This window comes from Macrobrachium nipponense, chromosome 1 (assembly GCF_015104395.2).
Source record: "Macrobrachium nipponense isolate FS-2020 chromosome 1, ASM1510439v2, whole genome shotgun sequence".
NCBI lineage: Eukaryota > Metazoa > Arthropoda > Malacostraca > Decapoda > Palaemonidae > Macrobrachium > Macrobrachium nipponense.
The window spans coordinates 56,771,887-56,843,975 of record NC_087200.1 but is presented as its reverse complement, the minus strand read 5'-3'; positions in this window follow the sequence as shown (position 1 = coordinate 56,843,975).

Below are 72,089 nucleotides of genomic sequence, written 5' to 3'. Positions count from 1 at the left end.
AGGAATGTAATATTCAGAATTTGGACTGGCCAGGCAATTCACCAGATTTAAACCCAATTGAAAATTGCTGGGCATACATGAAACGGAAACTGAAGGCACTAGCAGATGAGAAAACGTCCTCCCAAAATTGAAGGATGCATCCGTAAATTTTGGTTTGAAGACATGGATGCACAATATTTCAAAGATTTAGCACATTCAATGCCAAGAAGGTTAAAAGCTGTACTCAAAAATAATGGAGAAATGTCAAAGTATTGAAAAAAATATAAGTGAACTAAAATTTTTGTTTCCTTTTATTTTCCTTTTTTTATATCATTGCTATGATCTGTTTACAAATGTAGTGGGCGTTCGTTTTTTTTTTGCGCCGACTGTATATATATATATATATATATATATATTATATATATATATATATTATATATAGATATCAATATATATATATGATTAATTGATTAATTATCACATCACCGTGATTCATATAAATCATTTGGTACATAAATGAAAATATATCAATTCCGAGGTAGAGCGAATTAGATATTATTCCGAGGTAGAGCGAATTAGATAGATAAAAAAGGACATTTGCAGCTGAATGATTTATATGAATCATGGTGATGTGATAATTAATCATAATATGGCTACGTGCATCAATCGTTTGAATTGGCTAACATGGTAGAGGGGGTTTCATATCGATTCTAATTATGAAAAAACCGAGTTCGATGTTGATTTGTAAGGTCAGAATCGATATAAACTTATAGCCTCACTGTTAGCCGAATCGGTAACGTCAATGTTAGTCCTGATTTTCGTGCCTGTCCGTTGGACGGTGGTTCGATCCATGAGGGGATGAAATTATTATCGACTAAAATTCCCCTTTGGTACATATACGAAAATATATCAATTCCAAAGTAGAGCGAATTAGGTATTGAAGGACATTTGTAGCTCGTGATTTATATGAATCACGGGTGATGTGATAATAATCATAATATGACTACGTGCATCAAACGTTCGAATTGGCTAACATGGTAGAAAAGGTTTCATATCGATTCTAATTACGAAAAAACCGAGTTCGACGGTGATTTGTAAGGTCAGAATCTATATAAACTTATAGCCTCACTGTTAGCCGAATCGGTAACGTCAATGTCGGTCCTGATTTCGTGCCTGTCCGTTGGACGGTGGTTCGATCCCATGAGGGACAAAATTATTATCAACTAAAAATTCCCCTTTGGGTACATATGTGAAAATATATCAATTCCGAGGTAGAGCGAATTAGATATTAACCCTTAAACGCCGAAGCTGTAAAAAAAACAAAAATGAATTCTCCCGTGTGCCGGAGACGTTTCAGAGTGAACGCTGAAGCGGAAAAAATATTTTTTTCAAAAAATCATAGCGCGCTTAGTTTTGAAGATGAAGAGTTCATTTTTGGCTCCTTTTTTTGTCATTGCCTGAAGTTTAGTATGCAACCATCAGAAATGAAAAAATTATCATTATCATATATAAATAATGCGATATATGATAGCGCAAAAATGAAATTCATATATAATTGTATTCGAATCGCGCTGTGCGCAAAACGGTTAAAGGTAACAAGTTATTTTTTGTTGTTGTAATGTACACTAAATTGCGATCATTTTGATATATAAACAAATTGTAAAACGATAAAAGCAACACGAGAAAATATTATCACAAAAATAATGCATGAATTCGTAACGCACGTACGTAAACACATATTTTTTTCAAAAAATTCACCATAAATCTAAATATTGTCCTAGAGACTTCCAATTTCTTTCAAAATGAAGACAAATTATTGAATATTACTATACTGTAAGAATATTAGCTTACAAATGCAGTTTTCGACCATATCTGACGAGTTAAAGTTGACCTAATGTCAAATTTTTTTATATTATTTTTTTATATGCAATTATTTCGAAAATAAGAAAAGCTATCAAACTTTCAAATAATTATTTCGTTTTATTCTACATGAAATTGCGCACATTTTCATATATAAAACTCTATGAAATGCCTAATATGAAACGGGGAAAAAATTCCGAGAATGGGACTTACAAATTTCGGAGATTTGTGGCGGAGAATCCGCGCTCGGAGGGAAGGAAAAGTTTTTTTTTTCCTTTTTTTTTAAAATTCACCATAAATTTAAATATTGTGCTAGAGACTTCGAATTTGTTTCACGATGAAGATAAATGACTGAATATTACTAGACTGTAAGAATAGTTTTTATCTTACAATTGCGTTTCGACCATTTCGGTAGAGTCAAATTTGACCGAACGTGGTTTTTTTCTATTTATTGTGATTTATATGCAAATATTTCGAAAATGAGAAAAGCTACCACCTTCAAACTATTTTTTGTTGTATTACACATGAAATTGCGCACATTTTCATATATAAAAACGTTATGTAACGGCTAATTTAAAATGGTGCAAACATTACCACAATCGCACGTATGATTTTTTCGGAAGAGTTACCGCGCGGACGTAAAGAAAATGTTATTTTTTTCATAAATTCACCATAAATCGAAATATTGTGCTAGAGACTTCCAATTTGTTGCAAAATGAAGGTAAATGCTTGAATATTACTAGAATATAAGCTTTTTAGCTTACAATTGCGTTTTTCGACCATTTCGGTAGAGTCAAAGTTGACCGAAGGTTGAAAATTTGTCACTTATCATTTTTTTATATGAAAATATTCAAAACTGATAAAAGCTACAACCATGGGTTGTTTTTAGTTGTATTGTCATGAAATTGCGCACATTTTCATATATAAAACTTTATGTAATGGCTAATTAACATGGTGCAAACATTACCACAATCGCATGTATGATTATTTCGGAAGAGTTACCACGCGGACGTAAGGAAAAAGTTTTTTTCATAAATTCACCATAAATCAAAATATTGTGCTAGAGACTTCCAATTAGTTGCAACATTAAGGTAAATGATTGAATATTACTAAAATATAAGAGTTTTAGCTTACAATTGCATTTTTCGACCATTTCAGTAGAGTCAAATTTGACCAAAGGTTGAAATTTTGGCACTTATCGTTATTTATATGAAAATATCTCAAAACTGATAAAATCTACAATCATGAGTATTTTTTTTGTTGTATTCTACATAAAATGCGCACATTTTCATATATAATACTCCATGTAACGGCTAATTTAAAATGGTAAAAAAATTAAGTCAAAGTGACGAAATAATTTCCGACATGTGTCACAGATACTTTTTAGTGCGGCAAGAAAGAAATTCGCGCTGCGCGCCTGCGTAACGATTGTAAACAAACAACACCTTGATCCGTGAACTCCCAGCATCCCCCAAGGCGCGTGAATTCAAGAGTTTTCGGCTGGTAGGCCTAAGTATTTTTCTGCGAATTTTTTTTTTTAAAAAAAACTTTTGTATGTCGACGTAAAATACGTCCAGTCGGCACCCGAGAGACAAAAAATGTCAACGTAAAATACGTCCGAGTCGGCGTTTAAGGGTTAAAGGACATTTGTAGCTCGAATGAAACTAATATATTATATAGTTACACACATATTAACCCTCTTACGCCGACTGGACGTATTTTACATCAACATTTTTTGTCTCCCATGTGCCGACTGGACGTATTTTACGTCTACTTACAAAAGTTTTTTTTAAAATTCGCGGAAAAATACTTAAAGGCCTACCAGCCTAAAACTTTTGAATCACGCGCCTTGGGGGATGCTGGGAAATCACGGATCAAGGTGTTGTTTTTGGTTTACAATTGTTACGCAGGCGCGCAAGCGCAAATTTCTTTCTTGCCGCACTAAAAGTAATCTGTGACCATCTCGGAAATTATTTTCATCACTTTGACATAATTTTTGTACCATTGTAAATTAGCTGTTACATGAAGTATTATATATGAAAATGTGCACATTTTTATGTAGAATACAACAATAAAATACTCATGATTGTAGCTTTTATCAATTTTGAGATATTTTCATATAAATAACGATAATTGCCAAAATTTTAACCTTCGTCAACTTTGACTCTACCGAAATGGTCGAAAAACGCAATTGTAAGCTAAAACTCTTATATTTTAGTAATATTCAATCATTTACCTTAATTTTGAAAAAACTAATTGGAAGTCTCTAGCACAATATTTTGATTTATGGTTAATTTATGAAAAAACTTTTTCCTTCGTCCGTGCGGTAACTCTTCCGAAACAAAATCATACTTGCGATTGTGGTAATGTTTGCACCATTTTAAAATTAGCCGTTATATAAAGTTTTATATATGGAAATGTGCGCAATTTCATGCACAATACAACTAAAAACAACCCATGGTTGTAGCTTTTATCAGTTTTGAGATATTTTCATATAATAACGATAATTGCCAAAATTTCAACCTTCGGTCAACTTTGACTCTACGGAAATGGTCGAAAAACGCAATGTAAGCTAAAACGCTTATATTCTAGTAATATTCAAGCATTTACCTTCATTTTGCAACGACTTGGAAGTCTCTAGCACAATATTTCGATTTATGGTGAATTTATGAAAAAAATATTTTCTTTACGTCCGCGCGGTAACTCTTCCGAAAAAATCATACGTGCGATTGTGGTAATGTTTGCACCATTTTAAATTAGCCGGTTACATAAAGTTTTATATATGAAAATGTGCGCAATTTCATGTAGAATACAACAAAAATAATTGAAGGTTGTAGCTTTTCTCATTTTTGAAATATTTGCATATAAATCACGATAAATAGAAAAAAAAACCACGTTTGGTCAACTTTGACTCTACCGAAATGGTCAAAAAACGCAATTTTAAGCTAAAACTCTTACAGTCTAGTAATATTCAGTCATTTATCTTCATCTTGAAACAAATTCGAAGTCTCTAGCAAATATTTAGATTATGGTGAATTTAAAAAAAATCTTTCCTTCCCTCCGCACGCGGATTCTCCGCCGCAAATCCCCGAAATCCATAATTCCCATTCTCGGAATATTTGCTCCATTTCATATTAGGCATTTTGTAGAGTTTTATATATGAAAATGTGCGCAATTTCATGTAGAATAAAACAAAAATATTGAAGGTGTAGCTTTTTCTTATTTCCGAAATAATTGCATATAAAAATATATATATAAAAAAATTTAACATTCGGTCAACTTTAACTCGTCAGATATGGTCGAAAACTGCAATTGTAAGCTAATACTCTTACAGTATAGTAATATTCAATCATTTGTCCTTCATTTTGAAAGAAATTGGAAGTCTCTAGGACAATATTTAGATTTATGGTGAATTTTTGAAAAAAATATTTGTTTACGACCGCACGTTACGAATTCATGCATTATTTTGTGATAATTTTATTTTCTCTGTGTTGCTTTATCGTTTTACAATGTGTTATATACCAAAAAGATCGCAATTTAGTGTAAATTACAACGAAAAAAAAGTAACTTGTTACCTTTAAACGTTTTGCGCACAGCATGATTTGAATACAATTATTCTATGAAATTTCGTTTTTGACGCTATCATTATATCGCATATTTATATATGATAATGATAATTTATTTCATTCTGATGGTTGCATACTAAACTTCAGCCAATGACAAAAAAAGGAGCCAAAAATGACTCTTAATCTTGAAAACTAAGCGCTGTGATTTTTTGACAAAAATATTTTTTCCGCTTCCGCGCTCACTCTGAAACACCTCCGGCACACGGGAGACAATTTTTTTTACCGCTTCGGTGTAAGAGGGTTAATCTCGTTTTTATTTGGTAAACGTGAAACCCTGAGCGTCAGGCAACCCGACACACAATCTCTCTCTCTCTCTCTCCAAGCGACCAACGGTTCGCAACCTCTCTCTCTCTCTCTCTCTCTCTCTCTCTCTCTCTCTCTCTCTCTCTGCAAATCCTCTCTCTCTCCACCTCTTTCTCTCCATTCTAACAGGTAATCAAAATGAGAGTCGAGTTATATAAAAAATAACTATTTAACAATGATAAGATAATGATCCAAGTCTTACTGACTAACTTAACTCGGTTAACTCCCAAACATTGATATGTCTAAAACAGTAATTTGTCACACCAATTGTCTCTCCCATCTGGGACTCTCTGTCCCTCTAGGACTCTGGGTCCCCCTTTGCCAGAACTGTCTGTTTCAAAGACACGAGAAACACTCGTTAGCACACACAAGTTTAAAGACAAAGTTAAAGATTAAACATTCTTACACTGTGTAACAAGCCATTCTTTTTGGCTAAAGTAATTCAAGACTCACCCATTGCAGCTTGGAATACTATGCACTTAACATAAATAAACTTTCGCAGAGCTCCCCCGGCATCTTGCCTTTCTCCCACAGACGTCTCTATGCAAGTCTCCCATAGACTTGGTTAGTGATACATTAAGAATAGAAGAGGCGCACACGCACATACGAATGCACACTTTGACAACTCCCCTTGTTACTGGCTACGACTAGTTTCCCAAAGGCACTTTGAAAAGACCCATGAACTGACGAACATTGACTCGCCTAACTATGCAGTTTCGAATCACGCCATCGCAGAAATCATTTATCAGCTTTTCTCGGGTCGTTGCTTCGGCTCTGTTCTCTATGCATTCCAAAAAGGTCACAGCGCACTCGATTATGCTTCTATTTTTAAATATATCATTAATTATAACCCTAGGACTCACATAGCTCGGCCACGCATAATTGCTAGCTCCCGCCTAGCAAATGGTCAAACAAAACAGCTCATATAATATAAAAACATTGGCCGGCTTAAAATAAAATATAAGTAATAACTGCACGTCTCTGGCAGCAGAAAGTAAAGTCTATCACGCTTCATCTCAAATAACACTAGAATTTTCTCTCATTTTGGATTCTTGAATATCCCTCTTTGTCTGCAACTTCCAGAACAGACTGTAGCATGCTGTAGGAAGACGGAATGCCTCTAATTGTAGAAGGCTTCTAACGACTTCTGCAGATCCCCAGAAGCGCTGTAGAAACTCTTGTAATCACCCTGGATAAACGACAGCAACACTCTGCACGGCTGGTGGACGTCTTGCTAGCGTCGGGGAACGACTTTTATGGTGTGTATGTATGTCAGTCAAGTCATCGGTCAATCAAAGAAAACTAACCCCAGACTTACTACTTCCATCAAACAATGACCTCAAAACGTCAGAAATACTAACTGAACGTCTCCCAATTAACTCCATTTAATATGACTACTAAATCATAAGTCATTATCACAACTTGCAAAGGAAAAAAATATCAAGTTCTCTAACTCAATTCTCCAAACTCACACAACTCAAAAACTCGTAGCAACTCCACAGACTTCTGCACTCACATATCAGACTCGAATGTTATCATAAGTAAAACAAAAAAAAAGGAAAAAGGCAATGAGCCCAAGAAAAAAAAGAATCACGTAACAAGCCCAGACCCAAAAATGTTCTCTCAAGCTCTGATATTACAGCAACTCACAAAATCAGCAAAAATCTCCCATGTTTCAATAGCAAAAACCCCTTTACTGCTCATATAATTTAATTACAATGAGACTTAATGTCAAACTCCCATCTACGTAAATCTCGACCCCGATAAATTACATCTTCCGATAAACTACGCCTCCCTTCCAAAAAGAAATGCTATTTAAAACTCAATCCCCAATTACATCTCTCATAGGAAAAGGAAGAAGAAAAAAAAAAGATAATCACAAGTAGATTTCCCCCGTCAAAAAACACATAATATACATATGCATAACCCCCGCATTTTTCCCCAAGAAATGCCCCATGTATAGTCACGAAATTTCTCGACATCGCAACTTTTATCGACCGACATGGCCAGAAAGCAAATTCTCACACATGCGCTTTCGTGAAATGCTATTGTCAACATTTCCAGATATTGCAAAACTCTGAACAATCACCACTAGAGGAAAAGAATAAGCACACAGTGGACTCATCTCAGCGTTTTCAGCAGAAAATCCGCCTGCGGACGTGTGCTCAAACTGTGGCACAAAAAATGTCTAGTCAGACTCGCAAGCATGGAAACTCATGATTCTATAGAAAAAGGTCTATATTGACACGAAGTAAGCACATTTCACTAAACTAACTCCAGGATATGACTAATGTGTTCAAAAATTTGTCTCAAAAATGTATACTCTCACATGACACTGCCCAATTATGTAAAACATTTTCACCTATTCGGGATAAAAAAAGCTACGATAAACTCGTAATGCAGCAATTATATGCCTCCAAAAATAATATCTCCATAGGACCACAATGCAGTAATGCCACTCGCCTCCAAATAGTCATGAAACCAAAAAGAAAGAACCACAGAAATCTTCTCTTGGCTCGAGAAAAACTCCATAACCACAAAAAAGGGTCACCTGCCAAAAATATTGGTCTAGAGACTTCCAATTTGTTTTAAAGTGAAGGTAAATGATTGAGTATTATACTATACTGTAAGAGTTTTATGTTACAAATGCGTTTTTCGACCATTTCGGTTGAGTCAAAGTTGACCGAACGTAGTTTTTTTCCTATTTATCGTAATTTATATGCAAATATTTCGAAAATGAGAAATGCTACAACCTTCAAATATTTTTTGTTGTATTCTGCATGGAATTGCGTACATTTTCATATATGAAACTCTATAAATCGCCTAATATGAAGAGGCACAAATATTAGGAGAATGCGACTTACGCATTTTGGAGATTTACGGCCGAGAATCGGCGCGCGGAGGGAAGAAAAAAGTTCTTTTCAAAAATTCATCATAAATCTAAATATTGTTCTAGAGACTTCCAATTTGTTTTAAAGTGAAGATAAATTATTGAATATACTAGACTGTTATGGTATTTGCTACCCAAAAACAATTCCAATATATAATATATATATATAAATATATATAGATATATATATATAGTATATATATATATATATATATACTATATTACATTTTTTGATTCTGGTATGAATACACAAATAAAAGGAATGCAGGTGACACTTTTCTTTTCGCATACAATGAAATGTCTTATTATTATTTTATCATGCACAGATATGGATATATAAAAACTTGTAATAAATATATAAATAAATATAAAATAAATGCAGAATACTCACTCGTAATCCTGACTCTTCGTTCTATTCTTGTTTTCTCCCTCCTCCATTGAAGAGTCTTGCATTTTTTTCATCTCGACATGACGAGGTACAGGTGGAGGAGGGAGACGCACGGCCCTATACTGCTGATGGGACCCGGCGGGCCCCAGGTGCCCGGCCCTCCGCTGTCGGTTTTATTGAGGCACCACCCTCAATACAACGACTGGGTACTGTGGTATTTATGGTCCTAGTCCCTTATCCTGCAAAGAGCTATTTTACAGGTACGACAGAAGAACCGGCACCATTTCTGCCTGCGCCCTTGTAGGGCCTCCAGTGTGTGATCCCCTGGCTGCAGTCGACACACAGGGTCCACTACCCGACGAGAAGTGGTGATTGTGGGGCTGGCAGTAGGGGCGTCGTCAGCAGGGCCGTCGTCAGCAGGGCCGTCATCAGCAGGGGCGGCGGCAGGTTGACCGAAGTTGGCCCTCCTATCTGCCCTTTCCTGTAGGGGCAGATCTGCAGCTCAGGGCAGGGGTCATGATGGAAGGCCACTCATCGGGACTGAATTGAATTTGTTGATGTTCCAGGTCATCCCGGCTACCTCGAGAAGTATTTTTTTGGGTTGGCTGTAAATGTGGGACAACCTCCGAAGATGGTCACCGCTGGTACCCACAGTAGAGTATGTAGGCATTTTGGAGGGCCAACTGAAGGATGTATTTGAGGAGCTTCTGTGTCCACCTCCTGGTTCTCCTGGCAAAGGGATAATACTGGATGAGCTGATCAAAGAGATCAACTCCTCCCATGTGCCTATTGTAGTGCCCAATGACGGTAGGCCGCTTGACACGAAACTGCTCAAACACAACTCAGCCCTGTCGACGTGTCTTCTTCCACTGTACGATCTCTTCTTGGATGGGTTCATGACTCGTCATAATCATGGGGACGAGTCGGAACCCCTTCCAACAGATGACGAAGACAGCGCCCTTCCGCCGCCACTCTGTCTCTCCTCTTGCCAGGTGTTGCAGATGGCTAGCGGTACCCTCTTGAGGGAAATTCGGGGCCCCACGCACCAACCAAGGGTACCACTGACGTGCACACCTGCTTCATACAGTTCCTGGGCCAGGGATACCGAGTTATAATAATTATCCATAAACAGCAGCGTGGAGAAGACCCCGGAATACACTGAAAAGTCCACGACATATCCAGTGTTGGACTCGGTAATAAAAAAAAATTTCACTCCATATTTCTTCGGCTTCTTGGGGTTATACACTTTAATAATTAGACGTCCTTTGTAAGACATCAACCCCTCATCCAAAGAAATGTTCTTTCCAGGAACCACGAGAATTCTACACCATTCATGAATGTATTCCAACACTGGGCGGATTAGGAGGAGGCGATCGCTGTTATTCCGGGGTATGGCCCTTCGGTTGAAGGCATTGAAATACCTGTCCAACGCCAGGAAATTATCACGGGACATAACGCCGGGCACATTGGGCGCTAACTTAAAATAAAAATTCCGCCTACAATATTGCCTGCATCGTCGGCAGCAGGCATCATACCAAAATAAATGTGGAGCCCCAAAAAATGCGCCATGTCAATGAGGTTGCAGCCCCGCCAATTATACGACAATGTCGTGCGTAATTCATAACGGCAGTACCGTTATGAATTACGTCTCTTCTACCAGGTATGTACTCCAGCAATTCTCGCGTAAGGAACAGCTGGATGAACCCCAGAGCAGTGAGAGGTACAGGTACGGTGAGCCCAGGTGTTGCCGTGAATGGGTGCATGTTAGGAGGGGTGGGGTCCTCCGTCCACCCCTCGTCGCTCTCGGACGACCGGCCTCCACCTTGGCTGGCGCGACGAGCCGACCTTCTACGTGCCCATGCACGCGCACGGGTGCGGGCACGATTTCGCACACTAACCCCCCCCCCCCCCCCCCCCCCCCCCCCCCCACCCCCCCCCCCCCCCCCCCCCCGCTACCCCCCCCCCCCCCCCCCCCCCCCCCCCCCCACCCCCCCCCCCCCCCCACCCCCCCCCCCCCCCCCCCCCCCCCCCCCCACTGGCCCATCACCCTCACTTAGGCCTTCGCTTTCAGTATCGTCATCCGCGATAAAACTAGACCCCATATCCCCACCCTCAGATTACCCCTCATATGCACTGGAACCACTAAATTCGAGCTCACTTTCGGGATGTGAGCCTCGAACGGACATTGGGGCATATATTCGTCATCACTGACATTGGGACTGATGTCCTCATCTCTCGATGACCATCCACCATCAAAATGAGGACTTGCGACATATTCCCGATCAAGCTCCGATAAATACTCTTCTGTGTCACTTGGTTGGAGGCCTCCCAAATTCCTACGAATGCCCCTAAGGACGCCCTGATGCTTCCTAGGGGTTACTAAAGGCACACGAGACACACATTGTGATCCTAAACCACTTTCATCCACACGTGGTCGCACAGAATGGCGTTGAGGCACCAGGTCATGTTGGGTGCTTGGTCCTTCGCCAGCATCCAAGTCCAAGATATGCCTTACACGATCCCTTCCGACGGGTAAAACATGCCTTTCGCGGTCCACACGTCGTTGAGACATCTCTCTGTATGTCCTGTACCTCCACAAATATTCAAAATCTCACACAAGTTCAGGAAAACTCGATTGCGACAAAAGATCGCTCTCGGACGACGCGGTGCTGAAGCTGACTGGTGCGAGAAGAAGGCATTTCTCGCATGCGCACTTGGGTCACGCTTCTAAACAAAACAACACCTTGATCCGTGAACTCCCAGCATCCCCCAAGGTGCGTGATTCAAAAGTTTTAGGCTGGTAGGCCTATAAGTATTTTTCCCAAATTTAAAAAAAAACTTTTGTATGTCGACGTAAAATACGTCCAGTTGGCACCCGGGAGACAAAAAATGTTGACGCAAAATACGTCTAGTCGGCGTTTAAGGGTTAAGGATGCTCTAGCTGCTTTTCATAAAGTGCAATCATTTGTAGAAAAGAGACACCCCAAAAAGGCTTACACAGGTCGTATGCTTGTGCAGTTCGATGAGGCTTGCCTGAGTCGTTTCAGGAACATAGTGAAAAGCAGGCAGAAGCAATCTTCATTGGATAGTTATTTTTTAGAGGCATTTAGTAGTAGTAAGCAAACAGGAAGATCCAAGTGATATGAAAAAACAGAAAGTTGAAAGTGGTGAAAAAATTGAAATTTTGTAAAAAAAAAAAAAAAAAAAAAAAAAAAAAAAAAAAAAAAAAAAAAAAAAAAAAACGTAAAGTATAAAAAAGTAAAAAGAAAAAAAGAAAAAAAAAAGAAATTTAATTTTAAGTTTTTTGTAAAGTTAAGTGTTAATGTTTTCTGGCATTTGTTAACCCTCTTACGCCGACTGGACGTATTTTACGTCGACTTACAAAAGTTTTTTTTTAAATTCGCGAAAAATACCTTATAGGCTACCAGCCAAAAACTTTTGAATCACGCGCCTTGGGGGATGCTGGGAGTTCACGGATCAAGGTGTTGTTTTTGTTTAAAATTGTTACGCAGGCGTGCAAGCGCGAATTTCTTTCTTGCCGCACTAAAAAGTATATGTCACACATCTCGGAAATTATTTCGTTCACTTTGACATAATTTTTGTACCATTGTAAATTAGCCGTTACATGAAGTATTATATATGAAAATGTGCGCATTTTTATGTAGAATACAACAATAAAATACTCATGATTGTAGCTTTTATCAGTTTTGAGATATTTTCATATAAATAACGATAATTGCCAAAATTTCAACAATTCGGTCAACTTTGCCACTCTACCGAAATGGTCGAAAAATGCAATTGTAAGCTAAAACTCTTATAGTTTAGTAATATTCAATCATTTAACTTAATTTTGCAACTAATTGGAAGTCTCTAGCACAGTATTTCGATTTATGGTGAATTTATGAAAAAACTTTTTCCTTATATCCACGCGGTAGCTCTTCCGAAAAAAATCATACATGCGATTGTCGTAATGTTTGCACCATTTTAAAATTAGCCGTTATATGAAGTTTTATATATGGAAATGTGCGCAATTTCATGCACAATATAACTAAAAACAACCCATGGTTGTAGCTTTTATCTGTTTTGAGATATTTTCATATAAATAACGATAATTGCCAAAATTTCAACCTTCGGTCACTTTGACTCTACCGAAATGGTCGAAAAACGCAATTGTAAGCTAAAACGCTTATATTCTAGTAATATTCAAGCATTTACCTTCATTTTGCAACAAATTGGAAGTCTCTAGCGCAATATTTCGAATTTATGGTGGAATTTATAAAAAAAAAAAAAAATTTTCTTTACGTCCGCCGGCGGTAACTCTTCCGAAAAAATCATACGTGCGATTGTGGTAATGTTTGCACATTTATTTAAAATAGTCGTTACATAAAGTTTATATATGAAAATGTGCGCAATTTCATTTAGAATACAACAAAAAATAATTAAAGGTTGTAACTTTTAATCTTTTTCGAAATATTTGCATATAAATCACGATAATAGAAAAAAAACCACGTTTGGTCAACTTTGACTCTATCCGAAATGGTCGAAAAACGCAATTGTAAGCTAAAACTCTTACAGTCTAGTAATATCAGTCATTTATCTTCATCTTGAAACAAATTCGAAGTCTCTAGCAAAAATTTATTTAGATTTTATGGTGAATTTAAAAAAAATCTTTCCTTCCTCTGCTCGCAGATTCTCCGCCACAAATCTCCGAAATGTGTACGTACCATTCTCTGAATATTTGCTCCGTTTCATATTAGGCATTTCATAGAGTTTTATATATGAAAATGTGCACAATTTCATGTAGAATAAAACGAAAAATATTTGAAGGTTGTAGCTTTTCTTATTTCCGAAATAATTGCATATAAAAAATATATATATAAAAAAATTTGACATTCGGTCAACTTTAACTCATCAGATATGGTCGAAAACTGCAATTGTAAGCTAATACTCTTACAGTATAGTAATATTCAATCATTTGTATTCATTTTGAAAGGAATAGGAAGTCTCTAGGACAATATTTAGATTTATGGTGAATTTTTGAAAAAAAATTTTGTTTACGTCCGCGCGTTACGAATTCATGCATTATTTTGTGATAATATTTTCTCTATGTTGCTTTTATCATTTTACAATGTGTTATATACCAAAATGATTGCAATTTAGTGTACATTACAACGAAAAAAAAGTAACTTGTTACCTTTAACCGTTTTGCGCACAGCACGATTTGAATACAATTATATATGAAATTTCGTTTTTGCGCTATCATATATCGCATTATTTATATATGATAATGATAATTTATTTCATTTCTGATGGTTGCATACTAAACTTCAGCCAATGGCAAAAAAAGGAGCCAAAAATGAACTCTCTTAATCTTGAAAACTAAGCGCGCTGTGATTTTTTAAAAAAAATATTTTTTCCGCTTCCGCGCTCACTCTGAAACACCTTCGGCACACGGGAGACAATTTTTTTTTTACCGCTTCGGCGTAAGAGTGTTAATGTGTTTCGTAAAGTTTAGTGTTAATGTTTTCTGCCATATTTTAATGTGTTTCATAAAGTTGTGTGTTCATGTTTTCTGCCATTTGTCCTCCTCCTCTGTTGCCACTTTCGGACATCACCTCACGCGAAAGGTAACGTTCCAAATTTTACTACATATGTACGTACAGTATTTCTTGCACCCTGTACACTAATACACTTTATTTACAGGTCCGGCACAGGCAGGTTAGGTATTGATTGGTCCAAATTGTATTTCATTGTTTATGGGTCAATTTAGCGCTATTATAAAACTTACTGGGGTGTTTTTTTAAGACTTTTGACGAATTAGGCAATTTACATGTAAAGCATAGTTCTAGATACGAAAAAATCAGGTTACGAAGGCAGCTTCGGAATGGATTAATTTTGTATCCTGAGGTACTACTGTATAGTATTATAAAATACAAACAAAGTGATCTATGTTTTGGTGTTTGGAAAAATCAGCTGAGGGCAGAGGCAGGGTTATTTTGCCCTACTTAACTTGATTCAGAGTGATTTTCTTGCTTCTATTTAGCATAAATGGGTTATTTTTCGTTATGTGAAGTGCTTTCAAGTTGAAATATGACTTAAATATGTATGTCATGTTGTGAACTCAATTGTTATTTTTTTTTAGTTAATAGATGGTGTTGGGAGGATGTCATTTTGTGTAAAAAAAATCCTGATTATGTTCGTTATTTTCTTATATTTCATAGTAATACGATATTTACTTATTTATCTGTTATCGGCGTGAAAACAACAGCTTCAGCTATAACTGCAGCTTAAATATGGTAGTGCTATATTTCCTTGCCAATATTTTCCCATACCAAAAAAGGTTTAATGCAAAAATATTTAAGTCCTGTTCTACTTAATTAACGTTATTTGTAACATAACTATACAGTAATTTTTTACTATCGAACAATAGCTGAAATGCAAACAAAACATTGTTATTATCAGATTCGGTTTATTTGTTATAGGAAAACAACTGTTATTGTTTTGTTTATGGCTGCAGCATTTAATCAATGATTATAACGGTACTGTCGTTTCTTTTATCATTCTCATTTGCTTCTCTGGGTTCGACCTGTGTCGGCTGGTGAAATGTTCCTGTAGCACACATTTCTAGGTATAAATAGATGCTAAATATACCAGAGAAAAAAGCTATACGGAATGCTGGAGTTACTACCTCCAGCTCACTCACCCATATAGGGTGTCGGTATAGCACAAGGGCGAGTGGAAGCCACTACCACAGATACTTTGCCAATTAGAAGTTTCCTCTCCAAACCCCTCTCTAGATAGGTGCCATTACAACATCTACCTTCCGCTCGCTACTACTACTACTTCTGCCCGAAAGCTCCATTCCTGATTTAGCACTTCTATTGTTCGCACACGCTGTTTTTCGCGGTCCCCAGGAAGTGTTTTTTGGCGAAGCATGTCTTCTCAAGAGCTCCAAGCTTCTTCATCTAAGTTGAGTATTCCATTTATCGTTTTTGAATCTCGTTGGGGCACGATGCATCCAATTTTGGCCCTTTATTTAAGTCCTTTTGTTCTCATGAGCCGGGTATGACGCTCTTTCCATCCGCCATTTTGGGTGCATGACTCGTGGCATGCGTGATTATCTCAGTTTTCATCTCGTGATGAATGTTGTCCACCATTTAGCACTTCACTATTTAGGCTACTGTTTTCGTATTCTTTTTCATTATTCTCACTCCTGTCGATTTCTGGAGCCTTATTTTTACGGGTTTTATCCTTACGTCTTTAGCCTAATTTAGGGCCCATCTCGTTCCTGACGTATTCTGAGGCCTTCCTTTTTACGATTATCTTACGTCTTTAGCCTTTTGGGGCACCTTTTCGTTATCCTCAGCCCCTCAGGAGCGTGTTGGTTTCCCTTAGTGCTTACGGTTATTTGCTTCATACGTTATGCTCGAGTACTATTGTGTTTTTTGGCATTCTAGGCTAGCCTAGCAGTACGCCAGTTATTGTTGGGAGAGGAAGATTCCTCTTTCTCTCGCAGTACTCATGCATGTATATTTTTAGTGTAAGTTTCGATTATAGTCAGTAATGCACTTGATTATATGCACTTTTGTGATAAACTAGTCAAATAATTGTTTTATTTTTGATGAGGTTGGAAGTTCTTCGCGATGTCCTTCCCTGGCCTATCTGACCAGACCTAGGCTAGGTTTTGGAGGGTAGGCCAGGCGGTCTTATATATCCCTCCACCCTTGTGGCCCCTTTTACCGCCACCCGACCATGCAGATATGTTTGCTTGGAGGGTGGTCCAGGACAGAGAGTCTCTCTCTTGTCATGCCTGTAGGGCCTAGACCTATCGTACCTGACCAGATCGGAAGATTCTATTTTGGAGGGTTGAGTTAGGTTCTATCCATCCTCTTCATGATGGCCATACTAGCCTACCTGACCGGATCCGTACCGATCTCGGAGGGTTAGACTGGGATCTTAGCTGGATGCATTCCTCCCCCCCCCCCCCGCCCCCCCCCCCCCCCCCTTTTGCACAGTTCTTTCCCAGTAAACCCTTCATCAATTATTTTGTTGATGATTTGTCTTGTTGAGTGTTAGCATGGGCCCATTGCCGCCCCCTTTAGGATGTCAGTTGGCCTACCGTCTTCTGCCCCCTTTAGTGGTAGGCTAGTTTACGGCTCCCGAGAGGTGGTTGGTCACTAATTGGTTGCTGTGGCCAGGCGATCACGACTCGTCCACTCTCCTCCAGACACTCCCCCCCCACCCCTGTCCCAGACTCGTTCCGGCGTTGCCTAGTTAGCTCGCTGCCCAAGTAAATCCTACCAGATGGAACGACCAGCTATAGCATAGAGCTTAATCCAGGGGATTAGTCGGAGGAGATGGGTGTTTAGTAGATTATGTAATCTCTCTTGGTATGTCTCCGGGCCTGTGTGTCCTCTGGCAAGGTGGGGTCTACCATCACACCCGCCAGTAGGCTATATACCAGATTGTACGTACCACTGTTCTGCCGCTCTGTTTTCCGTACTCCTCTATGTTATCACTGCTTCCCCACTCCAGTGGGAGCGGAACTGGGCATAGAGCTGTGTATGTAATTGACTTGGAACTGCTTCTCTTCTCCGGTGCGATCAGACTCAGGCCTAAGTTTTACTTATTTTCCCTGTTCTGTTCGTATCAGCCCAACCCCGCCAGTTTTACCTATTGTGATAACGAGATTATGGATTCCGGAGTAGGCGAAGACATTCAGAGATTAACCCTCTTACGCCGATTGGACGTATTAAACGTCGAGTCAAAATGTCTCCGTATGCCTAACTTGGTGACGGTATCATACGTCGAGTCAAAATGTCTCCGTATGCCAATTGGACGTATCATACGTCGGCTTCAAAAAAGTTTTTTTAAAATCGCGAAAAAGGATACTTATAGGCCTACCAGCCGAAAACTTTTGAATCACGCGCCTTGGGGGATGCTGGGAGTTCACGGATCAAGGCGGTGTTTTGTTTACAATCGCTACGCAGGCGCGCAAGCATGAATTTCTTTCTTCTCGCACTAAAAAGAATCAGTGACACATCTCAAAAATTATTTCGTCACTTTGACATAATTTTTCCACCATTTTAAATTATCCTTTACATGAAGTATTATATATGAAAATGTGCGCAATTTCATGTAAAATACAACAAAAAAATACTCATGATTGTAGCTTTTATCAGTTTTGGAAAAATTTTAATATAAATAACGATAAGTGCAAAAATTTCAACCTTGGGTCAACTTTGACTCTACCAAATGGTCGAGAAACGCAATTGTAAGCTAAAATTCTTATATTATAGTAATATTCCAATCATTTGCCTTCATTCTGCAACAAATTGGACATCTCTAGCACAATATTTCGATTTATGGTGAATTTATGAAAAAACCTTTTCCTTACGTTCGTGTGATAACTCTTCCGATAAATTTTTTCGTGCGATTGTCCTAATGTTTGCACCCTTTTAAATTTGCCGTTACATAAAGTTTTATATATGGAAATGTGTGCAATTTCATGCACAATACAACTAAAAACAACCCATGGTTGTAGCTTTTATCAGTTTCGAAATATTTTCATATAAATAACGTTAAGTGCAAAAATTTCAACTTTCGGTCAACTTTGACTCTACCGAAATGGTCGAAAAACGCAATTGTAAGCTAAAACTCTTATATTCTAGTAATATTCAAGTATTTACCTTCATTTTGCAACGACTTGGAAGTCTCTAGCACAATATTTTTTTCGGATTTATGGTGAATTTATGAAAAAAAAAAAAACATTTTCCTTACGTCCGTGCGGTAACTCTTCTGAAAAAATCAATTTTTTTTGTGCAATTGTCGAAATGTTTGCACCATTTAAAATTAGCCGTTACATAAAGTTTTATATATGAAAATGTGCGCAATTTCATTTAAAATACTACTAAGAATGATTGAAGTTGTAGCTTTTCACTTTTTTCGAAATATTTGCATATAATCACGATAAATAGAAAAAAAACCACGTTCGGTCAAATTTGACTCTACCGAAATAGTTGAAAAACGCCAATTGTAAGCTAAAACTCACACTGCCTAGTAATATTCTGTCATTTTTCTTCGATTTTTGAAACAAATTTGAAGTCTCTAGAACAATATTGTGATTTATGGTGAATTTTTTGAAAAATATATTTACCTTCACTCCGCACGCCGATTCGCGCAGCAAGTCTCCGAAATACGTACATCGCATTATCCTAATATTTGCTCCTTTTCATATTAGCCGTTTTATAGAGTTTCATATATCAAAATGTGTTGCAAATTCATGAAGAATACAATAAAAAATAATTGAAGGTTGTAGCTTTTTCCATCTCCGAAATATGTGCATATAAAAAAAATATATATAAAAATTTCGACATTCGGTCAAATTTAACTCGTCCGAAATGGTCGAAATCTGCAATTCTAATCTAAAACTCTTACAGTATCGTAATATTCAATCATTTGTCTTAATTTTGAAACAAATTGGAAGTCTCTAGAACAATATTTAGAATTTCGGTGAATTTTTGAAAATAACATTTTTTTACGTCCGCGCGTTACGAATTCGTATATCATATTGTGATAATATTTTTCCGGTGTTGCTTTTATTGTTTTACTATGTATTATATATCAAAATGATTGCAATTTAGTGTACAATACAACGGAAAAAAAGTAACTCGTTAGCTTTGACCGTTTTTTGCACAGCGTGATTTGAATACAATTATCTATGAATTTTTTTTTTTGCTACCATATATTGCATTATTTACATATGATAATGATATTATTTTTCATTTCTGATGATTGCATACTAAACTTCAGGCAATGACAAAAAAATGAGCCAAAAATGAACTCTTAATCTTCAAAACTAAGCGCGCTGTGATTTTTTGAAAAAATTATTTTTTCCGCTTCCGCGCTCACTCCTAACCGGCGCCGGCATACGGGAGAGGTTTTGATTTTTAGGGCTTCGGCGTAAGAGGGTTAATGTTAAGAAAATGTGTTATTTAGCCTCTGTTGGTATGTCTCCGGGCCTGTATTTATCCCGGCGAAGTGTGGTCTACCATCACACGCGCCAGAAGGTATACACCGGAGTTTTATGTACCGTTGTTCCCGCCGCTCTGTTTCCCATCTTCTATGCTGTCGCAGCTCCCCACTCCGGGTCAGAGAATGCGCCTACAATTGGTTAGGTTTCGCTACTCTACTCCGGTGCGATCAGACTCAGGCTTAGTTTTTGCCTTATTCCCCTGTTCTGCTCATATCAGGCCCTCTCCGCTTGTTATAGCTTTGACGATCCCAAGTATGGATTCTGGAGCAGGCGGAGACATTCAGAGCTATATTAATAACAAGTAAGTTGAAAATTATACTCGAAATTCCCTTTAGCTGGTTAAATATCTAGTTGAAGTGTACTCATACCACTGGAATTAACTCCGGCAGCATTATCTGACAATACTCATTTATCTTTTCAACTTACAGATGGTCCGATGCCAGGAGTCGGGTTGTCCGGCTGTCCTGTACAAGCCGTATGGGCATGAGGTCTGCCGGTCTCATGCCAACTGGGCCATCCACTTGGAGGGACGTGCGGTCTGGCACCCGGAAGCCTGCACGGTGTGTTACGACCTAGTAAGGATCGTAACAGATGAGTCGGTAGGTAGCATACTCGCCTCATTCTGACCCTAAATTTTATGTTACATATTTAGTTTGGGAAAATTCCCCTGCATTGGGGAACCTAATTTGGTTATTTCTTACAGGTTGATCTGGCGCTCAAGACCTCCTCGATGTCGGCTCTTAAGGCCTGGGTAGGGGGGTTTGGTAGGAACGTGGGAGCCAACCCACGTTCCTACCCCCAACACCCCAGTTTTGGCAGCAGTACCGGCGGGAGTAGCGGCTCCCATCATTGAGCGTATCCGCCAGGAGACCCAAGCCCCCCAGGAGGACCAAGAGGGCTTGTGTGAACGTTGTGACAGAGGATGTGGCGGCCATCAGCCTGCACCGAGAGCCTATGGCCACCGAGGAACAGGAGGTAGGTAGGGAGGTAAGTGAGGCAGGTAGTCGTGGGACTAGTCTTCCTTTTAGTCCAACTCCTTCTCCTCCTTCCTTTCAGGGTTTCCTTGTGAAACCCACTTCCACTTGGAATAGGTCGGGCTCAGTAATCCCCAAGGTAAAAACCTTGAAGACGAAGTACCTGCCGAAGGCTGGTAAACCAAACAAGCCTTCTCCGGCAGACTCCGCCAGGTTGTCATTGGCTCCCAAGCCTTCAACTTCCTCGGCTAGAGCTACTTCACCCACCCAATGGGTCGATAGCTAAGTCTTCCAAAGTCAGACTGGCAGAGTCTGGCTTTGACCAAGAGGCTTTTGCTAATCTTCTCATGCGGAAGATGAGCGAAGTAGTGGACTCGAGACTCAAATCGATGTCCACTCAACTCGCCTTAGGTCTAGAAACATCGGGTCAGTCCATCTTGTCTCTGACCCAGAGGTTACAGGCCCAGGATGAATTGGTGACCGGATTCTTCCACTCCGGAAACACACCGCAGTCCTTTGTGTTGGTGGACGCGTCCAAGCTTCCGCCATTCGAGAACATGCAACCCGTGGCGGTTGGCTTTTGCATGCCCCGTTTTCAGAGGGCAAGCTTACAATTGAAGGTTGCGGAACCTGAACCGTGAAAGACTATGAGTTCTTCCCGTTGGGCCCTCAATTCCCCTTCCCGGGCTACGCTAGACTAGCCGAGGAAGTGTTGGTCAGGGTAGACAAGGTCCTGAAAGAGACGGTTATCTACCCTAGGGATCAGGCTCAGTCGACATGGGTCTGCACCCTCACAGAATGGGAGTGTGTCAAAACCAAGTTGACACCCCACAAAGGTTGCTATACCATGTTTGTAGCGCCAGAGGACGTTCCAACTCCTTGCACATCAAAGATTGAAGAATTGACACTGCAAGCCAGAGTGGAGGACAAACCTATGCCTCAACTAAAAGAGACGGAGGCTACCTATTTGCTCTTTCCCGGAGACCTAGAGTGTTGGGCTGGGGCTCTGGCAACGTTCACGGTGGGCAAACTCGACCCGGAGTGTGCCTCCACACAATTCAGTGAAAGTTTGCCTAGAATTCCGGACCCCATGGTCAAGGCGGAATTCGAAGCAAGATGCAGGCTGAGCAGGTCAATTAACTCAGTCACCACTACAGAGTTGACGGCTACGGTCTTTGCAGATGAGCCTCTATTCTGGGTCTTGACAAAGTCGCTATTACAGGCCTTTCAGTCGGACCTGTATAATTTTATAGTGGCTAGACAAGCCGGCAGAAAGCATGTCTTTGCTAATGCTTCCATCAGGCATGAGCTGAACAGGCTCATAAAGGCGTCGATCTGGGGTGCCAACCTCTTTCCTGAGAACATTGTTAACAGCGTCCTCAGCGAGGCGGCTAGAGCTAACCAGAACCTTCGTGTCCGTTGGGGACTTCCCTTCAAGAGGAAGTTTGAGACCCCTGGACCACAATCGAAAGGTAGGAAAAGGCCTAGGAAGTATCAGCCTTTCCAGACCTCTCAGCCTCAGACAGTAGTACAAGCAGTCCCTGTCTCCCAGATCAACAAGCCTTCGACATCTTAGGCGCAGCCACAACAACAGTTTGTTCTGCTGCAGAGTCAACCGACTCAACAGCCTTCGAGTTCGGCTGCCCTTGTAACTTCCATAGCTTTCAACGCCTCCTTTGAATCACGAGGGGCGTTTCAGGCTTTAACAGGCATGCAAGGAGTAACAGACCCAGAGGTGCCTTCCGACAGAGAGGTGGCTCTAGAGGCAGAGGCTTCAGAGGAGGCAGGGGAAGTAAGACCTCAACCAGTCAATGAGACGCTGCAGGTGGGCGGGAGACTGTACCTCTCCCGGGACCATTGGACCTTCAGTCCGTGGGCCCACAGTATTGTTTCGAAAGGTCTGGGGTGGAAATGGGAGAAAGGGGCTCCTCCTCCACCAGTCAGTTTTCACCAGATTCCAACGACAGACCTTCTAGACTATGCCAAAGACCTTCTCCAAAAGAAGGCAGTAAAGAAAGTCAGTCACATGAAATTTCAAGGACGACTGTTCAGTGTACCAAAGGACTCGGACAAACGAAGAGTGATTCTGGACCTGTCCCGTCTCAACTCATACATTCAATGCGACAAGTTCTGCATGCTGACCGTCTCGCAGGTGCGGACCTTACTTCCCCGTGGGGTCGTCACCACCTCTATCGATCTTACAGACGCTTACTATCATGTACCGATAGCAAGAAACTTCTCTCCGTACCTAGGCTTCAAACTAGGAAAACAAGCTTACTTGTTCAAAGTCATGCCATTCGGGCTCAACATAGCCCCCAGAATATTCACCAAACTAGGAGAGACATTGGTTCAAGAGCTAAGAGCTCAAGGGGTAATGTTAGTAGCCTACCTAGACGACTGGCTCATTTGGGCAACCAACGACGAGGAGTGTTGCAGGGCAACAGCCAAAGTAATAGAATTCCTAGAATACCTGGGTTTCCAGATAAACAAGGAAAATTCCTGTCTTATTCCGGCGTCTCGCTTTCAATGGTTGGGAATTCAATGGGACCTAACCACACACAAACTATCTCTTCCGCTAAAGAAGTGCAGAGAGATAGCGAAAGCTACGAGACAATTCCTCAAGAACAAACGGGCTTCTCGTCATACCCAAGACAGAATTCTAGGTTCTCTCCAGTTTGCCTCAATAACAGATGTTATGTTGAAAGCCAGACTGAAGGATATCAATCGGGTTTGGCGGAAAAGAGCCAACAACAAGTTCAGAGACAAGATCTCTTTGATTCCGCTGATATTAAAGAAAAAACTCCGTCCATGGACGGAAGTCCGGAGTCTCTCCAAATCAGTACCATTACAATTTCCCCCGCCGTCTCTGATAGTCCACATGGACGCCTCTCTGAGCGGTTGGGGGCGGCTACTCCCAGTACAAGAAGGTTCAAGGAACATGGTCGAAAACATTCCGCCAGTTCCACATCAACATCCTAGAGGCAATGGCCATTTTTCTGACCTTGAAACGACTAGCTCCAGTCAAGAACATTCATGCAAGACTAGTCTCGGACAGCGCAGTGATAGTTCATTGCATAAACAGAGGGGGCTCCAAGTCTAGCAAAATAAATCATGTAATTATTGCGATATTTTCGTTGGCAACGAAAAATCATTGGCACCTGTCAGCTACTCACCTGGCAGGAGTACGGAATGTCATTGCAGACTCACTATCCTGAACAACTCTGCTGGAGTCGGAGTGGTTCTTGGACACAAAATCATTCCATTGGATTTGCCAACAAATCCCGGGCCTTCTGGTAGACCTGTTTGCCACGGAGTCCAGTCACAAACTTCCATGTTATGTGGCTCCCAATCAGGATCCTCTAGCTCACGCCATAGATGCAATGGCCATAGACTGGAACAATTGGCAGAAGATTTACATATTTCCGCTAATAAACCTCTTGATGAAAGTTCTGCACAAACTCAGATCTTTCAGAGGACAGGTAGCTTTGGTAGCACCCAACTGGCCGAAGAGCAATTGGTTTCCTCTTCTACTAGAGTTGAATCTCCGTCCCAGGCAGATTCCCAACCCAAAACTGACTCAAATAGTACAAACTCTGACTGTGTCAGCTTCCTCAAGAATTCTGAGTGCCCTAACTTTATGGACTTCATGAAGTTTGCGGCACAGAAGGATGCTAGTATTGACCCACTAAACATCCTGTTCGTGGAGTCAGACAAAAAGAGAATCAACACTCGGGCAGTATGATTCAGCAGTAAGGAAGTTAGCCATCTTTCTAAAAGAATCAGATGTCCAGAAGATGACTACGAATCTGGCGATTTCCTTTTTTAGAACTGTTTGAAAAAGGCCTAGCCGCTAGTACCATTACTACGACTAAATCTGCCTTGAGGAAGATATTTCAGTTTGGCTTTAATATTGATTTGACAGATTCGTACTTCTCGTCTATCCCTCAAGCATGTGCTCGTCTGAGACCGGTGGACCGTCCTCACACGGTCTCCTGGTTTTTAAACGATGTACTCAGGTTGGCTTCAGATACTGATAATGAATCATGCTCATATATAACCCTTCTCAGGAAAACATTATTTTTAATGAGTCTGGCCTCAGGTGCCAGAATATCTGAACTGTTGGCTCTCTCTAGCGAACCAAATCATATTGAATTCCTCCCGTCAGGAGAAGTTCTGCTCTCCCCAGATCGGAAATTCCTAGCAAAGAATGAAGACCCACACAACAGGTGGTCTCCATGGAAGATTGTACCTCTCCCACAGGACCCATCATTATGTCCTATCATTACATTAAAATCTTATCTGGGCAGAACTTCTGAAAGGTCTTCAGGTCCTCTTTTTATTAGAGAAAAAGGTGGAACCATTTCCTTGAAGGGAATCAGACAACAAATTCTTTTATTTTATTACACAAGCCAATCCGGATTCAGTCCCTCGTGTCCATGATATCCGGGCAGTGGCTACCTCAGTTAATTATTTTCATAATATGAACTTCGAGTATCTTAAAAAATATACAGGTTGGAAATCCCTGACAGTATTTAAACGCCACTATCTGAAGAATTTAGAGGCCCTTAAATATCGGCAGTGGCTGCAGTGAGCATTGTCTCCCCTGAGACGGCCTAGTTTTTGTAGAACTATATTTGTATTCTATTATTTTGCTATTATTTTTTCCTTTTGTTACTCACTCTCACCTACCTGCCTCGCTTGTAATCCTTGCCTTTCTGCCTTGTGTCCCGGTCTGAATTGCTCATCAACCCACTCCTGGACATGTATATACTAGTTCATAATTATTTGTTTTTTTATGTTCATTACCTGTTGTTTGTCCCAGGATAGTATAGATTTGGTAATTTTTTATTCTTTTTTACCATTTGTAACTTGCTATTCTTACATTGGTTATTAAAACATAATTTCTGGGCTCAGCTCGTGTCGGACTATGAAATATCCTTAAGTTCATTATTTCTAGGAAAATAAAATTATCCCTAAATTACCAGAGAAAAAATAAAATCAAGAAAATGTCAGTAAAACTGACTCTCGCTCTTCTATAAAAGAAGTGTCGGTATGGAAATAGGGGCTCGAGTGGGATCACTACCACGAGTCATTTACCATTTAGACCTTCCAACATAAATCCCCACCTGAGAGAGCTGATACTAAAGGGTGATGCAACCGCTACTACTACTACTACTGACGCCACGCGGAGAGCAGCGCCCCTAGCGGTCATCCTTAATCATTAGCTCGACAACGCTAGTTGCATCTTTTTTCACTCGTTTTCACTTGGATTTATCTCTATTTACGATTGGAACGTGCTGCATCGCTTCAGCTAAGTTAAGTGCCTCATAAGTAACAATTTAATTTTTTGGTATTCAGTCTTCCAGGGACCAGTATTTTCCGTTTTTTAGGTCATATACAGTCTCCCGGTTGACTCGTGGCGGCCTTGTGCCGCCTCGTGTTGTTAAGATTTCCCGGTCTCCCATACTGGGACATCTTATGCTTACGGGCTATATATATTTATGTTCATCGTTTTATTACATCGCTTTTAGAGTTAGGACACAGCCCATCCCTTTTACCCTTTTTTCTCTTAGTTTGGTATTTAGGGCTACTGTGTTTTTCTGGCCCAGCATCCCAGCTCTTGCTCTTCATCGGCTACTGCTGGCTCTGAGTAGTCGCTGTTCTTCGGATCAGTTCGCCTCCTCCTGAGCTTTTTTTCTTTTACTCAAGTGTCTCTTCTATCTTTTACGATGTATTGTTTATTATCAGTGTTATTTAGGGTGCTAGGCTAGCCTATGGTTGCCTTGTGCCATGTGTTGGTACAGTCTGGTTCATGTGGCCCCTCTGTGGTTGTGTTTCTTTTTCCGCATCCTAGGCCACTACGTTCATGTGTCCCATTAGGCACCTTACCCTCCCCCTTCCCTCCCTACCATGTGGTAGGGAGGGGTCTGGTGGATCTCCTTGGTTGTCATGACAACCACCGTAGCCTACCTCCCTCTCCCTCCGAGGGGGCCAAGGAGTTCTGTACCAGCTGGGGGCTAGGGCGACCACTTGTCTCGGGTACCGGGTTACCTGGCGGGTAGTAGTAGGGACGAGGGGGTAGCCACCCCCCTCTCTCTCTCGTCCGCTGTGTTCACGCCGGGATTCCCCCCCCCCCCCCCCCCCCACCCCCCCCCCCCCCCCCCCCCCCCCCCCCCCCCCCCCCCCCCCCCTCCCCCCCCCCCCCCCCCCCCCCCCCCCCCCCACCCCCCCCCCCCCCCCCCCCCCCCCCCCCCCCCCACCCACCCCCCCCCCCCCCCCCCCCCCCCCCCTTTCCCCCCCCCCCCCCATGTTTTCCCATTCCCAACCCTTCCCCTACCTTACGGACGGAGCCCCCGCTGAAGCGGGGAGCTTCTTCGGTTATAGGTCCACCTGGCTCCGCCAGCGGGCGGTGTGGGAATTTACTAGTGGTCTATATTGCTTGCCTACTATATCCTGATTTTCGCTACCGGAGGAGAGCTCGCTCCTTACCCGGGCACTCCTCTAGTAGACGGAAAGAGTTATACCTCATTCTATATGGATATACCCTTACTGATACGATGACTATTGGTTTTTTAGTTTTATGTACTATCTCCGTCGTTCTCCGTCGTGGTTTCATGGCCCCTCACCACCGCCTAGCTAACCACACGTATTGCGGCGGAGCACTAGTTTTAATCTTAACTTACATGCTCCGGCATGCAGCGGAGTCTATGTTAGGCTGTAAGTGTGCACTCTGATACTCATGTATCTCTCCACTTACAGGCTACCAACTGACCTAGGATCCTGGTTGTCAACGCTGTGTTGTATGACCCCTGCGCCCATGAAGAGTGTAGGACCCACGCCCCGTGTGCCACTACCCACAACGGGATGATTGTTTGGCACCCTGAGGCATGCACCATCTGCTATGACCTCGTGAGTCAGCTTTGGGTGGGGTAAGTTAACTCCTGGACATTTTTTTCTTGTTATCAATGATTAACCCTAGTTTGTTTTAAGCTTCTTTAAACCGTATCTCCGCCGCTAGAAGCTTCATATCGCCTTCTCTTACAGGCTGCCGCCGTGAAGGAAGTCGCTCTAGCAACCCTGAAAGCGTTGGGGTAGGCGGCTTCGGGAAGAACGCCGCCAAGGGCCAGCCTTATGTGTTAGACAAGAAGCTGGCCATCCAGATCTTCCCCGGAGGCAAGGCGACGGGGTACGTGGCCCCATCTCGGCAGCCCCACTCATAGCTTCCATTCAGCAGGAGGTGCAGCAGGCGTTTGGGTCCGTCTCGACGCAGGAGCCGGTCCCAGATGTAGCTAACCTGGACCTTAATCTTGAGCCTATGGCGGTAGGTGCGGAGGATTTGTTGGTTGAGGTAGGTGTGTCGGGCGCTCAAGGTCTACCCTTGTGCGCTCCTGGATCTTCTTCCCCTGTTCCTTCTTCTTCTTCCTTTCAAGGCTTCACGGGATCTGAGATCCCTTCTCGTTCACGAGCCCGCTCTCTCTGTACCCCCGAAGGTGAAGGGACAGAGAGAACAGAAGACCCTCCATAAGACGACTTCTAAGAAGTCGTCGTCTTCTTCGGCTAGGAAGTCTACGACATCCTACGCCGATGCGGTGAAAGCGAAGCCTAGCTCTTCCTATTCAAAGAGCTCAAGAAGCAAGGCTTCTAAGGAGAAGGCTCGCGCTCCGGCCGAGCCAATGCCTTCTCCGGCATCTACCGGATCTACTCCGGTAACTCCTGTTGGGGTGGCGGGACCTAGCTCTTTTGATCCCACCACTTTCTCAGCGGTAGTGATGCAACAAGTGGGAGAGATGGTTGGCTCTCTCGGTACTAAGTTTGAGCAAATGTTTGCTCAACTGTCCAGTACGATCAACCAATCTGGTCAGTCCATACAAGACCTCTCTAACCGAGTTAGGGAGCTGATTGGACCGCTTCGCTGGCCTCACTCAGGCCCTCAGACGAGCTCCCCTGTAGCAGGTACTGGTCTCCTACAGCTACCTCCTTATGAATCCCTACCAGCCCCTCCCCCTTCTCTATGGATAACCCCTGGAGAGTGGCAGCTTATGCCCCCTTCAAGGATGGCATGATTTCCATTCCGGAGTGTGGGAACAAGAAGGATTGAGGACTTCGAGTTCTACCCTCCCGGACTGACTCAGCCTTTCATAGGGTGTATGCTAGGCTTACGGTAACTGCTCTCAATAGAGTAGGACTAAGATCTCTAAGGAGAGACTGGTGCTGTATAGTAGGGATCACGCACAGAGGGAATGGGTTCACTGCCTGGAGGATTGGGATTGTACCATACCAAACTCCAGGCATTCAAGAGCCCCTTCACTATCTTCGCTACGGAGGAGGAGGCTTCTCTTCCATTCGCTACTAAGATAGTAGAAGCGACTCTCCAAGCAGTCCTGAAAGACGAGCCCATGCCACAGTTGAGAGAGGCGGAATCAACATCTCCGCTCTTTCCGTCCTTCGGAGAATTGTGGGAGAACCTACCTGCCACTTTCTCAGTAGGTAAGCTGAAGCCAGACTGTGCGATGGATCAGTTTGGCGAGAAGCTCCCGAGACTGCCTGATAGCCTTATTCAGGCAGAATTCGATGCCCGCACAAGATTTGGGAGGTCTCTTAACTCCCTTATCATTACGGAGATGGCTGCCCTGTCCTATGCTACGGAACCGCTGTTTAAAATAACTGGCTAAATCCCAGCTCCAGTCGTTCAAGCCGATGCCTTTGACTTCTTCTCAGCCAAGAAGGAAAACTGCCGAAAGCATGTTTTGCAGGAGGCAACTATCAGGCATGAGCCTAATAGACTTCTAGCTTCCAGCATGTGGGGTGCGGACCTCTTCCCAGAAGCCTCTGTGAATGAGGTGCATCACGAGGCTGCTAGGCTTAACCAGAGCCTTAGAGCCAGATGGGGCATCTCTTCCAAGAGGAAGCAAGAGAGCGCCCCTGCTGCTGGTAAGAAGTTAAAGAAAACTGGTAGGAGATTCCAACCCTATCAAAAACAGCAGCAACAACAACATTTCGTCCAGGCCGTCCCAGTTACACAACAGGGACAGCCGTCAACTTCAAAGCAGACACAGCCCATTCTCCTGTTGTCTCCTCAAAATCAACCTTCGACCTCATACACCGTCTCGCCAGCCTTCAACTCGATGTATGAAAGCCAGGCCTACCCAACCTTCAACAGGTTTTCTAGGGGGAGCAGAGCGAGAGGTCACTTTCGCCAACGAGGCACAGGAAGAGCTGCAAGAGGCAAGCACTTCAGAGGAGGGCGCGGAGGTCAACCCGCTCAACAACAGTGAGGCTCCCCAGGTAGGAGGGAGGCTGTTCCTCTTCCGTCACAGGTGGGGGTTCAGCAAATGGGCACAGAGCATCGTGTCCAAAGGATTGGGTTGGAGTTGGATCAAAGATCCTCCTCCAAACAAATCATTCTATCAAATACCATCAAAGGAGTTGACAGATTATGCGGAGGGAACTCCTTCAGAAAGGAGCTATTGCGAGAGTCAAGCATCTAAAATTTCAAGGTCGCTTGTTCAGCGTGTCCAAAGAAAGGCTCAACAAAAAGAAGGGTAATCTTAGACTTATCAAAGCTAAACTCTTTCATTCGTTGCGACAAGTTCAAAATGCTCACCATCTCGCAGGTACGGACCTTACTTCCCCGTGGGGCCGTCACAACCTCTATCGATCTTACAGACGCATACTATCATATCCCTATAGCCAGACACTTCCGTCCATTCCTAGGCTTCAAACTAGGAAATCAGAAGTTCTCATTCAAAGTGATGCCCTTCGGTCTGAATGTAGCCCCCAGGGTATTCACGAAAATAGCAGAAGTGGTAGTTCAACAGTTGAGAACACAAGGGATAATGGTAGCAGCGTACCTCGACGATTGGTTGATCTGGGCACCAACGGTCGAGGAATGCCTCAAAGCCACGAAGAAGGTAGTACAATTTCTGGAACATCTGGGGTTCCAGATAAACAAAACGAAATCCAGACTCACTCCGGAGTCTCATTTTCAGTGGCTAGGAATCCAATGGGATTTATCCTCCCACAATCTGTCAATTCCAGTGGTCAAAAGGAAAGAAATAGCCAAGTCTGTGAGGCAATTTCTCAAAAGCAAACAAGCGTCAAGGAGAAACCAGGAAAGAATCCTAGGTTCTCTTCAGTTTGCCTCAGTGACAGACATCCTCCTGAAAGCAAGACTGAAAGATATAAATCGAGTTTGGCGATCAAGAGCAAACGTCAAATCTCGGGACAAGTTGTCAGTAATTCCACAGATCCTTCGCAATCAGCTCCGTCCATGGACAAAAGTGAAGAATCTTGCCAAATTGGTACCCCTTCAATATCCCCTTCCGGTGTTAACTATTCACACGGATGCCTCCCTGTCCGGTTGGGGGGGATATTCTCAATTCAAGCAAGTCCAGGGGACTTGGTCCGTTCAATTCCGCCAGCTCCACATAAACGTTCTGGAAGCAATGGCAGTATTTCTTACTCTGAAGAGACTCCTTCCCCCAAAGAAGTCTCATCTAAGACTAGTTTTGGTTTGGACAGTGCAGTGGTAGTACATTGCATCAACAGAGGAGGGTCCAAATCCAAACACGTGAATCATGTCATGATAGCCATCTTTGCTCTAGCAGACAAGCACAAATGGCATCTATCTACCACTCATTTGGCAGGGTAAGAATGTGATAGCGGACGCACTATCCCGGTCAGTCCCTCTGGAGTCAGAATGGTCCCTGGACGACAGGTCATTCGAGTGGATATGCCAGAGAGTCCCAGGTCTCCAGGTAGATCTCTTCGCCTCACAAGCGAACCACAAGCTCCCTTGCTATGTGGCCCCCAACCTGGACCCTCTGGCTTATGCCACAGACGCCCTGTCGTTGGACTGGAATCAATGGAAGAAAATCTACATTTTTCCTCCAGTGAATCTTCTTTTGAAAGTTCTGAGCAAGCTGAGGACTTTCAAGGGACGGGTAGCTCTGATCGCTCCAGATTGGCCAAAAAGCAACTGGTATCCTCTGCTTCTGGAATTGGTTCTCCGACCTCAACGGATTCCCAATCCCAAGCTGTCGCAATCAGTACAAATGAGGGACTGTGTTCGCTTCCCTCAGGAATTCTTCAGACCCTAACTTTATGGACTTCATGAAGTTTGCGGCTAAAAAAGATGCTAACATTGATCCACAAAACATCCTCTTTCTGAATCAGATAAAAGAGAGTCAACTATTAGACATATGACTCAGCTGTTAAAAAGTTAGCATCCTTCCTGAAAGAATCAAACACTACAACCATGACAGTTAACTTAGCTATATCCTTTTTCAGATCCTTATTTGAAAAAGGTTTAGCAGCTAGCACAATTACTACTAATAAATCGGCTTTGAAGAAAATCTTTCAGTTGGGTTTTCAAATAGACTTAACGGAATCTTACTTTACATCTATTCCCAAAGCCTGTGCTAGACTTAGACCTTCTCAAAGGCCTACTTCAGTTTCATGGTTCTTGAATGATGTCCTCAAACTACCTCAGATACTGACAACTTGTCTGCACATTCATAATGCTACTTAGGAAGACGTTATTTTTGTTAAGCCTGGCTTCAGGAGCCAGAATTTCAGAACTGTCGGCTCTATCCAGAGATTCGGGTCATGTAGAATTTCTCCCCTCAGGAGAAGTTCTACTTTTCCCCGGATCGCAGTTTTTAGCTAAAATGAGGATCCTCTTGCAAGGTGGGCCCCTTGGAAAGTTTATCCCACTTCCGCAAGATCCTTCTCTTTGCCCAGTATCAACTTTAAGAGCCTTCTATCTCGTACATCCTCTAGATCCTCAGGTCCTCTCTTTACGAGAGAAAAAGGTGGCACTTTATCAGTGAAAGGAATCAGGCAACAGATCCTTTACTTCATTAAACAAGCCAACCCTGATCATTTCCTAAAGCACATGATATCAGAGGAGTGGCCACCTCAATTAAAATTAATTTCCAACATATGAATTTTGAGGATTTTTAAAACAGTATTAACTTGGATTTGGAAAACTCACCAGACAGTCTTTAAACGTCATTGACCCTGAAGTTCCCTTGGAATCTTTAAAATTTTCAGCAGTAGCAGCGGGAAACATTGTTTCTCCTGATACTGCACAGTAGTTGTAGTATAGATCCAGGTCTCCTTTCTACCTACCTCGTCCAACATGCTCACCCTACTTGCCCATGCTTCTCGTGATACTCTAGCCTTAGCCGCTAGGATCGTATTGGTGGAATGCCCCTTCATTTTTTTGCTAGGGGTGGGCATCCACGGTTGTGTACATATAATGTACTTCAGTGTTTCTACCCTTATTTTTTATGCTAGGGTAGAACACAATGAGTTTGTATATTTTGTAAATATTTAAATTAGTGAATCATTCTATATTGTTCTATTACCATTACACGATTATGTATCACCATGTCTAGTATAAGCTAATTTTTTAAGTACTTTATGTAAATATGGTATGGTTACCCTACCATTGTTTAGTATAAGCTAGTTTTAAGTACTTTTGTCAGTATACTGTAATGAGTCTTGATTCACTTATATTATATCAGTTTTTTACTATTTGGTTTCATTTGTCATTTTATTCCATCTTGTCTGTTTCTCTGGTACTATTTCATAGGCCGACACGAGCTGAGCCCAGAAAAGGGATTTTGACGTAGGAAAAATCTATTTCTGGGTGATTGGCTCGTGTCGCCCTATGAAACCCACCCTATTTCTTTTACCCACCCTGCAGGACAAGATGTTCATAGATTAAGGATGACCGCTAGGGGCGCTGCTCTCTGCGTGACGTCAGTAGTAGTAGTAGTAGCGGTCGCATCACCCTTTAGTATCAGCTCTCTCAGGTGGGGATTTTATGTTGGAAGGTCTAAATGGTAAATGACTCGTGGTAGTGATCCCACACTCGCCCCTATTTCCATACCGACACTTCTTTTATAGAGTGGGCGAGTCAGTTTTACTGACATTTTCTTGATTTTATTTTTTCTCTGTAATTTTAGGATAAATTTTACCTAGAAATAATGAAACTTAAGGATATTTCATAGGGCGACACGAGCCAATCACCCAGAAATAGGGATTTTTCCTACGTCAAAAGTCCCGTTTTTAAGACATTTTTATTTTTCCTTATATATCTATAAAATTTTGTGATTTACCAAGCTTGTATGGCCAATTCTCTGATACTATTTCACCGGCCGACACAGGTCGAACCCAGAAAAGGGATTTTGACAAAGGAAAAATCTATTTCTGGGGGAAGACCTGTGTCGCCCGGTGAACCCATCCCTCTATTCTCCTGGTCCCCCGCCCTTTAGCTTGCCCAACCTTGGGTGCGTAATTAAGGAATGGAGCTTTCGGGCAGAAGTAGTTGTAGTAGCGAGCGGAAGGTAGACGTAACGGCACCTATCTAGAGAGGGGTTTGGAGAGGAAACTTCTAATTGGCAAAGTATCTGTGGTAGTGGCTTCCACTCGCCCTTGTGCTATACCGACACCCTATATGGGTGAGCGAGCTGGAGGTAGTAACTCCAGCATTCCATATAGCTTTCTCTCTGGTATATTTAGCATCTATTTATACCTAGAAATGTGTGCTTCAGGAACATTTCACCGGGCGACACAGGTCTTCCCCCAGAAATAGATTTTTCCTTCGTCAAAATCCCTTTTTTAGCTGATTTAACTAGGAAGACATGATAAATAAATAGATGGAGGAAACGTTAGCAATCTGAAAACAGTGACACTCTCTCTCATACTAGGCCAAGGTTTATTAATAAGTTCATTGAATCTGACATAAAAAATTTCTATCATTATCAGGCAGACCATAGTAAATGATCAGGCAAATGAAATTCCACATTTTCATTAAGGAGTTATTACATATTAGGGTAAAATAGGCATTGTTAACAAGTCTGGGCCACCGTAAGGTGGATTGTGACACCCATAGACTTTTGAATTTTGGTTAGAAGCTAATTTCGCCTAGCATCGGGCCCCTAGGAACGGAACCCCTGCCCTTAACCGGGGGCTGCCTGTACTTGCATATGTATTCTCTTAATATCATACATTATACTAATGCTCTTGTAACATCATGGGGAGCTGACAGTAACCACTGAATAATACTGTATGCAGTGGTCTCCACATATTCACGGGGTATGTGTACCAGACCCTCCCCCCCCCCCCCCCTGCAAATAGTTAGAACCTGTGAATAGATATGGAACCCCTATAAAAATGCTTAAAATGGTCTATTTTGTCAGTTAGAACTCGAAGAAAAACCCTCTAAAAATGTTTATACCAGATTTTTTTTCATAGTTTTTCACAAAAAGTGCATATTATGATGAAATTGATAAAAGAAAGAAAACCATGATTTTGTAGATATTTCTCAGAAAAATACCACGAATGGGTGAATTTCCTGCGAATAATGGGGGAGATATGTTCCAGAGAGAAATCTGTGCGGGAGTCCGCAAATCCAAAAAAGGGATTTTGACGAAGGAAAAATCTATTTCTGGGTGATTGGCTCGTGTCGCCCTATGAAAGTATCCTTAATATCATTCTTTCTAGGTAAAATTAGCCTAAAATTACCAGAGAAAAAAAAAAAACAAAATTAAGAAAATGTCAGTAAAACTGACTCGCTCACTCTTAAAAAGAAGTGGTCCGGTATGATATAGGGGGCCGAGTGTGGAACACTACCACGAGACAAACACCAATTAGAACTTCCCTATCAGAATCCCCCCAAGAGAGAGCTGATACCAACGGGCGATGCAGCCTCTACTACTACTACTAGAGGACGCCACGGACAGCAGCGCCCCTAGCCGGTCATCCTTAATTAAAACAGTAAATACATCTTGTCCTGCAAGGGGGGAAAACAAACAATAAAAAAGAAAAGGGGGGGTTTCATAGGGCGACACGAGCCAATCACCCAGAAATAGATTTTTCCTTCGTCAAAAATCCTTTTCTGGGCTCAGCTTTCGTGTCGGCCTATGAAAGAGTACCAGAGAAACAGACAAGATGGAAGGAAACAATGAAAAACAGTTTAAAAATGATGGATATAATATAAGTAAATCAAATACAGCATACAAAATTAAGCACTTAAACTAACTTATTATAACAGTAAAATAATAGAATGTTAGTAAACTTAAAGTACTTAAATGGTAAATAAATAAAAATTACAGAGATGCATGTAAAATAAGGCAAATTTGGATTTACTTAATTAGAATACATAATTACAAAAATATACTACATACTGTGCCTACCCTAACATAAAAATAAGGGTAGGTACACTGAAATCCATCATTAATACAATTAGTTCCAAATATATACAAACACATTGTGACTGAAGTTCATCACAAACACAAAATGGTGAATATACAAACATATTGTGTCCTACCCTAGCATAAAAATAAGGGTAGGTACACTGAAGTACATATCAGTACAAAAAGTGGTTGTCCCTAGCAAAAAAAAATAAGGGACAATCCACTATATGATACAACGGCTAAGGCTATGATGTTGAGTAGCCTGACGATAGGTTGAGGCATGTTGGTTGAAGTAGGTAGAAAGGAGACCTGGATCAATACTACAACTACTAAACAGTATCAGGGGAAACTATGTTTTCCCGCTGCTACTGCTGAAAACTTTAAAGATTCCAAGGACTTTAAATAATGCCGTTTAAAGACTGTCGGGGATTTCCATCCAGTATACTTCCTAAGATCCTCAAGTTCATATGTTGGAAATAATAATTGAGGTGGCTACTCCCCTGATATCATGTGCTTTTGGGAATGACTCAGGGTTGGCTTGTTTAATGAAGTAAAGGATTTGCTGTCTAATGCCTTTAACTGATAAAGTACCACCTTTTTCTCTCATAAAGAGAGCACCTGAGGATCTAGAAGAAGTACGAGAAAGAAAGGCTCTAAGACTTGAACTGGGCAGAGAGAAGGATCCTGTGGAAGTGGGATAACCTTCCAAGGAGCCCACCTGCAAGAGGATCTTCATTTTGGCGGCTAAAAAAGCTACGATCCGGAGCAAGTAGAACTTCTCCTGATAGGGAGGAATTCCACATGACCCGCATCCCTGGATAGAGCCGACAGTTCTGAAATTCTAGCTCCTGAGGCTAGGCTTAATAAGAATAATGTCTTCCTCAGGAGCATAATGAACGTACAAGATGAGTTGTCAGTATCTGAAGCTAGTTTGAGGACATCATTTAAGAACCATGAAACTGTAGTAGGCCTCTGAGAAGGTGTCTAAGTCTAGCACAGGCTTTAGGGATAGATGTGAAATAAGATTCAGTCAAATCTATCTGAAAACCTACTTGAAAGATTTCCTTCAAAGCCGATTTGTGAGTGGTAATCGTGCTAGCTGCTAAACCTTTTTCAACAAGGATCTGAAAAGGATATAGCCAAATTAACTGTCATGGTTGTGGTGTCGATTCTCTCAAGAAAGATGCTAATTTTTTAACAGCTGAGTCATATTGTCTAATGGTTGACTCTCTCTTATCTGATTCTAGGAAGAGAATGTTCTGTGGATCAATGTCAGCATCTTTATTAGCCGCAAACTTCATGAAGTCCATAAAGTTAGGGTCTGGAGAGTTCTTGAGGAAGCGAACACAGTCCTCATTTGTACTGATTGTGACAGTTTGGGATTGGGGATCCGTTGAGGTCGGAGACCCAATTCCAAAAGAAGAGGATACCAGTTGCTCTTGGGCCAATCCGGTGCAATCAGAGCTACTATCCCTTTGAAAGACCTTAGTTTTGTCTAGGACTTTCAAGAGAAAGAAGAGAAGATTAACACGTAGGAAAAGGAAAAAATATAAAATCCTCCTCCACTGATTCCAATCTAACGACAGGCGTCCGTGCATAAGCCAGAGGGTCCAGGTTGGGGGCCACATAGCAAGGGAGCTTGTGGTTCGCTTGTGAGGCGAAGAGATCCACTTGGAGACCTGGGACTCTCCGGCTTACCCACTGGAATGACCCGAAGTCCAGAGACCACTCTGATTCCAGAGGAACTGACCGGGACAGGGCGTCTGCTATCACATTTCTTACTCCTGCCAGGTGAGTGGCAGACAGATGCCATTTGTGTTTGTTTGCTAATGCAAAGATGGCTATCATGACATGGTTCACATGCTTGGATTTGGACCCTCCTCTGTTGATGCAATGAACTACCACTGCAACTGTCCAAAACTAGCCTTAGATGAGACTTCTTCGGGGAAGCAGTCTCTTCAGAGTAAGAAAATTAAATACTGCCATTGCTTCCAACACGTTTATGTGGAGCTGGCGAAATTGAACTGACCAAGTCCCCTGAACCTGTTTGAACTGAGAGTATCCCCCCCACCCGGACAGGGAAGCATCCGTGAATGGTTAACACTGGAGGGGATATTGAAGGGGTACCTTCTTGGCTAAGTTCTTTACTTTGACCAAGGCCGTAGTTGGTTGTCGGAGGATCTGTGGAATTACTGACAACTTGTCTCGATATTTGGAGTTTGCTCTTGACCGCCAAATTCGATTTATATCTTTCAGCCTTGCTTTCAGAAGGATATCTGTTACCGAAGCAAACTGAAGAGACCCTAGGATTCTCTCCTGGTTTCTTCTTGATGTCTGTTTGCATTTGAGGAATTGCCTGACAGATTTGGCTATTTCCTTCCGTTTGGCCACCTGGAATTGATAGATTGTGGGAAGACAAAATCCCATTTCGGATTTCCTAGCCACTGAAAATGAGATTCCGGAGTAAGTCTGGATTTCGTTTTGTTTATCTGGAACCCCAGATGTTCCAGAAAGTGAACTACCTTTTTGGGGGTAGCTTCGGAGACATTCCTCGACTGTTGGTGCCCAGATCAACCAATCGTCGAGGTATGCCGCTACCATGATTCCCTGAGCTCTCAATTGTTGTACAACCACTTCTGCTATCTTTGTGAATACCCTGGGGGCTACATTCAGACCGAAAGGGGCAGGTCATCCTGTTTGAATGAGAATGTCTGATTTCCTAGCCTGAATCCTAGGAATGGGCGGAAGTGCCTGGCTATAGGGATATGATAGTATGCGTCTGTAAGATCGATGGAGCATGTGACGGCTCCACGCGGAAAGTAGGGTCCTTACTTGCGAGAGGGTAAGCATCTTGAACTTGTCGCAGCGAATGAAAGAGTTTAGCTTTGACAAAAGGTCTAAGATTACCCTTCTTTTTGTTGAGCCTTTCTTTGGCAACGCTGAATAAGCGCCCTTGAAATTTTAGATGTTTGACTCTCGCAATAGCTCCTTTCTGAAGGAGTTTCTCGCGTAATCTATCAATTCCTTTGACGGTACCTGATGAATGATTTGATTGGAGGAGGGGGATCTTTGATCCAACTCCAGCCTAATCCTTTGGACACTATGCTCTGTGCCCAATTGCTGAAACCCCCACCTGTGGCGGAAGAGGAAACAGCCTCCCTCCTACCTGGGGAGCCTCATTGCTGATGGGCTGGGTTGGCCACCACGCCCTCCTCTGAACTGCCTACTCCTCGTGCCCCTTCCTGCGCCACGCTGACGAAAATAACCTCTCGCCCTACCCCTCGGTTGAGAGTAGCCTTGAGCCTCATAAGCAGGGTTAAGGCCGGCGAGATAGCGTAGGAAGTAGATGGTTGAGATTGCTGGGGCACCAGGAGGAAAGGTTGGTTCTGTTTAGATGGTGGAAGGTTGTCCCTGTTGGGTAACTGGGACTGCCTGCACAACTGCTGCTGATGTTGAAGTTTTTTTATAAGGCTGGAACCTCTTACCAGCCTTCTTTGGTTTCTTGCCAGCAGTGGGAACGGATTCCTGTTTCCTCTTAGAGGAAATAGGACCCCACCTAGCTCTAAGGCTCTGGTTGAGTCTAGCAGCTTCGTGGTGGACCTCGTTCACTGCGGACTCTGGGAAGAGATCCGCTCCCCACATGCTCGCAACCAAGAGTCTATTAGGCTCATGCCTGATTGTACACTCTTGAAGGACATGGCTTCCGGCAGTTCCTCCTGGCCTGGAAGAAGTCAAAAGCGTCTGACAGAACCGTCTGAAACTGAGATTTCGCCAGAATCTTGAACAGCGGTTCCGTAGCGTAGGAAAGAGCAGCCATTTCCGTAACGATGAGAGAGTTGAGGGACCTGCCAAACCACCTAGTTCGCGCATCGAACTCTGCCTGGATTAGGGAATCCGGCAGCCTAGGTAATTTCTCACCGAACTGGTCCATGGCGCAGTCCGGCTTGAGTTTACCCAGCGTGAATGTAGCTGGCAGGTTTTCCCACAACTCTCCGAAGGCGGGGAAGAGTGGAGAAGTAGACTCCGACTCCCTCAACTGTGGAATGGGCTCATCCTTGAGGACTGCCTGAAGAGCCTTCTCCACCAATTTCGTGGCGAACGGAAGAGAGACCTCCTCTTCCGTCGCGAAAATAGTGAAGGGACTCTTGTAGGCCTGGAGTTTAGTGTTCGTACACTCCCAGTCCTCAAGGCAGTGAACCCATTCTCGCTGGGCGTTGATTCTCCCTACTGTAGAGAACTGACTCCTTCGAGATCTTGTCCTCTCTCGTGAGAGCCGTTGGCGTCAGCCTAGCATACCCGATGAAAGGCTGCGTCAGACCCGGAGGGTAGAACTCGAAGTCCTCAATCCTTCGAGTACCAAACTCCGGGATCGAAATCATCCCGTCCTTAAAAGGAGCGTAGGCCGCTACTCTCCATGGATTCTCCATAGAGAAAGCTGGCAAGGAGTCGTAAGCGGAAGTTGGAGAATCCCCGTGCTAGATGCAGGGGAGACTGGGGGAGGAGCCTGAGTTAGCCCAGCCACTCGGTCCTCATTCTCTCTCATTCTATTAGAGAGGTCCTGGATAGACTGTCCAGTTTGAGACAGACTGTTCGATAATTGCGCGAACATCTGCTCAAAACGTGTTCCCAATGCTGAAATTTGGGAACCTACCAGCACCCCTACCTGTTCCATCACCCCTGGTGAGACAGAAGAGGGAACGCAGGTGCTGGTGCTTGCCACCCCTGCCGGCATAGCCGGAGAGGAGGCAGCGGAGGCGGGAGAAGGCAGTGACTCGGTGGTAGCGCGAGCCTTCTCCTTCGAAGCCTTGCTTCTGGAGCTCTTCGACTGGGAAGAGCTCGGCTTTGCCTTCACCGCATCGGCATATGAAGTCGACGACTTCCTGGCCGAAGAAGACGAAGACGACTTTCTAGAAGTCGACTTAGATAAGGTCTTCGGTTCTCTCTTTCCCTTCTCCTTAGGAGGTACAGAGAGAGCGGGAGGGCGGCTAGGGATCTCGGATCCCGCAAAGCCTTGGAAAGAGGCGGAAGAAGAAGGGACAGGAGAAGATCCAGGAGCACCCAAGGAAAGACCTTGGGCGCCCGACAAACCTACCTCAACCAACAAATCCTCGCTAACTACCGCCATTGGCTCAAGGTTCAGGTCCAGGGCAGCGACGTCCGGAACCGACTCCTGGGAGGCTACGACCCCAAACGATTGCTGGAGGTCTTGCTGGATGGAGGCTATCAATGGGGCAGCGGACAAGGGATCGACGTAGCCCTGCCGTCGACTTTGCCCGCAGGGGAAGATCACTGGATGGCCAGCTTCCTATCTAAAATGTAGGGCTGGCCCTTGGCGGCGTTTTTTCCCAAACCGCCGCCCCCCACCCACGCTTTCAGGGTGGCGAGGGCGACTTCCCTCACACCGCTAGCCTGAAAGAAAGGTGAGATTAGCTACCAATTGTGGGACAGGGTTAACAAACTTACGACTAGAAGTTGTTAGTAAAATCATAAGTAAGCCTATAATGGACATACCCCATCTCCCAGCTGACCGACCAGGTCGTAGCATATAGCGCAGGCTTCGGGGTGCCAGACGATCGTCTCATTGTACGACGTGGCACACGGGGCGTGAGACCTGCACTCGTCATGTCCACAGGGGTCGTAGAGCGTCGCATTACAGGCTGGGACCTGGCAGTTGGTAGCCTGTAAGTGAAAAAGTACATGAGTACAGAGTAAACACTTACAGCCTAACATATGCTCCGCTGGTGCCGGAGCGATAAAGTTAGATAAAACCAGAGCCCCGCTAAAATACGTGTGGTAACCAGGTTGGAAGATAGGCTATGGCTCCGCCAATGGCGGAGGCACAAGAATCAACCAACTAGGAGTGGTGGTAATGGAAACCACGACGGACAATGGCGGGGATGGTTGATAAAAATAATATAATAACACACAAATCATTGTAAAATATCTTATAATTAGGGTATATATCCTTAAAATAACAAAATTAAAACAACTTCTCTCCGCCCGTCTACTAGAAGAGTGCGTAGGTAAGGGTAAGCTCCCTTCCGGTAGCGGGGGGAGAGATATAAGGATATACGTAGGCAATCAACCGACCACTCATAGCGCCCCCCAACCCTGCCCGCTAGCGGAGCCAATATCCTATAACCAAAGGGGCCCCGGCTGCGACGGAAGGCTCCTTACGTATCTGGAGGGAGGTGGCTGAGCAATGGGGAGGGGGGGAGGAAGGTCCCGGCGAAACACGGCGGAGCGGAGAAAAGGGGGGAGGGATGGTGGCCTACTCCTCCCCGCCTCACCAACTAGCCGCATGGAGACCCGGGTACCTCATAGTGGTCGCCCTATACCCCCTGCTGGGGGGACCCCCCGGTCACCTCCGAGAGAGTGAGAGAAGGCGATGAGGTTGTTATAACAACCAAGGGGTCCCCCAGCCCCTCCCTACATCAGAGAGGGAGGGAAGGGGGGGGCAGGGTAAGGTGCTATAGGACACGTGACCGCAAGTGGCCTAGGCCGCGAGCAACACAACCGTGGTAGGGCCACGTGAACCAAGCTGTACCAATATGTGGAACAAGCACCTAGGCTAGCCTAACACCCTAAATAATAAAAATACATCGAAAGGTGGAAGAGACACTTTTAGTAAAACGAGAGAAAGAAGCCCAGGAGGAGGCAGACTGTTCCGAGAAACAGGAGCCTACTCGGAGCCAGCGATAGCCGATGTAGAGCAAGAGCCGGGATGCTGGGCTGAAAATAATAATAATAAGACCCTAAATACCAAGCTAAGAGAATGGTAGGAGGGCTGAACTAGCTAAAACTCGATGTAAACAATGAATGTGATAAAGTAAGCCCATAAGCATAAGAAGAAGTCCCAGTATGGAGGACCGGGAATTCTTACGAGGCGGCATGGCCGCCACGAGACAACCGGGGACCGTATATGACCTATAAAAAGGAAAATACTGGTACCCGGAAGACAAAAATACGGTAAAATGTTACTTATGAGTTACTTAACTTAGCCGTGGCAATTGCAGAGCGTTCCATGATGAAGGTGCGGATAAATCGCAAGAAAAACACAAGCACAAGAAAATGGCGACTTGTCGCTGGTGCTAAAAATTAAGGATGACCGCTAGGGGCGCTGCTGTCCGTGGCGTCCTCTAGTAGTAGTAGTAGAGGCTGCATCGCCCGTTGGTATCAGCTCTCTCTTGGGGGGATTCTGATAGGGAAGTTCTAATTGGTGTTTGTCTCGTGGTAGTGTTCCACACTCGCCCCTATATCATACCGACACTTCTTTTTAAGAGTGAGCGAGTCAGTTTTACTGACATTTTCTTAATTTTGTTTTTCTCTGGTAATTTTAGGCTAATTTTACCTAGAAAGAATGATATTAAGGATACTTTCATAGGCCGACACGAGCTGAGCCCAGAAATCACCGTTAGGTGAAGCATGAAAGTCTAAGGGAGTAATACATACATATGGCATTCTTATAGTGCCAGAAGTATGTTTTACTCCTTTAGACTTTCATGCTTTTATGGCGCCCCCGATAACCGCTATGGCGTACCATAGCAGACAGGTGGTTTATGGCACCAATAACTGAATATGGCGCCATAAGAAACCTTATGTTTTACCTTATTTTTTAATGAATATTTTCAAAAACCGCCATAAGACCAAAGCACCATAGAGAGAAGCAGCCGATAACTGGGGACCACCTGTAATCTTAAATTTTCTGTCATTCCAGAACTCCTTATACTACTTGAATGCTAAGTTTGTTTCTTTTGAACTTGAATCTGTTATAAGTAATGAGTCTTATCAAAAGATGTTGATGTAGCATATTTCTTTCTTAGGGCATTTGACATGCTGAATTCAAGAAATCCTGTTACCACGGGAGAGAAGCCTCCTATCACAAACCCTTTTGTAGCCGAACAGCTGGAGGCAATGACAGTCATTGGGCAAAGGATATTTGGACTTGAAACTTTTTCTGGAATCCCCATTGTTGAAGAAGGACGGTGGATGTCGACTGCATTGTTTTCATTCACTCTCAAGAGTGTTTCCATCATTGCATCTGACCTCATAAGTCAAAACACCCTCAGGTGAGTGTTTGCTTGTAACATTTTCATTTTTCAGCTTAGTAATGCTGTTTTTTCCAGGATACTAAAGTATTCTACCTTTTACAGGAATAAATAACAAAAGGATTTATGGATAATAGAGGAATTTTCATAACATTTTAATTACAATTAGTCATCACATATATAATAGTTCCTTTACAAAGAGAGTGGTTTGACAGTATGTGTGGAGGGATGGCCCACTTATGCCCAATTTTTCAATGGACTTGATACCTCTCTCCCTTGCTGCCTGAGAAAAATCCTTGCAATATAGTACCAGTAGTACTTTATGAGTGACTCATGCTTCAGCTAACCACCTGGAGTCTAGATTGCGTAGACTCCAGAAACAGATATTGAACTTACTAACTCTGCGAATAGAACTTGTACACTTACTTGAACCAGTGTTAACCCTTAAACGCTGAAGGGGTATAATAAAAATCGTCTCCCGTATGCCGAGGGGGTCTCGGAGTGAGCGCCAAAGCGGAAAAAAAGGGATTTTGGCGAAGGAAAAATCTATTTCTGGGCAATGGCCCGTGTCGCTTTGTGAAATATCCCTTCAGTTCATATTTCTAAGGTAAATAATACTAACATTACCAGAGAAAAATAAAAGGGGGATGTCAGAGTATCCTGACTCGCTCACCCTAAATAAAAAGAGGGTGTCGGTATGGTACTGGGGCGAGTGAGACCACTACCACGGACCTCTTGTCATTTAGATCTCTCCTCTATCAAAATCCCCCTGCCAGAGAGAGCTGGTACACAGCCCGCACCAGCAACTACTACTACTCACCCACCCACGCTAACACCAGCGCCTCTGGTGGCGCCATCCTTGACGTTAGAAGATCAAGCTTGGGCACATGGGTGGGAGAGAAATTAGGGGGGGATTTCACTGGGCGACACGGGCCATTGGCCAGAAATAGATTTTTCCTATGTCAAAATCCCTTTTCTGGGCCAAGCCCGTGTCGCTTTGTGAAATAGTACCAGAGAATTAGCACAAGCTTGAGAAAAGGTATAGTAAGAGGTAACAAGAAAACACAAAATTGCAAAATATGAGTATAATCTAGTTTAAATATTTACAAAGTTATCATATAAAATCTTAATTAATGCATAGTAACATATGTTAGCCTTAAAATACGTAATAGGACTTAATATTATACTTATGCTAACTTATGATAGGACTTAGTATTATACTTATGCTAACTTATGATAACTTAAAACTAGAAAATATCAATATATACAGAAGTGAGTCACCCTAGCATAAAAATAAGGGTGAACATCACAATATAGCCTTATTCGGCAACTAAGTATAGGTGTGAGTGACCATAGCATAAAAATAAGGGACACGTCACTATATAGCCTTTTTAGGCAGCTAAGGCTCAAATAGGGTTGAGCCTGGTGGTAGGTTAAAGGAAAATTGTTAGTGAGGCAGGTAGAAAGGAGATCTGGATCTATGACTAAAGCTACTTAGACAGTGTCAGGAGAAACTTTGTTTCCCGCTGCCACTGCCGGAAATTTAAGAGATTCCAAGGATTTCAGGTAGTGACGTTTGAAAACTGTCGGCGACTTCCAGCCTGTGTATTTCTTTAAATCATCAAAATTCATATGTTGGAAATAATTAATTGAGGTGGCTACTGCCCTGATGTCATGGACCTTAGGGAATGAATCAGGATTGGCTTGTTTGGTAAAATACAGGATTTGTTGTCTGATTCCTTTTAAGGAAATGGTGCTGCCTTTTTCCCTTATAAATAGGGGACCTGAGGACCTAGAAGATGTCCTGGACAAATAGGCTGGTAAGGTTGTCACTGGACATAGAGAAGGGTCTTGAGGAAGAGGGAGGATCTTCCAAGGGGCCCATCTCATTAAGGGGTCCTCGTTTTAAGCCAAAAAACTACGATCTGGGGATAGTAGAACTTCTCCTGATGGGAGAAATTCAACATGGCCAGAGTCTCTGGAGAGAGCCGACAGTTCAGATATCCTGGCTCCCGAGGTCAGACTCAGTAAGAATAATGTTTTCCTTAAGAGCGTAATATAGTTACATGAATCGTTGTCAGAATCTGAAGTCAGTTTGAAAACGTCATTCAAGAACTAGGTCTTTCTGATGGTCTGAGCCTAGCACAAGCTTTAGGGATAGACGAAAAGTAAGAGTCTGTTAAGTCTATCTTAAAGCCAAACTGGAAGATTTTCTTTAAAGCTGACTTATTGGTCGTAATAGTACTAGCTGCTAGACCTTTTTCAAATAAGGATCTGAAAAAGGATATAGCCAAATTAATAGTCACGGTTCGAGAATCCGTTTCCTTCAGGAAATTTGCCAGTTTTTTAACTGCTGCGTCATACTGACGTAATGTTGATTCTCTTTTGTCCGATTCTAAGAAAAGGATATTCTGAGGATCAATATTTGCATCTCTTTTAGCCGCGAACTTCAGGAAGTCCATAAAGTTTGGGTTTTGAGAATTCCTGAGGAAGCGAACACAGTCCTCATTTGTACTGATTGGGACAGTTTGGGATTGGGAATCCGTTGAGGCCGGAGACCCAATTCCAGAAGGAGAGGGTACCAATTGCTCTTGGGCCAGTCCGGGGCCACTAGAGCAACTTGTCCCTTGAAAGACCTGAGCTTGTTCAGGACTTTCAATAGAAGATTCACTGGAGGAAAGATTTATATCTTCTTCCACTGATTCCAATCTATGGGATCATGGCATCTGTGGCTCTAAGCCAGAGGGTCCAGGTTGGGGGCCACATAGCAAGGGAGCTTGTGGTTCGATTGTGATGCGAAAAGATCCACCTGGAGGTCTGGGACCTTTTGGCATATCCACTGGAATGAACGCCTGTCCAGGGACCACTGCCGATTCTAGAGGAAAAACTGATTGGGTGACAGGGCGTCTGCTATCACGTTCCTTACTCCCGCCAGATGAGTGGAGGATTGATGCCATTTGTACTTGGTACTTGGCTGCTAGAGAGAAAATGGCTATCATGACATGGTTCACATGACTTGATTTGGATCCTCCTCTGTTGATGCAGTGTACTACCACTGCACTGTCCAATACTAGTTGATGTTGGATCCCTTGGCTGGTAGAAGCCTCTTCAATGTGAGGAATACTGCCATAGCTTCCAGTACATTTATGTGAAGCCGGCGGAACTGAGGTGACCAAGTCCCTTGTACTTTTTTGAATTGGGAGTATCCTCCCCACCCGCTTAGAGTAGCGTCCATGTGGCTAACCAATGCCGGAGGAGGAAATTGGAGAGGGACTGATTTGGACAGGTTCTTGGCCTCTGCCCAGGGGCGGAGACGTTTGCGGAGAATTGGCGGGATGACTGACAACTTGTCTCAAGATTTGTTGTTTGCTCTTGAGCGCCAAACTCGATTTATATCTTTCAATTTTGCTTTCATCAGAACGTCTGTAGCTGACGCAAACTGGAGAGAGCCTAGGATTCTTTCCTGGTTTCTTCTTGATGTCTGTTTGCATTTGAGGAATTGCCTTGTTGCTTTGGCTATTTCTTTCCTTTTGGCCAACGGAATTGACAGAGTGTGGGAGTTCAGATCCCACTGAATGCCGAGCCACTGAAAGCGAGATTCCGGCGTTAGCCTGGACTTGACCCTGTTTATTTGGAACCCCAGATGTTCCAGAAACTGTATTACCTTTCTCGTGGCTTTGAGGCATTCTTCGACGGTTGTTGCCCAAATGAGCCAATCGTCCAGATATGCTACTACCAATATCCCTTGGGATCTTAGTTGTTGGACTACTGATTCCGCTATCTTTGTGAATACCCTGGGGGCTACGTTCAACCCGAAGGGCATCACTTTGAAGGAGAATGCCTGGTTTCCTAGCCTGAAGCCTAGATATGGGCGGAAGTGTCTTGCAACTGGGATATGATAGTATGCATCTGTAAGATCGATAGAGGTGGTGATGGCCCCACGGGGAAGTAAGGTCCGCATCTGCGAGATAGTCAGCATTTTGAACTTGTCGCAATGAATGAATAAGTTTAGACGGGACAAGTCTAAGATTATTCTTCGTTTGGTTGAGCCTTTCTTTGGCACGCTGAACAAGCGTCCTTGAAACTTTAAATGTTTGACTCTTGATACTACCCCTTTCTGAAGGAGTTCCTGTGCATACTCTGTCAATTCCTTTGTTGGTTCTTGAAGGAATGTTTTGGATGGAGGGGGACCTTTGATCCAACTCCATCCCAGTCTTTTGGACACAATGCTCTGTGCCCAGCTGCTGAATCCCCATTTGTGACAATAGAGGAACAGCCTCCCTCCCACCTGAGGGTCCTCACTGACTTGGGGCGGGGCGTGATCTACGTCCTCCTCGGAAGTGCTTGCCCCTGCTAGGTGTCCTTCTGCCACCTCTTTGTCGAAATGCACCTCTAGCCCTGCTTCCTCTTCCAAACCTATTAAAGGCTTGGAACGCCTGGCCTTCAAAGACTGGATTGAAGGCCGGAGATACTGCGTAAGAGGTCGAGGGCTGGTTTTATGAAGTCAGTAGGAGAATCGGTTGGGATTGATTCTTCTGCTGTTGACGGCTGGTGAACCCCACCTGGGGGACATGGTACTGCTTGCATTACTTGTTGCTGAGCAGCCTGGAAAAGTGGGAACTTTCTAGGCTTCTTCAGCTTCTTCGAAGTTGAGGGGGTGACTTCTGGCTTCCTCTTGGAAGAAAGTCCCCACCGGACCTTAAGGCTCTGATTAAGCCTAGTCGCTTCATGCTGAATCTCGTTCCCTACTGCTTCGGGAAAGAGGTCAGCACCCCAGATAGAAGACGCAAGTAGCTTGTTTGGCTCATGCCGGATCGTGGCTTCCTGCAGTACATGTTTTCTGCAGTTGCGTCTAGCTATCACAAAGTCGTACAGATCACACTGAACGGTGTGTGTCTGTGCTTTGGCTAAGAGTTTGAACAGAGGTTCCGTCCCGTATGTGATTGCGGCAACCTCTGTCATAACTAGGGCATTCAAAGTCCTCCCTAACCTGGTCCTAGCATCAAATTCTGCTTGGATCAGGTTATCCGACAACCTAGGGAGCCTCTCCCCAAATTGTACAATTGCACAATCTGGTTTGAGCTTCCCAACCATGAAGGTAGCCGGCAGATCAGCCCAGAGGTCTTCGGATCCTGGAATGAGAAGAGATGTTGGCTCTGTCTCCCTCAGTTGGGGCATAGGCTTGTCTTTCATGGCGGCCTGCATGGTTAGCTCTGTTAACTTTGTGGTAAAGGGGATTGGCGTTTCCTCCTCTGCCACAAAGATGGTAAATGGACTTTTGAAAGCCTGAAGTCAGACTTCTAATCCATTCTCTTTGAGCCTGATCCCGACTATAGATCACCGTCTCTTTCGGGATCCTATCCTCCCTCCTCATTGCAGTCTCCGTCAAACGAGCATAGCCCATAAAGGGTGGTTGGAGGTTGGCAGGGTGGAACTCGAAGTCCTCTATTCTCCGAGTACCACAATCTGGGATGGTTATCATACTGCCCTTGAAGGGGGCATAAGCTGCGACCCTCCAAGGATTGCTCGCCGTGAAGGGAGGAAGAGATTTGTAGTCTGGCATTGGTTGTAATGCCATGCCTGACTGAGGAAGAACTGCTGGGGGATTCTCCCTGAGGCCCGCCATCAGATTCTCCTGGTTTGCCAGCCTCTACGAAATACTCCGGATCGACTGGCCAGACTCCTCAAACGAGGTGGAGAAGCGCGAAAACATCTGCTTGAACCTGTTGTTAACCAAATTACCGACCAGGTTCCCCATCTGCTGCATTATGTTTGCAGTGAAGGCCTCTGTGTCGAAGGGACTAGGGTCCCTGACCGACTTAGGAGTCTTAGGGCGTGCTCCGGTGGACGTAGGAGGCTCCGGCTCTGTGGAAGCACGGGCCTTATCCTTAGAGGACTTGCCTCTGGACCCTTTTGACTGCGAAGTCGAAGAGGACTTCGATTTCTCTGCTCCGGGGTGGTGAGCTGGAGTCTTATGAGATGCGGAGGACGAGGTCTTCTTAGAAGACGTCCTCTCAAGGGTCTTTTGCTCTCGCTTCCCTTTCACTTTAGGGACAGCTGAAGCTGATGACGTCCTACCCGGAATATCAGATTCGCAAAAGCCTTGGAAAGAAGAAGAAGAAGAAGGATTAGGGGAAGAAGATCCAGATAAGCCCAAGGGAAGCCCTTGAGCTCCAAGCAAACCTACCTCAACTAACAAATTACCTTCACCTACCGCCATTGGCTCTACATTCAGATCCAAGGTAGCCACTTCTTCGGCGATCTCCGGGTTGCCCTGGGCCGCCAGCGCCTGCGCCACCTGCTGCTGGATGGCGGCGATGCACGGGGCCGCCGCTGCTGGGTCGACGTATTCGGTTGACTTGCCGCCCGGGAAGAGGCGGACAGCCATACTCTTGTCCAGGATGTATGGCTGCCCCTTAGATACGTTCTTCCTGAACCCGCCGACCCAGGCCCTCAAGGTAGCCGATGCAGCGTCCTTCACGGCGGCAGCCTGGAATAAAGGGTCGTTGTAGTTCTTACAACGAAGCCCCAAAATTAAATGTTTAAACAACTAAAACTAAGTAATGTTTATATCTCTTATCATATGCTTCTATAAACAGTTATAAGTATACTATGAACAAAATAAGTATACCACTCCGGTATATACTTACTCCGGCGGAAAACTGATCCACCAGATCATAGCAGATGGAGCAGGCTTCGTGGTGCCATACCACTAGTTCACCATGGCAGATGGTACAGGGAGCGTGGGTCCAGCAGACCTCGTGACCACATGGATCTTGAAGGATGGCATTGCACCCGGGTTCCTGGCAGTTGGTAGCCTGTAAGTGGACAGATACATGAGTATCAGCAGTTACTAACAGGACTAGCCCGCTAAGAGATATAATACTCCGCTGCATGCCGGAGTGAAAAATTTTCTGGGCATAGTCCTCTCTGTAAGATCTGGTAAACTAGTCCGATAGTTACCGGGGCACCGGAGTAAAGATTTCCACCGAACCAGCTACTGGTCTATACACCGAGGGTGAGGGGTACAAGGACAGCGGAGAGACATGAGAGGATTAACTCAGATAAATAACAAAAGCAGGTGGAGCTCAGCTCCGCCGTACAAAATTCCGCAAGCAGGAGGAGGACCTGGATGGTGAGCGGGCACTCCGCCAGACTAGTGGAATATAAAATAATGATAAATATAATTGTAAAACATATATAGTTAATAAATACAGGTGCATGTGAGAGCTACTCTCCGCCACCCCCCGATGAGCTGGCGGAGCCAGTTGAGCCCGCCGCTAGCGCGGTGGGTAGGCTGGGGGGTGACCGAGGGAGGGAGAGAGCTGAGAAGGGACACGAAGAGGACCCAGCACGAGCGGGAGGGGTGGCCAACCCAACCCGAACGCACGAGGTACCCCTTTGGATCCCAGGAAGAGAACGATACTAAGAGCCAGACTCAAGATCCCCCCCTGTAACTCCCGTATCCTCCCTGGGTAGGGAGGAAGAGGGGAGGAGAGCCCGGTTGGTTGCCGTGGCAACCGTGAGCGAGCGTGGACTGCCTCTCCCCCACTATGGGGAGGAAGGCAGGTAGGGGGACTGAGCTGGTGGCTCGTGGCAATCGTCTGGCCCACCGCGAACGTGGTAGGACCACGTGGACGAATAGGCCAGGCGAAAGAGATAGCCTAGGCTAACTCAAACCGTCTAACATGCAACATAATTAAAATATACATATAATACATCGTATTAAAATATAAAGGAAGGAAATCGAGGGAAAAGAAAAAGAAACGTTCAAGAGAAGTTAGGCTAGCCTACCTGAGAGGTAGGAAATCCAACTACTCGGGAGCTGGCCTCTGCCGATACGTAAAACGTGGGGCGACGGCCAGGGTGGTAGGACTAAAGAGAGAGAGGGGTTATGACCCCACATGCCTAACAGACCTAGACAAAGGTACATGCATGCATGAACACTGAGCTAAGACATAAGGCATAGGATTTCCGAATAATACGATGAAAATATAAAATTGGTAGCACACCTTGCACCATACATAAAATTAATCATAAAATTAATTATAAATACTGCACAGCAATAGCTACGACGGTATGGGAGACCGAAGGAGCTAGCTAAAAATACACGAGGTGAGCCGGTATGGCGAGCCCGAGACCAGACGCAGGAGGGGCCGTTAATATACCTAAAAAATGGTTGAAAATGGATCCTGTCTGGTTAAAATTTACGTGTAACCTTTTAGCAGTACTTAACTTAGCTGCGGCGATGGCTTGAAGTTCCATAGTTGCAGTAAAATCCAAATTAGCAATCACAAACACAGAGCAAAAAAGCATGTGCGGGCAAGGTGTCGCTAACGGAAAGGATGGCCACCAGAGGCGCTGGTGTTAGCGTGGGTGGGTGAGTAGTAGTAGTTGCTGGCACGGGCTGTGTACCAGCTCTCTCTGGCAGGGGGATTTTGGTGGAGGAGAGATCTAAATGACAAGAGGTCCGTGGCAGTGGTCTCACTCGCCCCAGTACCATACTGACACCCTCTTTTTATTTAGGGTGAGCGACTCAGGATACTCTGACATCCCCCTCTTTTATTTTTCTCTGGTAATGTTATTATTATTTACCTTAGAAATATGAACTGAAGGGATATTTCACAAAGCGACACGGGCTTGGCCCAGAAATATTTTTTTTTTTAAATCACAGCGCGCTTAGTTTTCAAGATTAAGAGTTCATTTTTGGCTCCTTTTTTTGTCATTGCCTGAAGTTTAGCATGCAACCATCGGAAATGCAAAAAATATCATTATATATAAATAATGCGATATGTGATAACGCGAAACAAAATTTCATATATAATTGTATTCAAATCCCGCTGTGAGCAAAACGGTTAAAGCTAACGAGTTAATTTTTCTTCGTTGTATTGTAAACTAAATTGTGATCATTTTGGTATATAACAATTTGTATAACGATCAAAGCAACACAGAGAAAATATTATCATAAAATAAATGATGCATGAATTCGTAACGCTCGGACGTAAAATTTTTTTTTTTTTTTTCAAAAATTCACCATAAATCTAAATATTGTTCTAGAGACTTTCAATTTGTTTCAAAATGAAGATAAATAATTGAATATTACTATACTGTAAGAGTTTTAGCTTACAATTGCAGTTTTCAACCATTTTGGACGAGTTAAAGTTGACTGAATGTTAAATTTTTTTTATATATTTTATTTATATGCAAATATTTCGAAAATGAGAAAAGCTACAACCTTCAATTATTTTTCGTTGTATTCTACATGAAATTGCGCACATCTTCTTATATAAAATTCTATGAAACGCCTAATATGAAACAGAGCAAATATTCCGAGAATGCGACTTACACATTTCGGAGATTTGCGGCAGAGAATCCGCGCGTGGAGGAAAGGAAGGTTTTTTTAAACATTCACCATAAATCTAAATATTGTGCTAGAGACTTCAAATTTGTTTCAAAATGAAGATAAATGACTGAATATTACTAGTCTGTGAGAGTTTTAGCTTACAATTGCGTTTTTCGACCATTTCGGTAGAGTCAAATTTGACCGAACGTGGTTGTTTTTCTATTTATCGTGATTTATATGCAAGTATTTCAAAAATGATAAAAGTTACAACCTTCAATTATTTTTAGTTGTATTCTACATGAAATTGCGCACATTTTCATACATACAACTTTATGTAACGGCTAATTTAAAATGATGCAAACATTACGACAATCGCACGTATGATTTTTTCGGAAGAGTTACTGCGCGGACATAAGGAAATTTTTTTTTTTTTTCATAAATTCACCATAAATAAAAATAATATTGTTCTAGAGACTTCATATTTGTTGCAAAATGAAGGTAAATGATTGAATATTACTAGAATATAAGAGTTTTAGCTTACAATTGCGTTTTTCGACCATTTCGGCAGAGTCAAAGTTGACTGAAGGTTGAAATTTTAGCACTTATCGTTATTTATATGAAAATATTTCAAAACTTATAAAAGCTACAACCATGGGTTGTTTTTAGTTGTATTGTGCATGAAATTGCGCACATTTCCATATATAAAACTATGTAACGGCTAATTTAAAATGGTGCAAACATTACGACAATCTCACGTATGATTTTTTCGGAAGTTACCGCACGGACGTAAGGAAAAAGTTTTTTCATAAATTCACCATAAATCGAAATATTGTGCTAGAGACTTCCAATTTGTTGCAAAATGAAGGTAAATGATTGAATATTACTTAAATATAAGAGTTTTGGCTTACAATTGCGTTTTCCAACCCTTTTGGTAGAGTCAAAGTTGACCGAAGGTTGAAATTTTGGCACTTATCGTTATTTATATGAAAATATTTCAAAACTGATAAAAGCTACAATCATGAGTATTTTTTTTTTTTGTATTCTACATGAAATTGCGCAACGATTGTAAACAAAACAACACCTTGATTCGTGAACCCAGCATCCCCCAAGGCGCGTGATTCAAAAGTTTTTGGCTGGTAGGCGCTAAGTATTTTTCAGCGAATTTTTTAAAAAAAAATTTCTATGTCGACGTAAAATACGTCCAATCGGCTCCCGACAGACAATTTATCTCGATGTAAAATACGTCCAATAGGCGTTTAAGGGTTAATTTAGAGGGATTTCCTTTCCCTGTACATCTGTAGACAAAATCATTAAATGTTTCTGGTTCCCCAGCTATACTAAGAAACACTGTTGTTGCCATCAAAGGTTACAGATCTGTAAGAAAGCTAGGAATGAATTTAGAAGCTGTGCCAAGATTTATGATGAGACCATCTTTTCAACCCGTAGAGGAAACATCCTTAAAGGATTCAACATGTAAAACCCTCTCCTTGATAGTACTAGCGACAGTGAAGTGAAAACTTAGGAAGTTCCAAGCATTTCTTATAAGTTCCAAGCATTTCTTATAGAGTTTACTTTTTGGTGGTATTGTAGTTCTTCCATATTCACTGCTCTTCAGGCCAAACTATTAGTATATGAAAGTTGAATCTGACTTAGCAATTGGAGGATGAAGAGGAGGCCCTCTTATGTACATATATAGTTAAAGAACCTACAAAGAGAAATGTGCGTAATTTATTTTGTACCATTAGGAATAGTACAAGTATTCCTGGCTAAATATGTCATTTTCTGTTTTATTTGTTCTTCAGCTTGCCAAGCTCGCTGTAATTTAGACAAGTCTTTTGTACTTGTTCCTTAAGGTGAAGGCACATGAAATAGTATATGAGTTGTGACTGTCTTAAATTTTATAAAGAATTTTTAGTTTAATAATGTTGATAGTGGCGCAGTGGAGAGGTAACTACAGTTATGCACTTGCTATTTAAAAGATATAGTTATTATTATTATTATTATTATAAAGGATTAGTTTGTCCAGACCTCTGAGCCTAGTAGGATATAGTAATATAAAAATATATCAGTCCTATTCTCCTAAACGTCATTTGTAATATAACTACGGTAATTTTTTTACTATCTTACGATGGTTGAAATGCAAGCAAAAACGCTGTTGTTATCGGATTCGGTTGCTCATAGCAAATCAGCTGTTTCTGGCTGTATGCGTTTACACAAGTATAATATTACTAACAATACTTATGGCATTCTCTTTTCCTTTTTTGAACTTAACTAGGAGATGGGATAGCTAGAAGATGGATAGCTAAAGAGATAGAGGAAAAGAGGTTAGCCTAACTAAAAAACGGAATAGATAAAGATGAGAAAAAGAGGTTAGCCTATTGTTATTTGGTCTCGTAAATTTAATTCGCGTGATACGGGAGATACGTGATAAAATAATTTTTTAAGGGTGAAAATTTTGGGGTCACATGATATCCGAGATTGCATGTTACACGAGTATATTTGGTAATATTAATGTAAACAGCAATATAATATAAATTCATTAAAGAAAATACTATTGTGAATTAGTAAGATTTTAATTTATAAATTAAAAAATTATGTACAAATGAAGGAAAACCCAGTCTTTTACCATAGAGACTTGGAGAGAAGGGTGAGGGTGAGGGTGGAGCTGTCACAAATGTCAAAAAACCTGACAGCAAGGGTAGGGGACTGTTGCAATCTTAGTGAGTCCGTAATAATTGCTGCCATCCTGGGGTCAAATGATATACTGAAAAATATCTCTCTCTCTCCTCTCTCTCTCTCTCTCTCTCTCTCTCTCTCTCTCTCTCTCTCTCTCTGTTATAGGCTGTACATATATATTTTTAATGGTAATATGTTTAAAATGACTTGAAAATTATATTAGTGATATCTTTTCACAGATTAATACAGTAATAGAATAATAATTTAAGGTACATATATTTGACGTAGGATGATACTTCAAGTATACATTTATTTCTGTGCTTGGCCGTGTCGCTCCGTGAAATAGGTTCCTTTAGCACTATTTCTAAGGTAAAATATTGTTATAATACCAGAGAACCGCTAAATCGGAAATGCCAGAATATTCTGGCTCGCTCACCTTTATTAAAAGGCGTCGGTATGGTTTCTGGGGTGAGTGAAACCACTACCACGGGTCCTTCTCCAATTAGCCTCTCCTACATCAAAAAACCTCAAGAAGAGAGGAGCCGACCTATGGCTCACTACCTGCTACCGTGTAGCTAGCGCCTGTGACGTCATTCCTTTGATAGCACTACTACGCTGCACATGCGTTTTCTTTTGCTGTGTTGTGTTTCTCGCGTTTTGGAATTGTATTTCACCATGGATCGTCAATCTGCTTCTGCATCCAAGTTAAGTACTGCTATTATGGTTGACACTATTTAGGGAATGCCTTTGGCCTTTTTAACCGAATTATTTAGGTTTTTCTGAGTCGTCGTCCTATGCGGCTTCGGCCCCGAGCCGCCATTACAACGTGCCCCTTTGTGTCTCCTCATTTCGTGTCTCACGTGGTCTTCCATACCTAGTGAACACAAATTTTGATAGCAGTATTATGATGTCATTGTGTTTTTATTATTATTGGTGATGCTTTTTCGACGATCATGTGCTTTCACGGGGGTTTCTATCGAGCACGTGTTCCTGTTTCGTAGCCTTTCAGGAACCTACCGTTACAGTTTCATGCAGGCATGTATGTTCCTTTTGGTTAGGTTACCTCGTTAGGCCTTATGAGTCTATGCTAGTCTTTCGTTTAGTCCTAGCCTACCCTGGCTGCCTGTCCTATGTCTATTCGTAACGACACTAGGCCAGCTGCTCAGAGTTGCCAGGTCTTGACCACCCTTACCGGTTGGTCATACCTGGTCCCTCCTGGACGCTCCTCTCTCTCTTCATCTCATTTTATTCACTTTCCCCCCTGTTTAGTGCATATTTAATTTTAATTTTTCTCATTGTTGTGAGTTGGCTTCAGTTGGCTTATATGCCTTCCTTTCACCTGGCCTTCTTCACCTCGTGGGTGCCCGCACCCAACCGTGAGGGGTCCAAGCGATCACGTAGTCACCACCACGCTACCGCTCTCCCTTCTCTCCCCCCCCGAGCTCCCACCCAGGTGGGTTGGTGTCTTGTTCACGTTGTTGCTGACAACCGATCCGAGTTCTCTCTTGGGGGTGAAGGAGGCCCCCACAGGGGCCCACGGTGTGCGGGTGGCGCTACTCAGCCGGTCTCATCCCAGAGTAGGGGAGGAGCTTCGCTCTACCCAGGCTCGGGTGGGCTTGGCTCTCCTCAGCTCTCTGGGCTATACCCTTGCCCTTAGTCACTCCCTCCCCTCCACTTTGGCGGAAATAGGATTCCGGCATAGCCGGAGCCCTTGAGGGTGATGACTATACGGTGGCTCCGGCCTCCGACAGGCTTGCATTATTTCATTTTTGTACATTCAACTTCCCTGGCAGATATATACTTAGCTATAGTCTCCGACGTCCCGACAGAATTCAAAACTCGCGGCACACGCGACAGGTAGGTCAGGTGACCAGCCCACCCAGCGGCGGGAATAGGAACCATTCCCGTTTTCTAACCAGAATTTTTCTGTCGCCGGTAACAACAACACCGTTGTTGGTACCTCCTGCTTTGGAATTCTTTTCTCGTTGGCCGAGGATTATCTGTTTGACCTTTGGTGATGTATATTGATCTTTGGCTTTGGCATACGCTTATCGTGGACCGTTTTTTGGATTCTCTTTAAAATGTCTGACGTGGTACCTGTATTTAGAGTGTGTACGAAAGAGGAATGTAAGGTGAGGCTACCGAAAGCGTCGGTGGATCCTCACACGGTCTGTAAAAAATGTAGGGGGAATGATTGTTCTGCAACTAATACCTGTCTGGAATGTGAGAGTTTAACGGAAGTGGAATGGAAGACCCTGGCTTCTTATGTAAGGAAACTTGAGAAAGATAGAGTTAGGAGGGCTTCCATCAGAAGCTCAAGTAGATCCTGCTCTATTGAACAGGAAGTAGCTCCTAACTCTTCTGTTAATTCACCTGCTCATAGTTTGGTTTCAGCCCCTTCCCCCAGCAGCGAACCTGTGGATGCGTCTACGGAAATGGCTGCAATGAGAGCCTCAATTATCAACTTAAAATCGCAACTGCAAGCGATGAAGGAGACAGGTAAGCGCAGTGACGTGTGCAGTGATTTGTGCAGTGTCCCCAGTGAAGTGGAGGGGGCGTCTGACCGACTCCGCATTGCTCCTAGGCCTAGACCTCTTTCAGACTCCCATGACCAAGGGAGGAGGAATGTCGAAAAGCCGCAAGGGGATGTAGAGTATTCCCAACGGTCAGGCGTCCCTTCGGCAGATCTGTAGCCGCTTCCCAGGCTGCCAAGGACAGCTATTGCAAAAGCGTCCTCAGGAAGTGCTTTTCTGACTCGGACTCTTCGTCCCCAAGAAGAGGATGGAGTTCTACCTCTAAGTCGCGCCCTCTTAAGAGAACCTGGAAAACGCCAGCAAGCGAATCTTTGCATTCCAGTCCTGAACCTTTTCCGGAGTATTCTCCTGCTCGTAAGAAGAGAGCTACGAGATCTCCTGACTCTTCTCCGGAAGGTTTTGCTCACAAGACGAAGGAAGTTTTGGTAGGACTCCAGCAGCAGTTGTCCGCCTTAGTAGAGTTCTTTCAGAAGGCTCTTCTAGGAAGAAAAGACGTTTCTCTTCCCATCAAGAGTTTCTGTTAGGAGAGCCTCAGAGAGTAGGCGCCCTGGCACCAGCAGACGCTCCTCGCCTGAAAGGTTTTCGTCCCCAGCGAAACCTTCTTCAGTTAGTTATGACAGGACTCGTATGTCCTCTCCTTCTAAGCTCGCTGATCGGAAACTCCCTGCGAGCAAGAGTTCTCCCAGGAGTTTTTCTAGAGGCAATTACGCCTCTCATGACAAGTACCAGGAGCCTGAGAGCCTCCTTCCACCTGATTTTTCGCGGATTTCTCGTGAGAGAATTCGTTCGGCTAAGAGCTCCGGGAGAGAAGAGAGCCCCTCTCTTTTCAGAGCTCCGCAAGAAGGAAGGAGCGTTTGTTCATCTAGACGATTCTCGAAGGAACAAACCCTCTCCCTCCGGCAAGTGCCCAGAAATCAGGAGTCCCGTAGGATCTTATAGATATCCTTCTAAGGACGCAAGAGTCTCGCCGAGTAGGCACCATGATTTTGACAAGTGCTCTTCGCCTCCCAGGAGGTCTAGGAGAGAATCAAGCGCCTCTCCGACTGGACGCAAAGATAAAAGGAGCTTTTTCTCCTGCTAGACGCAGTTACCAGGACGCAAGCGCTCTCCTTCTTGGCCCAGGCGCTTCACCAGGACGCAAGCGCCTCTCCTTCTTGGCGCCAGGAACAGGATGTTCTCCTCTCCTCGCAGGCGCTCTTCGCCTCACAGGCGTCTTATTCAGGACGCAAGCGCCTCTCCTAGCAGGCGCAAGGAGCAGATCAGAAGCCCGAGTATAGGGAAACTCCAGGACTCTTGCAGGAAGGAGGATAGGACCAAGTTTTCGAATGTCCAACAAGTGGACATTGATTCTCCTGCAGATAGGATTCGCGAGAGAAAAAGGCTTCTTTCTCCGGATCGGACTCCGGAAAAAGGGAAAGCCCTCTTCGCCTGCAGCTCTTTTTGGAAGAAGTTTCGGAAGAAGAAATCCCCAAAGATGCAGGAGTTTCGGACTTATAAGAGACTTGCTTCTCTTTTGTTGCAAGTGTTTGGAGACTCGCTACGCCCGTCGGATCCCCCTTCTCCGGGATCTTTATTATCCAGCACGAAACTGTCGAAGTCCTCCTCCTTTGTCAGGATGACCCCTACTCTTTCTATGAGAAAGTCTCTAAAGAGCCTCGAGAGCTGGCTCAGATCGAGGAAGGAAGCGGGGAAGACGGTATTCGCTTGTCCTCCTTCCAAGCTAACGGGAAACCAGGTATGTGGTATGACACCAAGGAGCCGATGGGCCTGGGACTCCCTCTTCATCCTCAGATGTGGACTTTTCCGCTCTGGTAGATTCATCAAGACGACGCTCTCTGCATTCTGCAAAAGCCTCTTGGGGGATGTGTGAGGTTGATCATCTCATCAAGGGCCTGTTTCAAGACTCTCGAAGTCTTTAATTTCATGGACTGGGCTTTGGGAGCTTTAAGGCCAAGAAGTCTGCAAGACCCAGACTTCGTTAGCATGGAGGAGTTGGGCAGCGTTTTGACTTGCCTAGACAAGGCGGTTATGGATGGCTCCAATGAAGTGGCATCCCTTTTTGGATCCTGTATTGAAGAAGAGGGGCAGTGTTTAGCTCCTTCTTAACGAAATCTGTTTCGCCTCTGCAGAGATCCTCCCTGTTATACGCGCCCCTCTCTAGTCACCTCTTTCCTCAGGAAATAGTGAGGGATATTTCGAGGACCTTATCAGAAAAGGCTACACAGGACCTGTTGGCCCAGTCAGCTAAAAGACTAAAACCTGCTGTTCAGGTATCGAAGAAGGAGAAAGTTCCCTTCCAGCAGCCCTTTCGGGGAAAGGTCTGCCCCTAGATCCTCTCTCAGAAGTAGATGATCGGAGAAGAGAGGAAGGTCTTCTCGAAGGCCGTTCGTCAAGACCCAATGAGACTGCGGTCCTCCAGACAAAAGTGGGGGTTGCCAGGCTTCTAAACTTTTTACGAGACTTGGGCACAGAAAGGTGCCGATGCCTGGTCCCTATCCATCCTAAAGAAAGGATTTAATCCCCTTCAGGGAAAAACCTCCCTTGACTACAACTCCAAGGGAGTTGACAGCAAACTACAAGGACTCTGTCAAGAAACAAGCCCTTCTACATCTCGTGGAGCAGATGCTTTACAAGGAAGCCATAGAGGAAGTAAAAGATCTCTCTTCTCAGGGGTTTTACAATCGCCTGTTCTTGGTTCCGAAAAGTTCAGGAGGTTGGAGGCCAGTTCTGGACGTGAGCGCCTGAACGTGTTCGTAGCAAAGAGGAAGTTCACAATGGAGACGACATCCTCGGTTTTAGCAGCCCTTCGTCCAGGGGACTGGATGGTATCCCTGGACCTGCATGGATGCGTATTTCACGTGCCAATACACCCGTCTTCCAGGAAATACCTCAGGTTTATGACTCAAGGAAGAGTATTTCAATTTCAGGGCCCTATGCTTCGGACTCTCAACAGCCCCTCAAGTATTCACAGGACTGATGAAAAATGTGGCTAACTGGCTTCATTCTCGAAACAGGGATTCGAATATCCTTATCTAGACGACTGGCTGATACGAGCACAGTCGCGAGTCAGATGTCTGGAGGACTTAAATCTGACACTGAAGTTAACACAGTCCTTGGGACTGTTAGTAAACCTCGAGAAATCCCAGATGATTCCCCAGCAGAACATGTTTATCTGGGGATTCGGATGGATTCTCGGGGTTTTCATGTATTTCCATCACAGGAAAGACAGAACCGCTGCTTGGAATATGTAGCAACCTTCTAGAGAAAGAACAATGTTCCGCAAGGGAATGGATGAGTCTTCTGGGGACCCTTTCCTCGTTGGAACAGTTCATTTCTCTAGGAAGGCTTCACCTAAGGCCTTTACAGTTCTACCTAAGAGAACATTGGGATCAGAGATCTCAAAATCTGTCCGATTCCTTCCAGATTACGAAGGAAATAAAGGAGGACCTTCTTTGGTGGATAAATCCTTACAGACTCAACGAAGGAGTATCCCTTCACGTTCCGAACCTCGGCTAGTGTATATTCCGACGCCTCAGATGCGGGGTGGGGAGCCACTCTAGGGACGAGAGAAGTGTCAGACACCTGGAGGGAAGAACAGGTGTCCTGGCACATCAATTTGAAAGGAATTGACAGCGATTCACCTGTCTCTCATACACTTCGAGGCTCAGATCTCAGGTTCAGTCCTACAGATTCAATTCGGACAACAACGCCACCTTAGCTACATCAGGAAGCAAGGAGGGACGCACTCGTTCTCCCTTTACGAAAAGGCAAAAGAACTACTGCTTTGGGCGGAAGAGAGAAGAATCACTCTCCTGACGAGATTCATTCAAGGAGAGAAAAATGTAAGAGCCGACCTTCTGAGCAGGAGAGACCAAGTACTGTCTACAGAATGGACGTTGCATCAGGAGGTATGCAACAGACTATGGAACCTCTGGGGGAGACCAAATATAGATCTTTTTGCCACCCATTGGAACAACAGGCTGGAAAATTACTGCTCCCCGATCTCCGATCCAAGAGCGTTTTCTGTGGACGGCCTTCTCCTCGATTGGTCCGGAATAGACGGGTATGCTTTTCCACCGTTCAAGATCGTATCGGAAGTAGTAAGGAAGTTTGCAGCAGCAGAGGGAACCAAACTGACCCTCTTAGCCCCGTTTCTGGCCACGCGCAAAAAACCTGGTTTCACAGAGGCGTACTGGGATGGATAGTAGACTTTCCGAGATCTCTCCCAAACAGGAGCGATCTTCTCAGACAACCCCACTTCGACAGGTATCACAAAAACCTACCACCCGCTCTCGCTCTAACTGCCTTCAGACTATCGAAGGACTTGTCAGAACGAGAGGTTTTTCTCGAGAAGTTGCGAAAGCTATCGCAAGAGCAAGGAGGCCATCTACTATTCGAGTCTACCAGTCGAAGTGGGATGTGTTTCGCAGATGGTGTAGAGCTCAGAAGATATCCTCTTCCAGTACCTCTGTGACAGATATAGCTGATTTCCTCCTTTACTTGAAGGAAAAATGTAGTCTAGCAGTCTCTACAATTAAGGGCTATAAAAGTATGCTTTCGTCAGTCTTCAGGCATAGAGGCCTTAACCCTTAAACGCCGACTGGACGTATTTTACGTCGACATTTTTTGTCTCTCGGGTGCCGACTGGACGTATTTTACGTTGACATACAAAAGTTTTTTTAAAAATTCGCGGAAAAATACTTTTAGGACCTACCAGCCGAAAACTCTTGAATCACGCGCCTTGGGGGATGCTGGGAGTTCACGGATCAAGGTGTTGTTTTGTTACAATCGTTACGCAGGCGCACAAGCACGAATTTCTTTCTTGCCGCACTAAAAAGTATCTGTGACACATCTCGGAAATTATTTCGTCACTTTGACATAATTTTTTTACCATTTTAAATTAGCCGTTACATAAAGTTTTATATATGAAAAGTGTGCATTTTTTATGTAGACACAACAAAAAAATACTCATGATTGTAGCTTTTATCAGTTTTGAGATATTTTCATATAAATAATGATGATGTGGCAAAATTTCAACCTTCGGTCAACTTTGACTCTACCGAAATGATCGAAAAACGCAATTGTAAGCTAAAAAACTCTTATATTTTAGTAATATTCAATCATTTACCTTAATTTTGCAACTAATTGGAAGTCTCTAGCACAATATTTCGATTTATGGTGAATTTATGAAAAAAACTTTTTCCTTACGTCCGCGCGGTAACTCTTCTTCCGAAAAAAATCATACATGCGATTGTGGTAATGTTTGCACCATTTTAAATTAGCCGTTACATAAAGTTTTATATATGAAAAATGTGCGCAATTTCATGCACAATACAACTAAAAACAACCCATGGTTGTAGCTTTTATCAATTTTGAAATATTTTCATATAAAAAATGATAAGTGACAAATTTTCAACCTTCGGTCAACTTTGACTCTACCGAAATGGTCCTAAAACGCAATTGTAAACTAAAACGCGTATATTCTAGTAATATTCAAGCATTTACCTTCCTTTTGCAACAAATTGGAAGTCTCTAGCACAATATTTCGATTTATGGTGAATTTATGAAAAAAATTAACATTTTCTTTACGTCCGCGGCGGTAACTCCGAAAAAAATCATACGTGAGATTGTCGTAATGTTTGCACCATTTTAAAATTAGCCGTTACATAAAGTTTTATATATGAAAATGTGTGCAATTTCATGTAGAATACAACAAAAAATAATTGAAGGTTGTAGCTTTTCTCATTTTTGAAATATTTGCATATAAATCACGATAAATAGAAAAAAAACCACGTTCGGTCAACTTTGACTCTACCGAAATGGTCGAAAAACGCAATTGTAAGCTAAACTCTACAGTCTAGTAATCCGTCATTATCTTCATCTTGAAACAAATTCGAAGTCTCTAGCACAATATTTAAAATTTATGGTGAATTTAACAAAAAACTTTCCTTCCCTCCGCGCGCAGATTCTCCGCCACAATTCTCCGAAATGTTGTACATCCCATTCTCGGAATATTTGCTCCATTTCATATTAGGCATTTCATAGAGTTTTATATATGAAAATGTGCGCAATTTCATGTAAAATAAAACAAAAAATATTTGAAGGTTGTAGCTTTTCTTATTTCCGAAATAATTGCATATAAAAAAATATATATAAAAAAAATTCGACATTCGGTCAACTTTAACTCGTCAGATATGGTCGAAAACTGCCATTTTAAGCTAATATTCTTATAGTATAGTAATATTCAATCATTGTCTTCATTCTGAAAGAAATTGGAAGTCTCTAGGACAATATTTACATTTATGGTGAATTTTTTTTGAAATAAATATTTGTTTACGTCCGCGCGTTACGAATTCATGCATTATTTTGTGATAATATTTTCTCTGTGTTGCTTTTATCATTTTACAATGTGTTATATACCAAAATGATTGCAATTTAGTGTACATTACAACGAAAAAAAAGTAACTTGTTACCTTTAACTGTTTTGCGCACAGTGCGATTTGAATACAATTATATATGAAATTTCGTTTTTTTGCGCTATCATATATCGCATTATTTGTATATGATAATGATAATTTTTTTAATCTGAAGGATGCATACTAAACTTCAGGCAATGACAAAAAAGGAGCCAAAAATGAACTCTTAATCTTGAAAAACTAAAGCGCGCTGTGATTTTTTGAAAAATATTTTTTCCACTTCCGCGCTCACTCTGAAACACCTCCGGCACACGGGAGACATTTTTTTTTTTTACCGCTTCGGCGTTAAAGGGTTAACATTGCAGAAGACAAAGATTTACATGATCTGATTAGATCTTTCGAGACGTCGAAGACTAGAAGTATTAGAGCACCTAGTTGGAACCTGGATGTGGTCCTAAAGTACTTGATGACCCCCAAATTCGAACCTCCCCGTAAGGCTACGTTCAGAGATCTAACAAGGAAGTCGTTATTCCTGGTCGCGCTAGCCTCAGCAAAAAAGAGTAAACGAACTACAAGCTTAGAACATAATGTTGGCTTCAGGAACGACTCGGCGTTTTGTTCCTTCAAACCGATGTTTCTGGCGAAGAATGAAAACCCTTCGAAGCCTTGGCCTAGAACCTTCGAGGTAAAAGGACTTTCGTCTCTAGTGGGTACAGAACAAGAAAGGGCTCTTTGCCCGGTTAGAAGCCTTAAGTTCTACTTAGAGAGGAAGAACGAACTAAAGGGGAGTAAGGATAGTTTATGGTGCTCAGTTAGAGATCCCAGAAGACAGATCTCAAAAAATGCTCAGGCGTTCTTCATCAAAGATGTAATCAAGGAAGACCCATTTAGCGTGTAAAGAAGAACAACTGGACCTCCTTAGAGTTAAAACTCACGAGGTAAGAGCAGTCGCTACCTCTTTAGCATTCCACAAGAACTTGTCGATACAGACTCTGGTGGAGTCAACTTTTTGGAGATGCAATTCAGTCTTTGCATCCCATTACTTGAGAGACATTCAAGTGACGTACAATAAATGCTTTACTCTAGGAGCTTACGTATCTGCGGATTCGTTGCTGGGACAGGGAGCTGAACCCAATCCTTTTTAGTTTTATTAGGTTAAGGTTTTTTAATGGTTTTTGGTGCGTTTATTGGGTCGATTGAAAGAGGGTGCAGGAATTGACCCCTTTCAAATCGTAGTTTCTAACATGTTATTGTGGTCAGGTGGTCGGGATTGGTCGTTATGCTCCTTGTAGTGTCTTAGTTACCTAAAGCTCTATCATGTAAGAGGGTTAGCCCCCGTTGGTATGATACAGGTCAAGGTTCAGCCATGTAAGTGGGTCAGCCCCCATTGGTACGATCCAAGAAAAGGCTCTGCCATGTAAGCGGGTAAGCCCCCATTGGCATGATCCGAAAGGGTTATCAGTCACAGGTCTCATCCTCTCTGAAACTCTCATGGCAAGCAGACTCATAGACAGTATCAATGAAGTCTTCTTCCATATCAGGTAGGAACCAAGGTTGTTTTTAATATACCTACAACGTATGTTGTTTCCCCGTTTTTTATTTTCATTAATATTTAGTATGTAACGGTCTCTTGCCCTCCACCAAGGGTGTCAATCAGCTAAGTATATATCTGCCGGGGAAGTTGCATGTACAAAAATGATATTGTTAGTATACAATAAAGTTTTGTACATACTTACCCGGCAGATATATACGATTAATGGCCCGCCCAGCCTCCCCTCAGGAGACAGGTGGAAGAGAAAAATTCTGGTTAGAAAACGGGAATGGTTCCTATTCCCGCCACCCAGCGGCGGGAGTGGGCTGGTCACCTGACCTACCTGTCGTGTGTGCCGCGAGTTTTGAATTCTGTCGGGACGTCGGAGACTATAGCTAAGTATATATCTGCCGGGTAAGTATGTACAAAACTTTATTGTATACTAACAATATAATTTTCCTTATTATAATATTTGTTATCTTTATAGTATTATTTTATTGAAGCCAATATGCTTCCCAGGGAGCTACCCCTCCCTTTTAGTTTAAGTTTTATTGCGGAACCAACGAGCTCCGCCGCCTCACCACTCACCCGGACTTTCCCATCTCGCCCGGTACCTGCTTGGACTACTCCTCTCCGGCGTATAACAATAGTAGCTACCCCAATACGGTAGTTGTCTGTTCTCCGGTATCACCGGAAACACAGCTAACTATCTGCTACTTGTTCTACCGGATTCCTCAGCATGGTGCATGGCAAGAGACGGCCGAGTCAGGTTTAACTCTACAACACCGGAACACTCTGGTGTTATGGCATATCAACCACGGACATTGTCCAGTTGGTTAACAATGGTACTCATGTATCATTCCATTTACAGGCCACCCATTGTATGGAGACCGGCTGCAACGCCGTCCTTCAGGATCCCTGTGGGCACGACATCTGCTGGACCCACGCCACCTGCGCAGTCCAACTAGATGGTTCGGTAGTGTGGCATCATGAGAACTGTTTCTCCTGCTACGATCTTGTGGAACGAGTCTCCTCTGATGTAAGTGCCTCTCCAGTGTGTACATGGAGGAACAGGGTGGATCATTGTAATATATATGTCAAACATATACCTAAGTTAAGTTATAGTATTAAGAGATAAGTTTAAGTTTAACCTTCTCTTACAGGCAGCTCAGTCTGTTCGGGATGCTGCTCTTTCCACCTTCAAGGTATGGGTGGGCGGCTTCGGGCGAAACGCAGGCAAGGCAAAGCCATACATCCTCTCTCAAGAGATGGCTACTTTGGTTTTCCCTGGGGGGAAGAGTACAGGCTACGTAGACCCCGAAGTAGCAGCTCCCATCACAGCATCTATTCAAGACGCAGTGGCTCAACAATCGGGAGGCTTCGGTACAGGAAGTCACAGAGGAGGTCGCGGCACTCGATCTGGACGTCGAGCCCATGACAGTGGATGGCATGGGCTACGGTAAGGATGTTAATGAGGCAAGCCTTGTAGGTGCTCAAGGCCTCTCCTTGGACACATCTAGACCTTCTTCTCCTTCCTCTTCTACTTCCTTCCAAGGGTTCTCCGGGGGATTTCCATCATCTAGATCGAAATCCCTCTCGGCAATCCCTAAAGTCAAGGGCAGGCTTGACTCTAAATTGCTACCAAAGCCCCTTCCCAGAAAATCATATACTAGCCAAGTCCATAAAGTTCCGGCTCACCACCCCAGAGCGGACAAAACCAAACAGGGGTCTCTCTCCAAGGGCTCGAAGACCAAGTCTTCCAAGGGGAGGACCCACCCTTCCACCTTGGATCCTGTGGCATCCACCTCTAAAGGTGCGACACCTAAGGTATTCAAGGAGAGGGCGGAGCCCCCTCCTTCGACCAGGAAGCATTCGCATCCAGTGTGATGCAACAAATGGGGAACATGGTCGGGAACATGGTTGGGAACTTGTTGATACCAAGTTCCAAGAAATCCTCGAAAGGCTGGGTACTCAGGAGACCATAGTCGCTTGTATTTTTAGCTTGTGAAGAGGACTAGCATAGGCCTCCCCCAACACATGAAAAAGCCTGTCTGCCACGACCTGATGCAGAGACCACTACGTGCCCAGGATTTGGTTCCGACGACTCAGCCTGTCGGCGACCACATTCCTCTTGCCTGGAATGTACCTGGCAGAGAGCTCCACTGAGTTGTCGATTGCCCACTGGTGTAACTCAACTGTCAACGAATGGAGATGATGAGATACCAGGCCCCCCCTACTTGTTCAAATAGGTGACCACTGTGGTGTTGTCGGACATCAGAACCACTGAATAACCCTCTACCTTCTCCTGAAACTCTCTCAGACCCAGAAAAGCTTGTCTTCCACATTCCAAATGCCTGACACTAGGAGATCTTCCAGTTGAGCACCCCAACCTGTGATGGCGGCATCTCAAAACAGGATAAAATCTGGAGAGGGAGAATGCAGAGAGATTCTGGTCATCCAACCACCAACACTGCAAAGGTCTTGCTTCACCTCTTCGGACTGAGTGACTTTCTGCAGAGGGAAATCTCCCATTGGGGACCTGAAGTCTTTCAGTCTCCATTGCAGAGACCGAAGATGAAGATGACCATGAGGGAGACCAGCTTCTCCAGAGAAGACAAAATCCCCAGAAGGGCCTGCCACTGGTGAGCTGGCTATTCAGGTTGTGACAGGAACTTGCACACTTCTAACCGAAACTTCTCCAACCTCTGGTCCAACGGAACAACTCTTGACTGCTGTATCTATAACCATACCTAGATAAAGAGCTTTCTGGCTAGGAACCAGATTTGACTTTTCTAGGTTTACCACTATGCCTAGCTCCTGACAAAACTACAGATGGTCTTTGTCCTGAAGAAGTTTCTCCTTGGAGCTTGCTAATACCAGCCAGTCATCATGGTACCTTAATAAGCGAATACCTTGAGCATGTGTAATATTAACGGTACCAACACTACAGTGTTTTATGTATGAGCGGACACCCCGAGTTTTGGGATGGCCAACAAGTACAACATGGCCTGCTAGTAACCTGTAGCAATTGTAATAAGATTCCCTAATAAATTAGGTAAACCGGTTGCATGTCCTTCCATACACCACCACCAAGACAAAGTTAACAGCATGACCCCATGTCAGGAGAAGGGCAAAGACCCTTGTGAACACCTGAGGGGATGTGGTCAACCCGAAGCACAGAACCCTGAACAGGTAGATATGCTCTCCTAGAGTGAAGCAAAGAAACTTTCTGGATGAAGGGTGAATAGGAATCTGGAAGTAAGCATCCTTTAAGTCTATTGACAGGAAGAAGTTGTCCCTTATCGCTGCCAACACCATCCGAGGCATCTCCTTCCTGAACCTTGTCTTCCTGACAAATGATTCAAGGTGGAAAGGTCAATTACTGGTCTCCAGTCACCTGTCGTTTTCGGTACCAGGAAAATTAAACTGTAACCCCAGAGAAGGACGCCTTACTTCTGTCACACCCTTGTTCAGCATTTTCAACACTTCCTCCCGAAGAGCTAAGAACTTCAGGGAGCCATGAGCATATGTCTGATTGAGAAGTGGTCTGTCTGAGAGGTGGGGAGAGAAGTTGAATGGTAGTAGATATCCCACCCAAAGAATGTCTACTACCCATTTTTCTGCTCCATATCTTTGCCACTTGGCCCATTGGCCTGCCAGGCATCCCCCTACCCGTGGCAATGGAGAGGGAGAGGCGCTCACTCTATTGACGACCCCCTCTGCCCTTTCCTCTAGAGCCCCTCCCAGGTTTGTAGGGTTTGGATTGAAAGGGACATTGTTGCTTCTTTGCCTTGGTTCGTGAGGTAGATTTGAGAGACCCTCACAGAAGTTGAACGGGTAGAAGCTTTGACAAGCCTAGATCTTCTCAGCTGTTGCTGAGGAGGGCGTCGTGAACATGCCTCCGACTTAGATTCCACCTGATGGAGTAGCCTATCTTTAGTATCTGCATGTCCTGGTTGATCGTATCATCTAATTCAGTCCTCGGAAACAGAAACTGTGAATCAAAGATATCCCCATTCCTGAGAGCTGATAAAGACTCAGAATCCACTGAACTCACCACCTTAGACAGTACTACGTCTCTCCTGGTCAGGAGCTGGTTGGCCCACAAGGTTGCACTAAGGTGGGCCAGGTATGAAATAGCTTTAGCACCAGACTGTAACAGTCTAGCGAGTGAGGAAGAACTCACTATACGTACCTCCCTCAGTCCTATCTGAAGCAATCCTGGCTATCGCAGTGGATAACGTCTGGGATAAGGTGACAGGACATCAAATGAGCTATATTAGTGGAGTAGTACTTCTTATGCTGCACGATAGGAGAAGGAAGACGGACTGAACGTGACATGACAAGGGAAGCTCAAAAGAAGTCCTAGAATCCTGTCTGGCATCCAGCAAGGCCTCTATACCTGTAAGGGTGATAGAAGACTGAGCCTGTGCCTACCCTCAAGATTATTGAACTCACAAATGAGATCAACAACCTCTGAGAAGGGAGACATAAACTCTTGGCTGTCTCCCACATCTTGCTCTGGCAAAGGTGACCGATGACACAAAGAAGAAGGCTTGGCAGTATCCTCATCCTAATGTAACATCATTGGTAAAGCTTCCCTAGGAAGCATAGCATTCTGGTGATTAATGGTTAAGTGTAGGCCCTAAAACTTGAAGATCCTGAGAAAGAAGCTTCTGGAACATCGTCACATAATGACACTTGTACATGGTCCCTGCTCGAACCGAGTACAGGCTCTTGTGAAGAACCATGTGCACGATCAAAGGAAGGATCATGCACACCAACAGCAGGCAAACCACGTACGTGAATGTGTGATGAGTCGAGTACATGTCCATTTGACGCCAACTGAGCACTGTCCCGAGAAAAGAAACTTCACCGAAGAGAGCTACCTGAAGGAGATTGACTCCTAAGGTTGAGGTCTCTTCCAGGAGAACGAGAAACACATCTGCAAACCAGGGAAGCCTCACGTTCCCGACCGCCAACCGCAGTCTTGTTGAGTGAAGAACCCTTAGATGCAGCTTGAGCCACCTTCATATCTACCACCTTCAACTTCTTAATTGCCGCCTTATGATCCTTACGCCGACGAACTGGCACAGGAACAGATGAAGAGGGGGCAGTACCTCCGATATCATCAATCAACACGTACATGCAAGGATGAGTCACGTCCGTATACGGAAAACGGAGAAACACTCATCACTCTCAACACTCCCACTGTCACGAACACGTATATGAGAGGGAGAGACACAGCTATGAAGGGAAGTCAGCAACGCACTACCCGCA